Consider the following 72,089-nt stretch of genomic DNA (forward strand, 5'->3'; position numbering starts at 1 on the left):
TCTGAGGCACAGCCAACAATACAATGAGAGCTTTTGAAGTTACATTTTGATCTGATGTTCTAAGCCCTTTTGCCCAGAAATTTACAACAATGGATAAATTCCACAGTGAAATGCCATTCTTGCTGCCATCTCTCAGCTAAATCCATTTGCAGCTGTGCTTACCTTTGATTGGTACACAACTATATGCCAACAGGAAGGAGAGAAACAAAAACAGTGCAGATGCTTCAGGGTTTTTTTTCCTCTTTTGTAACAAAAGGAGGTAAGCTTACAAAGCAAAGGGAGAGAGGTAAGACTGTTAAAACTAGTTCAGTACTTCATGAAAATAATGCCTACATTTGACAAACTTAATATGCACTGTGATTATCATTGCTCTGAGGAGTAAGTTGACTGATTTGTACCAGGGAAAAGGGTGTGGAGGTCATGTCCTGTTACAGACCTGAACTCAGTGTTCACCTTTAATAACCTTTAACCACAACCTTTTTCTGACATTTACCAACTGTTTGATTTGCTTCAATGCAACCTTAACTGTGCTACAGTTTATTTACTGTACTCTTGGTGCTCTCCTGACTTGAACTTGCTGATCTGCCATTGTGAGGCAAAGATTTCAGAGTTGAATTATATTGAAAAATATTTCAGAGCTCCAGCCAGACGAGCAGCTTAACCTTAAATAACCCAATCCATTAGCTGCCATACCATGAAAGGGGAGGTTAAGCCCTTGTATTCTATATCATTTTTTGATAAAATTCTTAAATAAGGGAAATAAATGTGATGTAATTCTGCAATATGGTTGGAGATGGAACATATAGAGAGAAACATCCTGGAAATAACAGCCCTGCAGGTCAGCGGTTTGATCCTTAACCTTAACCCTTGGTCTCTAAGTGCCGACGGTCATGCCCATCTCTCCTCATAGGGCACTTAAGTAATTTCCTTAATTTGGTTCTGAGAGAGATAATAAGGATTTAATCATGCAGTGACCCCTCCCCCATGTATAGCCCAGTCCTTCCACACTCACATATCCTGACAGGTCACGGTCCCAGGAGACATATGAGGAGAAGCAGAGGCGAGCTGAAATTCACTGATTATCTCCAGATTTCCCCAGAGGGCTCACGCCTCAACAATGTCTTCAAAGTTTCTAATTGAACAAGAAGCGTATTACTTAAAATAGAGATGTAATTTCTGTGTCTATATCAGTCTTTAAAAAGACTATGTAAACCATGTAATGTTATGTGTACTTAAGATGTTGTGGGAATTTTCAATTGCTTGCTAAATTGGGTTAGATGAGTGGATTGGGATGGCAATAAATGCCATAATGATTAAGGCTGTGTTGAAGAATAAACTCATAAACCAGCAGCTTTTATGTCTTCAAACATTTCGTGAAGGAAAGGCACTCTTGAAATGTTTTTAATTGTTTGATCCTAGAGCCAGGGGTGTTGGGCAATTAATCCAACAAAGCATTGAATTATTGCCCAATTCCATGGGGCACAAAAGTAATGCCATGGTTGCACCAAAATTCAGGCCTCATTCATCTGAGTTAGGACGAGGTCAAGATTTATTTGCTTCGTGTCATTCTCACAAGTTCAATCTGACCGACCTTTGGCCTGAAAATACAAGACCAACCGATGTCCGGCCAATTTGAGCGGGGGTTGAGTTGACCTCAATTTCAGGCAGCTTTGCTTGTTTATAGCCCTTCATGTTGAAATACTACAGTGGAGATTAGAAGGAGAGCTGCATGGCTAGCAGTCGGGTAAGGACATGGAGAGAGGGTCATAAAAGGACACGGCTGTGGCGCCCAATTTAGTCCCAAGTTCAGTGTGAATATTTTCTTTGTTTATGGGTTTGTCTTGTGTCCTTCTGCTTCTTTGCCAGCTCTGTTTATAAGCCATAGTGCTGTATAGGCCTAACTGTATGAATGGACAATGGACCAAGCTGAAACAAGATAACTGATGCATACTAGCTGGCATAGCTTGTTAGCTGATGTTGGCTTCAACCACTCTACACGTGTCAGCAGGAAAGTGTTAGACAGGAAGTGACTGACTGCTAATGTAACTTTTTGCTGGTACTGTATGATAGAAAAGCCATATATTCACAGTTAAATCACATGTCAGTAGAAATGGTTGGTTGATAGCATTAGCCATAGTCTAATTTTCAGCAATCAAGTATGTATATATTACTATTTTAAGTCCAATGGTGCTTCTGCTTAAGTATCAAAAATCATGGAAAATTTGTTAGCAGTCAGCTTTTAATGGCAATGTTAGCTAGAAGGTGGAAAAAAGTTTGAAATAGCTGTTTTCTGGTAGTAGCTAACAGTTTTTTTAAGCAGTGTGTTGTTTTGACTTCAAGTTTGGCCTCATGTCTTTCTAAGTGGCTGAAGTAAAATTATAATAACCTATATTTACAGTATATAACCTACAGTGTCTCCAGCTTCATGCTATGAGTGTGATATTAGAGGAAGATGGCAGCCATGTCAATAAAGTATGTTTGATAGTATTTGTTCCAAAGATAGTTCTGTAGTTCTGTCTACAACTTTGGTTAAATCTTAAAAGATCTTAATTATCTTTAGGAATGAAACCTAATGACAATGGCAGGATAACTTTTGAATCAAAACGAAATTACGTTTTGTCAAGCCCTACCTTCCTTGGTCACTGGTACTTGGATAGACAAAATGTATTTTCTCTATAATTGCAATAATCATAATAATAATAATAAAAATTACCTCCGCCAAGGAGGGTATGTGATCGGGTGGGTTTGTTCGTTTGTTCGTTTGTTAGCAACATAACTCAAAAAGTTGTAAATGGATTTTGATGAAATTTTCAGGAAATGTCAGAAATGGCATAATAAGGAAGAACTGATTCGATTTTGGGAGTGATCTGGATCACCTGCACTGTTACCACTTTACACCAGGAGATGGCGGATATGAGTAACTTAAATCCCAGCAGCATTTTGGGTGTGTTACTATTCAAAGTTTTGGAGTTTATAGAGTTTGAAAGACGCACGCCCGGTCGAGGAGACGAGTCAGAGCGTAACAGAGAGACAGCGAATTGTAGCAAGAGTACTCACAATGCTGGGAGGAATAGAGGAATATTCACCCTCTGCCATGACTTCCAGTCTTTCAGTGAGACCATGGGTAAGACTGTCAGTGCATCTGTTGGCACCTGCAGGCAATGCTTCCACCATGACAGTCCACCCATAGCGAAGCCAATGCTTTGCCTCACCGTGTCTACACTCCACTGGGGAGGGAGTACTCGGCGAGTGCCGTGGTGGTGGTCACATGGGGACGGATCCAGCAATTTTTTAAAGGATTCTTCACTATTGGGAGAGAGGGCTAATGGCAGAGTGCCTTTCTAGTTTGACTATTATTTAAATGTTGTTGATTCATTTTTAGCCCTGCAATTGACTGGCGACCAGTTTAGGGTGTTTCCCACCTCTCGCCCAATGACAGCTGGGAAAGGCTCCAGCCAGCTTCCTTTGGGTAAGGAGTGATTCCTTGCCCCAAGGGAAGGAGTTCAGGTATCTTCATGGGGTAGAATGGTGAGACTGATAGGTGCAGCATCAACAATACTGCTGATGCACCAAACCATTGTGGTGAAGAGGGAACTGAACCAAAAGGCAACATTCTCAATCTTCATTCCAGCCTTACCTGACCCTGGCCCTGAACTCTGGGTGATGACTAAAAGAATGAGATCACGAGTTCAAGCCATTAAAATGAGATTCATCAGGGGGTATCTGGGCTCAGCCTTAGAGATAGGGTAAGGAGCACGTACATCTGGATGGAACTCAAAGTAGAGCCACTGCTCCTTTACAACGAATAGAGCCAGTTGAGGTGGTTGGAACATGTGATAAGGATGTCTCCTTAACGGTTCCCTGTGATGGTCTTCGGGCACGTCCCACTGGAAGAAGACCCTGAGGTAGACCCAGGACTTTCTGGAGGGATTATACATCTCATCTGGCCTGGAAATGCCTTGAGATCCCCCAGAAAGAGCTGGGAAATGTCACTGGGGAGAGAGATGTCTGGGTTGACTTGCTTAGCCTGCTGCCACCTCAACCTGGCCCCAGACCAATTGAAATATGGTCAACAAACCACGCCATCTTACTGTTTGGCCCCACTGACGTCCGAGCAGCGTTTCGACAGATTGCCATGCTCCGCCCTGCCCTGTTCCTTACTTGCCTTTTTTGAGTTGAGAAGTCTTCATTAAAAACTGAACTTTGTTTGGTATATTTTCTGAACAGTAAAATAATATTTTATTTTGTGTGGATGAATTTCTCATATGGGGGGAGGGGTCTCTACGAGTGTTGACGCCTAGACTCCCAAAATGCTTTGTGTAGATGTTGCATCCACTTAAGTCTGAAGGCACCAGCACTTTAAGGGATTTTCCCCATCAGTGTGAGAAAGTCATGTATAAATACACAAGTTTTATTTCTTATTAATAAATACACATAAAGGAGTGGGTTTTTAATTGAAAAAACTTGATTGCAATATAGCAATATACTGCCGAATATGGGGCAGAATATGACGCCCCATTGAAGTGGACCCTTAGACTTGGACCTGTAGAATGAGGCAGGCTGATACCATCCCAATCTTTGTGTCTTTCAACTATATTCTTGCAAAATTAAGAATAAATTGTAATGTCTACAGTCACAAACTGGCTAATCAAATTTTAAATATCATTTTTGCTTTATGAAGAGAAGGTCTTTTGGATCAGTCTGCATTATGTAGCAGCCTCATGATGGTAACAGTAATGTTAGGCTTAGGAGATACATTGCTTTTAAAGTCTGGCACACCTTCCAGGAGCTGCTTGTGCATATAATTGCCTGCTGTTTAGCACACCATTCAAGTAAATTCAAGCTTTTCAGTTTTGCTCCAGAAATCCTGAAAAAAAAGACACGAAAGCTGACAGCACTTATGTAAGTTTTCCCAGCGTGTGTTGTTTCACTGATTCAATGTCCTTGAAATTTTCCTCTGGGATTTTAGATGTGATCCTGAATCACATAATCATTAAGCCGTAAAGAGGAACATGATATGTGTTCACTTCAAACAGTTCCTTCTGTTTGTTCTCTTTCCTGAATCTCTACTGCTCTTTCTGGTTTGCTGGGATTGAGAGAGTGCACGTGTGATCACTAGAGCACACGCTTAAAGCAACGCAGGTTTAAATGAGTAGAAACTAATTTTACATAGGTGCATGATTTTTGTTCCCACATCAAAGCACTGCCTTTACATGTGTTAAAAATCACATTTACACCGAATCCTGCACATACACACAAACACAGACCCACACACGTACGTACGCAGACACCTACACCCATCACTGCGGGCAAGCACCATCCCCAGAATGGCTTCCCCCATCACTTCTCTCTTCTCCTTTCGCTGGGCTCTGATTGGCTGTTGGATGGGTGAGGCTCACTGCAGAGGCTGAAATGCAAAGGGAGGAGGGGGGCACGCACACACTTAACCATCCACCCACCTACACACTCACATAGACACACTTAAACGCACACTCACACAGGGAATCCCTCTTTTTTCGCTGCTCGACACTCATCCTGTATTCAGTTACACACCGCTTTTAAATTATTCACAGCACAACCAGGTTTGAATCTGCTGCACAACATGATAGGATGAGGTGCTTTAAGGCATCCCTGAGCTCCTCACTATTTTTTTTTGGAGATTCACCTCATTTTACCTTTGCTGAGAGGAGGTTTGGGCTCTATCTGCCAAAGTGAGATTCCCACCAGTGGGTTATTAATAGTGATGGCTCAGGTTTAGCACTGATGGTTATGCATAGTTATGCCTTCACACGGTAAGAGGACCCACGCAGGGGTGCAGCTGTCGAGTGCAGGAGAGTTAAGGTTTCACTACTGATGTATGTGTGTGTCTGTGTTTGTGACAGAACCAAAGCTGGCATGAGGGAGCCCCCAGTGGATCAGGAGAGGCTCATTGGGAAGTATTTTCAATTCATGTGATTGTGCCTTAGTGGGAATGTGCGCACCGAAAGGGGCATGATGACCTTTAATATCTCATCTGTGCCATTTAGGAATAATCCAATGAAAGGATGAGGGTGTCAGGCGCTTTGATCAAATAACATTGCTGGGGGTCATTGATCACAATGTTAAAAGGCACAGTGGAATAAGAGCAGAGATGCTGGTTTACAAAGATGCACACAGGAGAAGAAGTCACAAGAAACCCTTGCTTTCTGCAGGGGAAAGAGAGTAAGGTTACTGCATGAGGTATGAAAATGTGACCAACATACTAATGCTGGAGAGGAATATTCTATTCATTTACTGTTAATCCAAAACTGTAGCGAAAGATAGCTACAAGACAGGAGGAGGGAAAGAAAAATGCATTCATTTTAATGATAGCGACAGCTGATTAAGTTCTGAAATGTTTCAAATTACTCTTCCTTGTTGTATTTGCTGCTCTGGCTTGAAGTGTTTGTTACATTGCTCAACACTGCCCCCATGATTTGCAGTGGTATTGTTGGATGAATGCAGAGTACAGAAAGCAACAGAACAAAACAACAAAAATATCAGCTTTATACAGTTTTTATAGATCTGCGTTCTTTGGCTGGAGATAAGCTGGGACTGGGTGCCAAAATCTAGAGAATAGAAGGCTCGTCTACGTTTTCCTCAAGCTGTGTGGGTCTTTCATCCAAAATACATAGGAAAATGATAAATAGATTGCCATATTTACCTTGCTTATAGCAATTAAGTGGATACACATCTGTAGAATATGCTTGCAATGTGTTTCTTGATGTCCCTGATTAAGATCCAAGGCCAAAATGCATCTGTGTGATAAAGTTGTTCTTAAACTTCAATTATTAGTGATGCTTTCTGTTTCTACATCAGTAGATTATTTACAGGCCAAATAAAAACAGTGCAAGTAAACTTCCATTTCTGACTATTTCTGAGTAAAAGCTGGGTCTAGCATTTCTTTTGATGAACATCCCTCGTTTGCACAGAATGCTTTAATCCAGACTTCTCTGGCTCAGTAATGTTCTACAGTGATTTAAGTCACTTGTGAAATTTCTGAGGAAACACTATGAAGAAAGACAGCTGTGAAAGCAGGGAGACACAGCAGACAAGCAGCATGTGCCTGGTATGAAAACCATGATGGTGCATGGAAAACCTGCAGGCAGTCTGACCCCCCCCAAATCCACATAGCCCACTTGTACTGTGTTGTGGTTGACGATCGTGGCAGCATTACTCCGAGTGGCGCCTGTCGCAGCCTATGAGCTGTCTAAATAATCTGCATGTGTGTGGTGTCAGCACAATTATTTTACTGCTCCAAATCGCGTTGTTATCCTACCAGACCCCGAATCATAAACATCAAACATGTTTGATATTTATGATTCTAGGTTGTTGTGCTTTCTGATGCAGTACCCACAACAACCAATGACAACGAGCAGACAAGGCAGGGTCACCAGCCAGATCATACTTAATGTCACCGCTCATAACCATAAACACAACTGTAGCTTCATTCCAGCAAGGATTTTCATCCTGAGTCTTTTCCTTGCTTTAGGATTTTTGCTGCACCTGTAACACCTGCCAGGACAGCCTGTTGTGGAGAGACAGCAAGAGGGTATCGACAGACATCCGTGTTTGTTTGTTTTTTTCTGAAGTCACGTGATCACGTGAGGTCGCTGCCGGGATGGCAGGTGTGTGGTCTCCAGTGATCTTGTCTGGTGTGTGCATTCAGACGATTACAGATGAAAAATCTTTTGAAATTGTCCTTATGTCTGTGGTCTCCCACGTTTTCAAAATCATTATAATTTAAAAATCGTCTAGTCTGTGGCCGGCCTTGTCTATATAGCCTACATAGCTTACAGAGATATGAGAGCTACGCTGGCTGCGGGAATGTTTATGGAGGAGAAACTTTTTCCTGTTAGCAGACTGTTTACTCGACTTTATTGAGCATGCTGTAATCAGGTTTTGCTTGTCAGGTTTTAACCTTTTAACTTTTCGTATCCTAACCCTACTTTAACCCTTAAGGCCACTGCACACCAGGTAAGTTTTTTTCATCAGAAATTTTTGGACGCTCATGCTCATGACTTGTTCATGTTTTTCTAATCATATTTTCACACAGACGCAAAAACTTTTGTCATTTTTTTTCTCAAAATGTCTGTCAAGATGGGTGGATCTATACTGATTTTAAAGCCACAGGCAAAACAAATTGCCACATTTTACACATTTTTGCTGAAAAGCCAAAAAAACACAGTGGACTCAGTGTGCAAGGTTCAAGTTTATTATGTTTATTTTGGATTACGGATCCGAAAAAATGCGCCCAACAATTCTAAACACTAACCTTGCAAAGCAGATGGAGTCACCCTTTTTCCGTGTTTCTTACTGGCAAATCCATCTTGCAAAGCTCCCATTTGAACAGACTGGGCCCGGTTAGAAAGTGACAGGACCAATCAGCATTGAGGGGCAGTACTTTCAGGCACAGCAGAGTCATGCTGTAAGCAAGCACCAATGAGAGGTTGGTGCAATAATGGCAGAAGAGATTAGTGTGGATGCTGCTATAGCATCAGTTTTATCAGAACTTGACGACATTTCTTCGTTAAAAGAAGAACAAAAACAGCAGTGAGTTGTTTTCTTTTAAAAAATGACAAAAGTCGTGTACTGACATGTCTACAGGTTAGGGTTCGGGTTATGCAGTTCTCTATGGAGTTCACTCCTCGGTAGCAGCTATGACGTCGTGTTTTGATGCTGTGATCTGCCCGTAAAGATGTGACAGACAGAACATTCATCCACCCTTTCAGAAGGCTCTGCCCTTTCCAAAATGCTGTCTATGGAAGGTTTTCCTGATGGATGTGTAAAGAAAAATCCATCTGGTGTGTCAGGTTGACTAAACACAACTACTTACACAAATTTTATTTCTAAAGTTTTAGCATGCATTTGCGTTCTGAGATAAACAGCATCTCAGACGAATGGCTGTGAGACTGTCAGAAATGAACTGAACAGAAATGGATGTCTTGGTTTTTTGTTGCAGTGCTTTCAGTTGAACACAGATTTATGTAAAATGCCGTAATCTTGGATCTACCCAGAGTTCCTTATTTCCTTTCATAGTTAGTGTTATATTTTATGTATTGCAAATACATTAATCACATTATAGCTTATGCTTTGGCACTGAAAGATTGCCTATAGAGCCAGTGTATTGATTCCAATTTAAATACATATTGATCTTTTAATTACGCTTATCTAGAACACTCAATACAAGAGAAAATCATTGAACACAAATAGCCTGATGCAAATAACATGAAGCTCATCACTTCTGCTTTATTTATCAGTGTTTAGTTTGGCCTGTTCATTCAAAACACAACAGTGATGTGAATGTGTGCTATTTGCTGGTCCCACACTGGAAAGCAAACTGTACTGCAGCCCTACTAATAATAACTGTGCTGTAATGTGAATGGAGACATCCATATATGGAAAAGGACCAGAGGCATGGACCTGTGGACTTATCTCATCCCCAACGGTCATGGATGACAGTGTCATGCTGACCCCTCTACTAAAATGTCCCGGGCCTTCTCACTCTCTCTCCCTCTGTTTGTACACAGCCTCTCTCGCTCCTCCCTCAGCTGAAGCATGCATATGGTGCATGCTGGTTGACGTCATCTTCATCTCCAAAGGTCTGACTGTCAGGAGCTCTGGGAGGGAAAGTCACAAGAAGAAGCACGGGGTGGGTTGCATTTGGCCCAGGCAGCTTTGCTCGGTGCCATAAAGTGTAAAAAGCTCAGAGCATGGTCACAACGCAAATGTTGCCACAAGGAATGTGAGGAATGACGAGGGTCGACGTGAGAGACTCGTGGATCCTGTCAGCTCTGATAATATCATGTGAGACACGCTGGCTCCAAGTTTCTTCTTTTAGGTCAAATGATTACAGTGATATGTGTGGTTGTGTGTGGGGCCATGGAATTCTTTCATCAGGTGACGGAGGCCAGGCGATCAATTAGATGAGTAAAATGGTCAGCTGATTCCTTGGCTGGTATTTATAGATGGGGGTGTGTTTGACACTGTAGCAGGCCAAAGTTACATTTAGAAGTTTAATAGGCCTTAATCTCTTCCAGCTCCAACAAAAGAATAGCCTTAATTAATAATTCAGTACAAGCCTGGCAATTTGAACATGAAAATGACAACAATACAAACTCAATGAAACTGAATGCATTATTTTCAGGTGTACTTTTATGTTTAACAGGTATCACACTGGGTTCTATTTTTATGCCGTAAAGTCTCTAGAATGGGATGCAAAGGGTTTTGGGGGTAACGCATTACAAAGTAATCTGTTACAATACTCAGATTACTTTTTTGTTGAAACGAGTAACGTAACATGTTAGTTTTACAATTCAAGTATTCGCGTTATTAGTTACATTTTCATAAAAGTTATCTCTAACTGAAAGAAAAATCCCAAATTTCCTTTCTCTTTCGTGGCTTCAAAAAAAGAGAAAGAAAAAAAGGAAGCTCCTTGAAGCACTTGTTTGTCCTTCTCTCTTCCTGTAGTCAGGTTGGCACGGAACGCCATACCAGCGGAAAGTAAACATTCTGTGCCATTACTCGTGCATTGTTAGCTTGTTGAGCCAGCGAGATAACAGAGAGGACAGCAGGCCACTGTGGAATTATCCCCATCATGATGGATTTTTGGATAGAAGGGACAATAACAGCATCCTGGTGAAATGTACGTTTTAAAAGCTCCGTTTGCTTTCAGTGATCAGCTGTTCCAATTAAACGCTGTTGTTACACACAGCATTTGGGTGATTCTGTCTGCCTCTGCTCATCTTGTTGTCAGATTGTGAGCATGTTAAAGAGCTGTAAAAGTTTTCCTGTCTGTAGGTGACGTTCTCAGGCTGTAGAGATGCAGATTATGGGCTGTAGATTACGCTGTACATTGGCATTAGAGTCTGCACATTTAAATGCAGACGTGCGGTTGTTTTTACAACCGCTTAGTGGAACAAGTGGCAAAGGGTTTTAATATTTAGTAACGTAAAAGTACTCTAACACGTTAGTTTTGGAAGTAGGTAACACAGTAACGTAACGAGTGACTTTTCTCAGTATGCAATGCAGTAATCTAATGAGTTAGTTTCAAGAGTAATGCTACCCAACACTGCTCATTACATGCTGCACAATCTGGGTGCAAAGCAAGCGCAAAGAGGTCAGATTAAATTCCTTGATTATAGATGGACTTGTTTTGGGCATAACATGAAATCAACCAATCAGAATGTAAGCTCACTTTCCCCTTTAAGAGTCAGATGTGACATAACATCAACATTGACGTCACCCCCTATGTAACTGAGACAGCAACTTCACTCGTGGTGCATTTTATTTATTTATTTTATTTAACCTTTAGTTAACCAGGAGGAAAATCTCTTTGAGATTAAAATTTCATTTTCAAGAGTGTCCTGGCCAAGACAGCAGCAGCAAACAGAGTGCATAAAGGTTTAGTGCCCAAAGGCATTCTGGGAAAACTGAAGACTTGCCATAACTCAAATAATTTGAGTAATAACAAAAAGACTTAAATTGTTACTGTTACCTTAAAACTTAAATGAGTCCTATCAGCTCATAAAAACAGAGTTGAAATTGTCTTTTTGGATTTTTAAGTAAACACAACAGAATTTGTTTAAACCAGGTAAACTAAAGTAAATTTAGCCCTTTAGCTGTTATGGCCAAAAAGTACAAGTAACTTGTTTATAATATGTATTTAGAACAGGTTAGAAAAAACTGAGTTAATTCAACTCGATGTTTCTGAGTAAAACTGATGTGGTGTTTTACATTGTAGGCTGTAAGCACTGCACTTATGTTGAGACAGTGAAGCCTAGACTTAGAGGGGTGGAAGTCTGAAAACAGTCCAAAGTCCACAGTTTTTCTCATCTCTCTGTATTTTTCTTTGTTTACAAAGTGCAATTACCCACTGTTTGTTTGTTTGTTTCTTTAGATCCCCATTAGCTTTTGCAAGGCAGCCGCTATTCTTCCTGGGGTCTTTTCAATTTCCATGAGTGACACAAACTACATACAGAGGAAAATACATATAAGGACACACACTTGTATACCAATACACACAGAACACTCAAGAAGAATACTGGAATTCAAAATTACAAGCTCCTAAATTAAATCATCACAACACATATATCATGTCACACACAAAGATGCCATGACCCAACACTAAGAACAGAAAACAAAAGCATTTACATAATTATTTAAATTGGAGCAACACCATAAGTGATAATATAATATAATATAATATAATACGATATAATATAATAATAATATGGGCCCAAGTGGTACCCCTACAGTTTCCTGGGGAGCACTAATGGATGAAATTATGAGTAGAGTAATAATCTCTCAGCTTTATTTTAAAATTTGCCATGTTTTTCTGTTGTGTAACGTAATTTGGAAGGACATTCCACTCCATCGTAGCTCTGTATATTACTGTACGTTGAGAAAGTGATCTGGGTAAGATAAAATAACCTCCAGCAGCCTGTCGAGTTGTGGAGCCCATTAGGCTAATAATGGACAAGGACAGACAGAGTGTTGGGCTTTTCTTGAGATTTGTTGACAAATATAAGATAATTGAAAATTGCCAGCCTGATCCTTTAATGCCATCGTTTGTTTATGCATTTGCTTATGCATTTTGCTGACGTGACTGACTTCTGTGCATGCCATATGCTGCACGCATGCAAAATATATGTTAATTATGCATATTTGCTCCATATTCTGCATATGTTTCACTTTTGTATGCACACTTTAAGAGGATAATTGTGCAGATTGCATTATATTTTAAACATGACCTTGTTTGTAGGATTTGATTTTAACGGACGTCGCTGAAGTTTGGGGAAAGAGAATTCCATATGGCACCAAGCAAGCCATTGTTCTCCATTCTGCTGAAGATGGAGGTTCCTTTAAATGCTGTATTTGTGAGCGAAATGCAGCAGCTGTTGTTGAATGTTAAATAAAGACTTTTACCCAAGAGTTTTAAATTGAAGCAATAGATTGTCTCTAATAATTCAAACACACATCCGTTTCATCAATATACATGAACACTTTCTACACCATTGACATCAGTGCCTGTCCATGGCATGGCATGGAAATCCCCCCCCCCCACACACACACACACACACACACACGCACACAATATCAGTGGCTTTGTTGAAGATCTTCTGATGCATGTGCACAAAAAAACCTCTCTTTTGTGTTTCCATGGCTACCTGGCTTTTCTATTAACCCTCCTCTTGGAAGATTATCTCTGTTTCATACTCGTGTAGAGAGGTAATATGAGTTTTCATATGTCTGCAAACCCCATCGGCGTGAGCAAACACATTATGAGGTAAACTGCTGATGAATGTCAAATGAATAGCGCGGACGTCCTATTTGCCCTGAGAAGACAAATATCCCTCTGAAATCATTTGAAGCTCTGAGTAAACTTTGCTCACTGCTAATTGTGTTTGATGTAGCTCTTGAGTCAAACATCATCAAACGTCCTGGTCTTTGGCTAAATCTACTCTTTCCTCTTCAGCACTTAAGTCATACGTCTCCACGTTAATCTGCCCTTCCCCTGTCCTTGACCTATCCCTTTCTCTCCATGTGTATTTATCATCTATGGCTCTCTTTTTCTCCATGTCATTCCTCTATCAGGACAAAAGAGTCAGTTGCAGATACACGAGGCTGGAGTCAAAGACCTTCAGTCAACTGCAACTGCAGACAACAGGTTTCTTAAAGTTTTCCTAGAAGGATATAACCTGACATACCAGATGGATTTGTTTCACACATCCATCTGGTAAACCTCCCATAGACAGTGTTTGGGAAAGGGCAGGGCCTTTGAAAAAAAGGGTGATTGGATGAACGCTCCATCTGTCACAACTTCACAGGCCAATCAGAGCAACAAAATATGTGATGTCATAGTCCCAAACCCAGGTTAGGGGTGCTACTGAGAGTAAACTCCATAGAGAGCTGCATAACACAAAACATGGCGACTGTAGACATGTCAGTGCATGACTTTTGTCGTTTTAGAAAAGAAAACAACTCACTGCTGTTCTTTGTTCTTCTTTTAACGAAGAATCATTGTCAAGTTCTGATAGAATTGGCGCTTTAGCAGCATCCACGCTAATGTCTTCTGCCATTATTGCAGTGACCTCTTGTCGCTGCTTGCATAGGTCACGACTCTGCTGTGTTTGAAAGTACTGTCCCTCAATGCTGACTGGTCCTGTCACTTTCTAACCAGGCTGAAACGGTTCGGATAGGAGCTTTGCAAGATGGATTTGCCAGTAAGAAACATGGAAACAGGCAAATCCATCTGCTTTGCAACGCTAGAAGGATAACCACCAAATCACGTGATTAATGGGAAAAGGGGAAAAAGAAAGCACAAGAAAACTAGCCCCAAACAAAAAACTTCCGTTCTTGACAATACTGAGAAAAAGGGGAAACTAAACCACCGCCACTGTGCAGCTGAAAGGAACACAACTTCTACGGAGGCTGAGAAAGCTATCTTTAGAATTAAAAGAAAGATCACTAGACTGGTGTGAGAAATAGAAACAAAAAGTCTGGTTAATGGTTCCCAGCACCAATAATCTTTAACCCTTGGGCAACTGGTTATTCTCATAAAATACACCCAAGAAACAATATTAACAATGCTTATGTGACCTTAAACTTTCTGACTCACGAGGAATAACTCGAGGAGATGCTCTGAGTACCTCTGATGGTGAGATAATGAGTCAGCACAGAGTGCTGCAGCCCAAGAGTATATACTAGTGCATCTCAAAAAAACAGAATATCATGAAAAAGTTCAATATTTTTTGTCACTTGTTTCTGAAAGTGAAAACCATATATTATATAGACTCATTACACATAGAGTGAAGTATTTCAAGCCTTTATTTCTTGAAATGTTGATGATTATAGCTTACAGATAAGAAAACCCAAAATTCAGTGTCTCAAAAAATGAGAATATTACATAAGATCAATTAAAAACAGGATATTTTAAACAGAAATCTCAGGCTTCTGAAAAGTATGTTCATTTCTATGCCTTCAATACTTGGTTGGGCCTCCTTTTGCATAAATTACTGCATCAATGCGGCGTGGCATGGAGCCGATCAGCCTGTGGCACTGCTCAGGTGTAATGCAAGCCCAGGTTGCCTTGATAGTGGCCTTCAGGTCACCTGCATCGTTGGGTCTGGTGTCTCTCATCTTCCTCTTGACAATACCCCATAGATTCTCTATGGGGTTCAGGTCAGGCCAGTTTGCTGGCCAATCAAGCACAGTAACACCATGGTCATTAAACCAGCTTTTGGTACTTTTGGCAGTGTGGGCAGGTGCCAAGTCCTGCTGGAAAATGAAATCAGCATCTCTATAAAGCTTGTCAGCAGAAAGAAGCATGAAGTGCTCTAAAATGTCCTGGTAGATGGCTGTGTTGACTGTGGACTTCAGAAAACACAGTGGACCAACACCAGCAGATGCCATGGCAGCCCAGGTCATCACTGACTGTGGAAACTTCACGCAACGTGGAGTCTGTGCGTCTCCACTCTTCCTCCAGACTCTGGGACCTTGATTTCCAAATGATATGCAAAATTTACTTTCATCTGAAAAGAGGACTTTGGACCACTGAGCAACAGTCCAGTTCTTTTTCTCCACAGCCCAGGTAAGGCACTTCTGAGGTTGTCTCTGGTTCAGGAGTGGATCGACACGAGGAATGCCACATTTGTAGCCCATGTCTAGGATTCGTCTGTGCGTAGTGACTCTTGATGCGCTGACTCCAGCCTTAGTCCACTCCTTGTGAAGCTCCCCCAGATTCTTGAATGGATTTTGCTTGTCAATCCTCTCAAGGCATCGGTTCTCCCTTATGCTGGTGCACCTTTTCCTACCACACTTTTTCCTTCCATTCAACTTTCTATGAATATGCTTGGATACAGCACTCTGTGAACAAGCAGCTTCTTTATCAATGACCTTTTGTGACTTACCCTCCTTGTGGAGGGTGTCAGTGGCTGTCTTCTGGACATCTGTCAAGTCTGCAGTCCTCCCCATGATTGTGTAGCCTACTGACCCAGACTGAGAGACCATTTAAAGGCTCAAGAAACCTTTGCAGGTGTTTGGAGTTAATTGGCTGATTAAGGTGTGACACCATGACTTTCAAATATTGACCTTTTCACAATGTTCTAATTTTTTGAGACACTGAATTTTGGGTTTTCATATCTGTAAGCCATAATCATCAACATTTCAAGAAATAAAGGCTTGAAATACTTCACTCTATGTGTAATAAGTCTATATAATGCATGAGTTTCACTCTCAGAAAAGAGTGACAAAAAATATTGAACTTTTTCATGATATTCTAATTTTTTGAGATGCACTAGTATAAGGTGGCACACACCTGTCAGGTCATTGATTGACACACACGTGGCACTGCATTGATTGACACACACTCATTGAGTTACCAGGCTGATCTTCCTCACAGCATGGTTGCTCAAATCCACAACACACACCTAGACATTACTGGCCTTCACCACTTGGGAACAACTAGAGTACAAAAATACACTCAAAGGCTGTGTCCAAAACTACACACTCATTCTCTACTCCCTCTCCACTATATAGTGAGCAGCATACAGTGGACTATATAGTGGGCTCAACCGCAAAATACAAAAAACGATTTCGGATACTACTCCAGCCGCGGGAAATGATGTCATCGCCGTCTCACAGTTAAAGCGTTTAGCAACAGTCTCATAAATTTCCAGGACAACAGCTGGGGATCGAAATTAATGGTAGAATTCAACTGAAAACTGATGCTAAATGCAACATTTTTTCACAAAAAAATGAAAATACTAATAATTTAGATTAAAAAAAGCTTGTGTCTTTAGTGGCAAAAAATAAGTGATAACACACACATTTTTGTGTGTGTTATCACTTATTTTTGCTTGAAGATAACAGTCTCATGTCTTGTAATCCTCAGAGTTACTCCATTTTAAATCCTTAACATTTTCTTACAGATTTGGTTAAAACCAACAAAAAAGAAATATTAGATCAAGTTTTTATATGTGTTCCTGTGCTCCTCTCATTCGTCCATCATGTGAGGGCAGCAACAGCAATGCATGATGGTAAATATTGCTGGGCTAGTGAGCATCAGTTGTTCACTACTTTTCAAAATGCATTGTGGTTAAGAATGAGTGCACTATATAGTGAATAACAATGCTCACTCAGAATTTGGACACCACTACAAAATGGCGTATTCACTATATAGTGCACTTCATAGTGAATACGGAGGTATTTCGGACACAGCCTAAGATTTTTTTTTTCCTGCCGGTTTTTAGGCATTTTAACACCTAATTATCCAAAATATGTACATAAAAAATATTGGTAGAGCTAGAAAATACAAGAAACACCACAGAAAAATGTAGCTATCTAAGAGGTTGTCCAATCTTTTGATACTTTATGATATTACGAGTTTTAAAATATTAGTGAAACAATGGTTACCTTATTCAGCCATAGGATCAAAAAATATCTGAGCAAACACATGTGAAAGTATCTTCTACTGTCTTGGCCAGGAAACTCTTGAAAAAGAGTTGTTTTTTTTATCTCAATGAGGTTTTCTTCTGGTTAAATTAATAAAGAATAAAAATGCCTTACTGTACACAGATGTGCAAGTTACCCATGCCATGGACAGTAAAACACCCCTACCTCATCATAGATGCTGATTTGGACCTTTAAAATTTGGATCTATTCTTTTCCTCTTTAGCCAGGAGGACTTGATGGCCATTATTTCTAACAACAGTCTGAATGTTGACTCTTCAGACCATGTCCATGGTCCTTTTCTCCTCTGTAGGTCAGTCCATCTCAGATGAGCTCTGGCCCAGTGAAGTCAGCATAGCTTCAGGATGTTGCTGATGTATTGCTTTTGCTTTACATAGTAGACTCTTAACTTACTTTGGTAGATGAAGTGATGTACTGTGATAAATGACAGTGTTTCGGGGCCCCTGCTGTAATATCCATCAAAGAATGATGGCTACCTGTGGGACTGAAGGTCATGGGCATTCAAAATTGTTTTTTTGGCCTTGCCTCTTACATGCAGAGAATCCTCCAGATCCTCTGAATTGTTTGATGACAGTATGGACTGTAGATGATGAAATCTCTAAATTGCTTCCAATTGCACATTTTGGAGCATTGTTCATAAACTATTGCATAATTTGCCCACATAAAGTAGATAGCCTTGCACTGTTGCTGATCATAAAAAAGTAAGTTTTCCCTTTAAACCCCATCATTTGTTACTAACTAACTTTCCATATAATGTTCTTGGTGTTTTGGAGTAGTCATTTCTTTCTTAGGTTTTTTTTTTTCTTGCCCCTGTCCCAACTTTTTTGAAACATGTTACAGGCATCCAATTCGGATTGTGTGTATTTACTAATAAACAATACGACTGGTTGGTTTGAACATTAAATGATTATTTTTTTTGTTATATTCATGTCAATAAAGGTTGAAAAAGATTTAAAATCACTGTTCTCTGTTTTGTCCACAATTTGCACAATGTCCCAACTTTTTTGTAGTTCAGGTTTGATGAAAGTTTTACACATTGTGTTCATTAAATCTAAAGACAGAATTTTAATGTATTTTATGGACACTTTAACACAGCATGTGTATAAAAAGTACGGACACAGAAAGTGTATAAATCTGGCCTCTCCTCTGAGATCAGTTTGGCGGATCAAAACCAGACGAGGCAGATCTCTGGTCATCTTTGGCTCAAGTCATCAATTAACCTGCTGCTCTGCTTTCTCCTCTCCTCCTGCCTGCCCATGTGCTCTAAAGCAGAAACAAGGTTTAACAGCATGTCTAATTTATAATTCAATTACAATTAGCGTCAGGAAAGGATGACAGATATGCTGCTGAGATAACAAGGGCAAGTAAAGAGGAGAGGCTGTGTGATGGGGATTCAGACTCTGACCACCTCACAATTCATGATTTTCTTCCTTTTCCTGCCTTTCTCAAAGAAGATCAGAGATCAGGGTCAGACTCAAGAGTGGGCACCATTCGGGACCACGTGGACTACCTGACTCACAGGTTGGAATAATACACCTCACGTTGAAGGACAATCTCCTAAAACACGTGACCTCCCATCCCCCCTCTGCCCTCTTTCCAAGGCTGCTTTCAAAGAGTGACGCTGTGCACTTCCTACATACAGTCTGCCCTACACACACCATCACACACATACTGCTTACACCACATGCTCATCAGGCTGAGGGGAGATGAAAAGTGATGACAGATTTGTCATGTCTGTCACCACTCATAGAAAGCCATCTTTGTTAGCGACAGCTTCATATCATGATAAATGACATGAGTGTAAGCAGTCATGAATGCAGCCAGTGATGAATTACAATTAGTTAATAAAGTCTAAAAACATCTGTTCATCAAGCTCCTTGGACACTGTAGGCATCTGTGGGTTTAGGTGTGCATGCCACTGTGTAAATGTGCACTTATGTGTTTGGGGCTAAAAGTAACAAGCTGTAGGATGTAAAGTATAAACTCACAGACACATAATGCTGAATGTAAAACAAAGCATAATGAAATGGTCAGAGCTGATTTAGATTTTTGCTTAACTGACTGAAAAATTTAGTTTAATTAAACAATACTTTGTTTAGAAATAATCACTTTTGCTTTCATATTAGGAACAAAACCTCCTTATCTATTTATCTATCCTCCTTATATATCCATTAAACGCAACACAAGCATCACAACAAACTGCATGAGGCCTGGTGTAATTGAAAATCCCCCCAAATTTATTGGGTATTGCACATAGCCACCATGGTTCCACAGCTCAGAAAAAACTGGAATACATGAGGACAAAGACCACACTGGTAAGGTTGACTCCGCTTTTTAACTGCTTTTCTCCTCATGTTAAGTCATAACGATGTATTTAGAGAAAACAAGAAGTACACCATTAAGGAACATGTGACAGGCAGAAAAGGCCAGAACAGATTGCAGGCTGTGTGTCAATATTACTGGTTTCTGATGTTAAAGCATTGAATTGTTCCACTTTTTAACCCCTTTTCACCACTTTTCTGACCTTTTTTATTTATTTATTTATTTTACTTTTAACCTATTTTTTTCTCTAATTTGCCACTTGAAATCCAATTTTTCTTTTTTTGACACTTTTAACCATCTTTTTCAACTTTTCTGCCTGTTTTGGCCACTTTTACCCCTTCTTTTGCAATTTTGAACCAATTTTTCCACCTTTAACCAATTTTGACACTTTTAACCCATGTTATCCACCTTTGACTTTTTGAATTTTTTTTAACCCCCCCCCCCCCCCCCCCATTTTTATCTTATTTTTCTTTCATTTGCTATTTGGAACCCATTTCCAGGACTTCTTGCCATGATTGCCCCTTTTAAACAATTTTTGCCATCTGTTACCATTTTGAACCTTTTTCTTTTTTTTTTTTTTTACCAATTTTTTGCCCTCTTTTGCCCTTCTGAACCAATTTTTGCCGCTTTAAAGTTTTTGCTTATCTTAACCAAGTTCTGCTAGCCTCTGACATTTTTGACCAGTTTTTGTCCCTGTTTCTGCCCTTTTTTGCCACTTTTTGCCAGGTTTAACCAATTTCTGCCACTTTTGATTGGTCTTTTGACATATTTTGTCCACTTTAAACTTTTTTTCTTTTGTTTGCGATTTGGAAACCATTTTGGCAATTTTTGCCACTCAACCAATTTTTTTCTGTCTTTTACTTTTTTTGGCCCATTTTTGGACTCTTGCCCTTTTGAAACAATTTTCACCACTCTTAACCCATTTTGCTGATTGTAACCAATTTTTGCCACCTTTTTTGGCCTTTTGAAAACAGTTTTTGCCACTTTAAGCCAATTCTTCCTCCCCGTTTTCTACCCATTTTTGCCACTTTTTGTATCTATTTATTTATTTTTCCCTGAAGTTGTCTCAGTTTCTTCTTTATTTTCTGGCACCCTGACATTACTTTTCAAATTATGTAGTTTAACTGGCCCATCAATGTTGTTATCAATACATTTGAAAAGGTAATTTTCATTTAAGATAAGGAATTTACATTTTGGAAAAGGCTGTGTTGTGCTACAGCATAAATGAATAAATTCCTTTGTGTTGCTTCGATAAGAGTTGATAAAAATCAGGTCCAAAATAAAACATGGTTAAAGCAGCTTGACTTTAAAATGGTCCATGATTTTGCTGACCTCCATGGGCCCCCATTTGACTGAGCCCCAGAAAACTCCCCTCTTTATTCCCCCTCATGAGCGGCCTTGTTCCTTCTCCCACTGCCTCTTGCTGTTATGTCTTTCCTCAAGAAATTAAACACACTCCCATGCTTACTCTGAAATCAGTGTATTTTTTAGCTTCAGTGGCTGCTTTTACCTGCTGCTCCATTCCCATCTATCTCAACATGGGCAGTCTCCAAAAAAACCCTTTGATCTTCCCATCCGTTCAATTTTATACAAAAGAATTAACAATCCAGTATGGATCAGGCATGGGTCTTTAATTTTGTATCCTCCGAGTTTCTACAACTGAAACCACACAAATGACCATCTACCTCCACTGGACCTCCTCCATCCACTGTAGTTCTCATATAATAGCAATTAACTCTGTATTCCTGAACCCCTGCTTTTATGCTACATTACCTTCTTTATACACACATGTGCTCCACTTAAGACACATTTTAGATTGAGATTGTGCTGAATGACATGAAAACAATGTAACATCCATGTCCATAACCATAAATCCACCAGACTATGTTTGATGCTCTGTGATACCTCCCTACTCAAATAAACACTTCCCTCAGTCTGTGGTCATGGATAAATATACACAGTTACATAACCAGCCTTTCAAATGTTAAACTAATGACAATAATAATTGTGTTTATTCATGACATATTTGCACATTTGAATGAAAATACAGAAAGAGATGGAAAGAGCTGCACCTTTGAAACAGATGATCCAGCCAGTCCATCCAGGTGTGCTGACAGTATGCTGTTGTTGCTTTTTACTTGGCAGAAGGTTCAACAGGTGGGCTCTGCAACTGGTGACCCCCTGTAGGAAATAAAGAGGTGATAACAGATGAGCACAAACTAGCTCAATGAGTAATACTGACACATCCATTACAGATAAGTAAATAATGTGCTTTATGGGACTGGTCCAGGAATTTAAATTAAATGTCCCACCCTTCAATGGTCCAGTAGAAATGAGGCAAACATTTGGTAGAGTTAGAACCTTTAAAGATTCACAGATTTGACTGGTTGTCAAGGTCAAATAAAGACAAAATTGTTGGTCAAAGTCTTTCAAAATCCTCCAGTAGTCTGTGAAAGTGGCCTACACTCATAATGTATATGCTATGGCAGGGTTTACAAAAGTCTCACACGGACACATCAGCATTTAAATATGAACCTTTGAACTCCAGAATCAGCTGAAACCGTCCTGACTTACACTGCCGATGTGTGCAGAGGCCTATGGGGATTTAAACTCAGCAGCACTTCCTATCAGTTAACAATAAAGAGAGTAGCGTATTGTGTGGTTGCATACACATGATTGCTGTTGAATGAGCGTCTTGTATGTGTGTACTTTTACCGTGCCATGTTTGCCTGAGGCTCAGGTCACTGGAGGTTGGTGACCCGTTGACTTAACGGGCTCCTTTGTTCATTCCTTGACGTTAACGTTGCTTGACTAAATTTTCTTTCAGGAAATAAAGTCTCCATCCTCAATTGATCTCATAACTTTAGTGAACTTCAACCGGAAAAGCGCTGTCAGTGAGGCTCTGAGGATCATCTGACAGCAATAAGAGGAAACCTTTACTTTGCATGCATTTGGCCTAAAGCGACTTACATTTTTGACATGCAAACACTGTTTAAAGATATTTAAATGCAAACGCTGTGTATGAGAAGAACCTAAGGGTTTACTGTCACTGCCAACCACTTTTAAAGAGATTCACAAGATGAACTTTTGATAACGTCAACACCCACAGATTCTTTTTACACACTCATGAGTGAATGTTGAAGTAGGTCCTCATAAATGTGGCCCCCTAACACTGTAATCTGATATCATGAGTCATGATTGCAATGCTAAGAGTTCTCCAGAAGACATGTAAGAGACTCCATGGTCAAGTAGGAGGAAGTTTTTTTGCTTTGATTAGACTAAAATGTTGTTTTTTTGACCATCAGACATGAAGCTATGTTTGGAGGACACCAAACACTGTACATCACCACATACACATCATCTCACGGTGGTGGTAGCATCATGCTGTAGGGATGCTTCTAAGCATCTCACCCTGGAAGTTTCGTAAAGGTTGAAGTTACATGAATGCGGCAAAATTTAAGAAAATCCTGGAGGACAGTCTTATTCACTCTACTAGAGAACTACAGCTTGGGAGATTTATTACCCAATACACAGAAATTGTTTTATAGATATTTATAATAATCTTATAATTGTTGTTCTCTTTGGTACACATGCTGAGTGAGGAGCTCTACACCCTCCCCTGTCCCTCTCTTCACTCTGGTCAGTGAAAGCTTCATGTGCTCTCTGGCTTGACTGTGTGCAAGGGAGATACATTAAATTGCCAAAAGTATTCGCTTACCTGTCTTGACTTGCATATAAGTGACATTCCATTCTTAATCCATAGGGTTTAACATGACATCAGTCCATCCTTTGCAGCTATAACAGCTTCAACTCTTCTGGGAAGGCTTTCCACAAGGTTTAGGAGTGTATTTATGGGAATATTTGTGAGGTCACACACTGATGTTGGACGAGAAGGCCTGGCTCTCAGTCTCTGCTCTAATTCACCCTAAAGGTGTTCTATCGGGTTGAGGTCAGGACTCTGTGCAGGCCAGTCAAGTTCATCCACACCAAACTCTCTCATCCATGTCTTTATGGACCTTGCTTTGTCATGTTGGAACAGGAAGGGACCATCTCCAAACTGTTCCCACGAAGTTGGGAGCATGGAATTGTCCAAAATCTCTTGGTATGCTGAAGCATTCAGAGTTCCTTTCACTGGAACTAAGGGGCCAAGCCCAGCTCCTGAAAAACAACCCCACACCATAATCCCCCCTCCACCAAACTTTACACTTGGCACAATGCAGTCAGACAAGTACTGTTCTCCTGGCAACCGCCAAACCCAGACTCGTCCATCAGATTGCCAGATGGAGAAGCGCTATTCGTCACTCCAGAGAGCATGTCTCCACTGCTCTAGAGTCCAGTGGTGGCGCGCTTTACACCACTGCATCCAACACTTTGCATTGCACTTGGTGATGTATGGCTTGGATGCAGCTGCTCTGCCATGGAAACCTATTTCATAAAGCTCTCTATGTACTGTTGTTGAGCTAATCTGAAGGCCACATGAAGTTTGGAGGTCTGTAGCGATGGACTCTGCTTTGCACCTCAGCATCCGCTGACCCCGCTCCTTCATTTTACGTGGCCTACCACTTCGTGTCTGAGTTGCTGTCATTCCCAATTGCTTCCACTTTGTTATAATACTGGACAGTTGACTGTGGAATATTTAGGAGCAAGGAAATTTCACCACTGGACTTGTTGCACAGGTGGCATCCTATCACAGTACCACGCTGGAATTCACTGAGCTCCTGAGAGCGACCCATTCTTTCACAAATGTTTGCAGAAACAGTCTGCATGCCTAGGTGCTTGATTTTACACACCTGTGTAAAAGGTGTGTTTTTGCTTTAAGTTGTTACAAGAGAGTTTCCACTGAGCCAAAGCTGTTCAGCACTGTTTGTTATAAATATCGGGAGTTAAAAAGGTCTCCTCCTCACTTTAAATACTTATGCCAGCTGTGGGCAGGCATAAACTGTATGACTTTCAACATATTCAGACATGAATTCTGAGCTGCATGATTCACTGAGGCCTAAATTTATTTCATGTGCAGCCAGCCTAAGTCTGTCTGTGACACAGTCCTTCTGGCATGACTGATTAATTAGATTAAATGTGATTAATCAGTGGCAAAGCCTGTAATTGATCTTGATTATTTTTTTTAATTGATTGGCAGCACAAATATGAATTAATTGAAAGTCTTTTGCTCTATAGTTATTCATTCATCATCATGGCCTCTTTCTTTCTATTATGTCCAGATGTGGTGTTTTGGGTGGGCATTATGGGCCTGGGCCCACCCTGCATGATTGGTAGATAGTAACATTTCCTTGCTTTTACTTTTAATAATTCTTTTTTTGATATTTGGACACTATTAAGAAAGCTAAAATACTGAACTGAAATACCAGATAGACTATCTCACATATCCATTTCATGGGCTTTATTTCATATTCATCTGGATGAACCCTATGGATGGTGTTTGGGATGGACAGAACCATTCAAGAGAGCGACTGGATGAACATTTGGTCTGGAATGGCTAGTCTGGAGAACAGGGAAAATAGACCAGGCTGTTTTAGGGCTGGGAGGCACTATGAGGAGGCATTAAACAGGTTGCATCATGGCTAGACACAGCGCCGCCCATAGGGCCTCTGACAAACCCAGAGAATGGGCCCTCCCCAGCTGTGATTTATTGGCGATATCAGTGCGTGTGTGTTGGATCAGTAGCATTGGCGCTAGCATCCTGGTGAACATTTACTTCATTTTGGAGCTAAAAGTGTGTCAAGCTATCATTAGGTTCTGATGTTTAACTTATATATTCACACTTCTATTAGACCCACTTATAACACTGATTCCACCCAGTTTTGGCACTTTTCACTCTTATCTGGCAATTTGTATGACAATTTTGCCAGTCTTAACCCTTTTTTTTCCCACTTTTTACACTTTTTTTTGCCACTTTATGACCACTTTTCACTAATCTATCTGCCCATCTTTGACACTATTAACCAGTTTTTGCCACTTTCACCTCTTTTCCCCACCCTTTAACCCCTTTTCACTACTTTAACAAACCCTTTTCTGCAACATTTTTGCCAATCTAACTTCATTTATGCCACTGTTTGCACCTTTTTCTCACCTTTAATCCCTATTCATTACTTCATCCAGCCATCTTGCATTTTTTTTTACCCATTTTTGCAACATTTTGCCCCTTTATGCTAACCTGACACACCAGATGGATGTTTCACACATCTGGGAAAGCTTCAATAGGAAACGTTTGAGAAAAGTCAGAGGATTTGAAATAAACTCGGAGTGTGATTGGGTGAACGTTCTGTCACATCTCTACGGGCCAATCAGAGTAACAAAACGTGATGTAGCAGCTATTGAGCTGCGCGTGTGCAGCTACTGAGGAATAACATATAGACATGTAAGTACTTGACTTTTTTTGTTTTTGAAAAGAAAACATCTCACTGCTTCTTCTTTTAACGAAGAAATGTTGTCAAGTTCTGATAAAACTGAAGCTTTAGCAGCATCCACGCTAATCTCTTCCTCCATAACTGCACCAGCTCTTGCTGCTTGTTTACGTCACGACTCTGCTGCACCTGAATGTACTGCCCCTCGTCGCTGATTGGTCCTGTCACTCTCTAACCGGGCCCAAACAGTTCAGATGGGAGCTTTGCAAGATGGATTCGCCAGTGAAAAACAAGGAAACACGCTGATCCATCTGCTTTGCAAGGTTACCTTTATGCCACTTTGAACAAATTTTGCCATGGTTTCCCCTTATCCCACTCCTTGACTTCCGCCATTTTTGCTCTTTTTAATTTTTACCTATTTATGATACTTTTCCCCTTTTATCCTCTTTCAACCAATATTCTGTGACTCTGTAACCTCTTTTCACCACTTCTCCTGCCAAGTTTTGCCACTTCTTACCCATTTTAGCAAATATTTCATGATTTTTTCCTGAAAGTGGTCTCAGTTCCTTCTACTTGATTTTCTGGCATCATGCACATCATTGCTTAGCTATAAAGTCTGATATAAGTTTCCAGGTGGTTTAGTTTATTGTGCCCATCCATATTGTTAACATTACCGATAAAAAGGTGATTCTGTTTAGGAAAGTATGTTCACATTTTCAAAGAGGCTATACCGTACAACAGCATAGATAAATAAAATTCATTTTTGTTGTTTTAATAAGTAATACTTTTCCAGTACAATATAAAATGTGGTTATCGCATATTGACTTTACATAGGCCATGATTGACTGACCTCCTTATGTCCCCCAGTTTGGCTGGGCCCCAGAGAGCTCTCCCCTTTATCCCCCCTTATGGGCAGCCTTGGCTAGACATGGGCAGGAGTGCTCATTGATTGGGTTGCGTTTCCCATCACAAATCTCTCTCTCTCTCTAATAACCAGAGCAAAGTTGGCAAAAGAAGTTTGATTTTAAAAAAAACTGAAGGTTTCGGAAGCTTACACTGCAAAATATGTAAATTTATTTAATCATTACAAGCTCAGTGTGATGTAGACGAGCCAGGTGGAGATGATACAGGTAAGTCAAATGAATAGACTGTATGATTTTAGAGCCTTTATAGAGATACGGCTACAGGCAGTGGTTCTCAACTAGTCCGGCCTCAGGACCCACCAGTCCGTCTTACAACATTTCGACCCAAGTTTCCAAAAAATGTTCAACAACTCATATTTTAGTTCATTGAATATGTTGCTGCAGGAGCATGATTGGACCAAAACACCTGGAATAATCAAAAGAAGGGACCAAACTGTAACATTTTATACCCTCTTTCCCCATCACTATGTGTCAACTTTTGCCAATTTTCCAGAGAACTTGTGAAATTACTTCATTATCATGGGAAAAGTAGCCATTAATTGCAAGAAGAGGAGATAAATTTGTTGAAATAGTGATCAAACATTTAGATTTAACCAATTTCACAGTAAAACAGGGTAAAATAAAAGGTATTAATGCATGTCCCAAAAGAAATTCAGGACTTTTGCCACCATTTTTTTCAGACACCAAGTCGAGAACCACTGAAAACTGCTTTGCGACCCACTTCTGGGTCCCGACCCACCAGTTGAGAACCACTGGTTGTAAGTATACAAACAAATTTGGTGGCATGATAATATAATAACGATAGGCTTGTGTGGCTTTAGTCTTTAACTTCTTATGAATATGGGGATTATAATTATTACTCTAAATTGCTAACAACTTAATTCACTAAATAACTTCAGAATAAAAGTGTTCTGTGAAAGCTCATGGGTAGCTCCGAGTGGGCCTTGAAAGGCTCATGCTTTTATTTTGAAAGTACACTGTAGGAGTTACTGTGTCTAGGATGTGTTAACAGACTTGAGACTGAACAAAGAGAAAATGCAAGTCTGGTTTGGATTTGTCATTGGTTTTTATTTTCATATCTTTTAATTTAAGTTTATTCACATAAATTTAGTGGGTTTTTTCTTTAGTTTTTAATGTTGGTTTGTTAGTTTAGTCTAGTTTTTATTAACCCTTGTGTGCAAGAACAAGCAGGTAAGGCCCTGGTGTGGAATTAAAGAGACAGCATTTCCCCCCTGACTATGATGTGAATCTCTAAAACTGAGATTAAAGGGATAAATTATTTGCTCACATTTGTTAGGTAGTTTGTGCTTGTGGTAAAACAGGCATGGTTAGTTTTTTTTCTATCTTTGTAATCTTTGTTGTGGTTTCTCTCTTGTGACTGACACACAAAGCACCCCCCTAACCCCCCCTCACCCACACCATCCCCAGCGGGACCCTCGGGTGATCTGCAGACATTGTAATGGCCATCGAGAAGGCGGGCTTTTTGCACACACTCGTGGGTTCATCGAGTGCGTTCGAAGGAGGGGCACGGGGGGGATTGATGTGAGCGTTTTAGGGGCCATGTGGGGGGAGCCAGGGGGGATTGTCTCCTCTGGAATACATCAGGTGGCGTATTCCTCGAGTGCGGGCCATGTGGAGCGAGCATGTGTGTGGTCAGCAGCAGCAGGAGCTAAGGCGAGGCTGCTGACTTACTGCTGCAGTAGAACACTATCAACTGTAACCTGCAGGCAAAAAGGGGAGGGGTCACGGTGCAAAAGTGCACGCTTTTGTGTGTGAGTTAATGTGTCGGCCTTTTTTGTTGCTCATGTGCAATTTGTATTGCACCATGCGTCTTACACTTGAGTGGAAACCTGCACAGAGATTTCTTCTTCTTCATCACCTCTCAACCACACCCACACTCACACACCTCCTCTTCCTCCCCCTTCTCCCGCCCTGCTAATTCCCCATCTTCCCCCTAACCGCTCAAGTGTACGGCTACGCACACGGACACCCCCACCCCGCCCCATCATGAACATACAAAACACACATTTCATTACTCAATCCCTCAGCTCATTACCACATGGGGATTAACTATCAGAGGAGCACATGATGGAGAGCAGGTCCAGGATGGGCAGCAGCGTGAAAACCACAGCATCGTCATCATTAGCATGCTGCTCAGGCAGGAGAAAACACAGCACGTATGTTTGCTCCTATAGATTTCCATGTTACATTTGCACACATTATCACTTAGCGCTGCTAATTCTAACCCAATTACGGCGTCATATGTTCATGAAATAAATGCATGAAAAAATCAATTGGGCGGCCAACAAGATATTAATCTTTTGCAGAATTTAAAACATGTTATCTCTGATCAGTTGAGATAGCGTAATTGGATTTATTGTGCATGTGGGATTGCTTTCTGGTTGGGCTGGTTACTAGAAATCTATCATTTTGAATATGAATGTGTGAATAATTGCACAGGGTAAGAATAATGAAAATAAATAATGCATTAATCATTGCATGCATGAGGAGGAAGGTAAAGCCTGTTAACCCTTGATAAATAGTTTGAGATTTCTCCTGTTTTGCACATTAAGTAGTCCTGCAGAATTTGATTTTAATCATTGTATGCCATAATCAGTGTTGGGGGTGCTGCGTTACAAAGTAATCCATTAAAATACTAAGGCTGCTTTTATTGTTTTAGTGGCTAATGCATTGCTTTAGCCCTGCAATTATTTTTAAGATATATTTTGGACTTTTTAATGTCTTTATTTTAAAGAGGAGAACAGCAGATTGAGTCAAAAACAAGACAACAGCGAGCATGGTAGAGACATATGGGAGCAGATTCCTGGCCAATGGCACCACGTTAGCTCAACAATTAAATTCTTTTATTTTTAGAGCAATTTTAAAACAGGGTGTGTGCCAAAGTGCTGTGCAAAAAGCATAAAATAAGGAAAAATATATAAAAAATAAAATTAAAATTGTAAATCATGACAATAGTATTACAACAAGGACAAAATAGTATGACATTCTTGGAGCCAACTTAAAGGTCACATATATTTTACCCCTTTAAGACAAGTTTATACTGGTCTCAGAGGTCCCCAAAACACGTCTGTGAAGTTTTTAGGTGAAAAAACACTCCAGTATAGGATTTTTGTATATCTAAAAACACCTCTGTTTCAGCCCTGCTCAAAACAAGCTGTTGCTGTGTCTTCAAATGTTAATGAGCTGTCTCACTCCGCCTCTGACTCCGCCCCTCCAAGGAAATGGATGGGGCTCTCCTGATCCTCCTCCCAGCTGGCAACTGAGAGGCAGGTCAGGAGAGGAGGGTAGAATTTTCTTCCAAACAGGGAGGGCCAACTGAACCAGGGGGCGGTGCTAACTCCCCACATGACATCATGAGGGGAAAATCTGAGAATGGCCTGTTTCAGCACACATTTTCTGAAAGGTGGAGAAAGAAAGGGTGGATTTTTCTGATTCTTGAGGGGATTGTGGACAGCACAGGAGCATATACTTTTGTTAGAACAGTCTTAAAAAGTGTGTTTTGCATAAGTGACCTTTAAAGTTGCTCTACTAGTCCTCCCACAAACATATTTTGCTTGCAGAACGGCTGAAACTGCAGCCTTCCAGGCCACACATTACCTTCTGGCTACTGTAAGAGAACACTGGACTAAACAAGCCCATAAGGCCTCTTTTCTAAGCCCAGAGGCTTCCCTCATTGCTAGTGCCCACCATGTTGTTGTTTTGTTTGTTTTTCGACCTTCGACCAGTGACCTTCTAGCCACAACTTCTGGCATAATTGATGATTTGAACGTGAACTACTTAGACTCCCAAACGTCCCCTGAGATGCACAAAAAACGTCTTCTGATTTTGGGACTTGAAGGCCTGAGAGACAGGAGCCTCCGCCAGAGCAAGTGTCCAAGATGTACAGTCATAGACCAGATGATATGACAACAAAGTCAATCATCAGGGGTTGGCCTTGGGTGGTTTTTTACCAAGTACACTTATAAACACCTCTACGCTCAGACGTGGTCTTTATGGCCAATACATGACAAGAAAAGAAGTCCAACAACAAAGCACCACTCAGGTTCAGATTTGGCTGGCTGTTCCTACCAATCACCCCCCTCTAAGCGATTCCATCATTGCCCACATGGGACTTGAGCAGAGCAGTAGAGTCCCCTGGAGGTGCCTTCCCAGGACCCCACCTGCAGAATCAAACAAAGCAATGCCCTCCAAACTGCTGTTTGGTGCACAGGCACCATCAACAGTCAGTCTTCTTTTCTATGACCTCTGGGATTTAGAGGGTTGATCCCTGAGCACTGCTGTGATCAGCTGGGGTCACGGTTGTATCCCCTCTTCAGCCAGGGCTTCTCATTCTTTTTACTCTGGAACAGATGTGTTCACATTGACTTGACACGCTAAATAGACGTAATCACATATCCATGAAGTAAGGTATGTATCAAATCCATCTGGGAAACACCCCATACATGGTGCTTAGGAAGGGTGGGATCTTTGAAGAAGATCTTGGATGATGATTGGACAGTCTGTCACATTCATTACTGACTTACGCTGCCACCAAGGAGTAACCTAGATAACCCAAGCTAAACAAGTAGCTGTTACTGTGATTCACCATCAGTCAGGCCAGTTGGTTAATTATAATCTTGCCAAAGCAAGCCAGGGTGTCAGGGAAATCATAGTCCATTGTAAAGTTAATCTGTGATAACCATATTTTACATTTTATCTGAAATTTTCATCACTCTTATCAAAGAATAAAAAAATAACTTAGTCAGGATACCTAAGAATAAATTAGAATGAACTGAAATGACTTTGAGGGAAAGCTAATTAATAAGACAGGAAAAATGGGTAAAAGTGGTAAAAATGGGCAAAAATAAGTGATGAAAAGTGATGAAAGAGTGGCAGAAATGGGTTAACAGTGGCAAAAAAAATTGTTAAATGTGGCAAAACTGGCTTCAAGTGATAAGACATTGGCTAAAAGTGGCAAAAACTTCGGGTAAAAATGGTGAAAAGCAGCAAAGGTGGCAAAATTGGTTGAAAGTGGCAAAAAATTGGTTAAAAGAGGGGAAAAGGGGATTAAGCAGCAAATATGGGTAAAGGAAGGGACAAAGTGGCTAAAATGGGTGGTAAAATGCTAAAAAGCTGTTAAAAATGGGCAAACATTGGCTACAAGTGGCAACAATGGGTTTGAAGTTGCAAAAACTGGCTATTAGTGGCGTATATGAGATGAAAATATGGGCAGAAAAGGGCAAAAAAAAGTAAAATTTGTGGTCAAACTAGTGTAAAGGGTTAAAAGGACCACAAATTGGTTAAAGTGCCAACATAGTTTTAATGTGGGAACAAATGTGGCAAAATAGGCAGAAACAGTGATGAATAGGGGTCAAAAAGTTTATCCATCCATTTTCTATACCGCTTATCCCGTTCAAGGTTGGGGGGGGGGGCCGGAGCCTATCCCAGCTGTCATTTGGCGAGAGGCGTGGTAAACCCCGGACTGGTGGCCAGTCAATCGCAGGGCTGACATATACAGACAGACAACCAGGGAGGAAGCCAGAGTACCTGGAGAGAACCCACACAGACAGGCCCTGACTGGGCATCACCGTGCAGCCCCTGGGTCAAAAAGTGGCACACATAAATAATTTATTAATTTAAATAATACGCCCAGCCTAGGGGATACTAGACGCAACATAAAGGTTGAACCTCTCCTTCCTCATTTCCAAGATGAATTTACACAAAAGGGTCAGGAAATGAGTTTGCAGTCCACAAAATAAAATTTAATGATTTCTTTTTCTTTTTACTTTCAACAAGTTACCTCAGGGAGATGTAGCAAAGAAAAATTACAAAAACACTCTCAAAAATCAAAACACTTACCTAATCTTAACAAAGGAAATTTATACAAACCTAAACTGGCTCCCTAACCAAAAAACAGGAGAAAACGGTTACCCCAAAAAAACTACACTCCCCTACCTACCGGGACTGCTATAAGTTTTAAATTTTAGTTTTAACAAATTACAAAATCACAGTTGATCAACACAATGAACGCTGTGTAACAGAGGTTGGCTGTCAGGAAGGAGGGTCGGCGTCTCCACTCCCGCTGTCTTCTTTTGAATTAGTGGCTATCAGCCTCCGCCAATAGCAGCCGATGACGCCACATCACTCCTCCAATAATTGGCTGGTGCGCGCCTTCGCCGTCGTCCAATCGGGACGCGCCACACCTGCAGCAAAGCTTAAGGTGGAGGAGCAGAGAACGAGAGACAGGAGGAAGAAAAACACGCTCCTCTACACAATATGTAACAACAAAACAATACAATACATATGACTCACAGTCATAACAGAACATCCAAACCAAATAACAGCTTGACACACTTTTCAGCTCTAAGATGAGGGGGCTGTTAGCCAGAACGCTAAAACCAGTGCTACTGATCCAACACACATACATTGATATCATCAGCTGGGCCTACTCTCTGGGTTTGTCAGAGGCCCAGACAATTCTGTGGTTAGGCCTGGAGAACAGCTCCAACATCCCCATCTGTTCGTCAGTTCTGCTGTTTAAATACCCCATAATACTTAGACCATCAAAAGGAGCTGGAAGTGCTATTACAAATTTCACCCCTACACAGAATGTGCCAATAAAGACATGAGCTAATCAGACAAAAAATGTTTATGAACCAGCCTGCTTAGCTTTTCAGTCAAAATAAAAACCTTAGAATGGTTGTCAATGGCACTTCCTGGCAGCTGCAGACAGCCTCTAATGGATACTCAAGGAACTGCAGTATTTAGTCTACAGTGTTTTTTATTTTTCAACACTGGAGGTAGGTGGAGGAAGAAGCCTGTGAGTCCAGGATATGTTTGACTATCTGAAGAATTTGAAGCCAAACTGATGATTATTGATCTCATTTTAGGTCTTTTTAATTTATGTACATATTTTTTTTATCATTTGTTGATACTGCCAGTGCTTTAAGGTTGAGTTGTTGGGCCAATATAATGCATTGAGGCTTCTGTTGTGCTCTTTAGTTTTTCTGTTGTTAAAGAAGCCCAAGTCCACTCCAAAAGACCTTGGAGTAAATCTTTTTTGGCTAACAAACAACAGAAAATACCAGAGTTTATCACACTAAATAAAGGTACCTTAAGGAGAAAAGGTCCAAAGCCTTTCCCTTTCTTCCTCTCCACCTTCAGGCGTACCATAACCGGCAATTAAGATTTACTGCTAATTTGACTGAAAACACATTTACTACCCATTCTCTTCTCCTAAACATGAGGAGTTTTCTTGTGTTAACTACCCCATAAAAAGAGGTCATATCGAGGGTCACCACCCCTGTCGCCCTCCATGCTGTGTTCATAGTGTCAGCTCTGCCCCGCCCCCCTTGAAGACAGGGCATCGCAGGGTTAAACTGCATCTTCTCTTTTCCCGCCTTTTCTTGAGCTCTTCCCTTTCCTAGCAGTACCCCCTCCCCGGGACCCCCAGAAGCAAACCCAGCTTTCTCCCCTCTGTCATTTCCTCCCTGTCCCCTCTCATCTCTTTAGGGGTCAGTCCATGGCCTTGTCCCCTTCACCCCCTCCCATATTGAGCCCTAAAGTGATTGTTCTGCGGCCGGTCCTTCTGTCAGCGTCCTCCTCTAAGGGTTTGATTTATTTCACTAACTAACTGCCTCCAAACAAACAGGCCTTCGTCTGGGTTAAGCACCTCACTCACACATTGTTGCGGTCAGTTGAGTGATCCGCGACCCCGACAGCAGGAACCCGTTCACCTCTTCAGCTCGGCTGCTGCTGACCATGGGTGGCAGTCCTACAGAACACACATATACAACTGGACACACCATTCACTTACATTTAAATATTCTGTATATCATTATTTACTTACATTTATCCCAGTAAGACACATACTTTATCTTTGTCACTTTAGTCAATAAAACACATCGGAGTGTATTGAATCTCTGAAGTGGTAAATGCATCCCCTGATGCACAAATATAGAAAACAATTATGTACACAGATAAGCAACACATAAAAATCTGTATTCTGAGTAGGGCTGTCAAAATAACAATCAATAAATAAAAAATAAATGGCAGTCAATGGCACTCTGACATTATGTGTCATGCAACTGAACACAAAAATGTTGTTGCTATGATAAAATTCATGCTAGAAATGCTTTCAATTTTATCAACTTGATTATCTAGGAGAGTAAAACACCTGTGATCCTTGACTGTGCAGCCTTCTAATAAAACTCCTGAAGCTGTGAAGTCATTTTCAGGAAAAGCTGGACATTCAAGTGGATAGACGGCAACAGATTGTGTACTGATTGCAATCACTAACATTACATTATTTCTTTGTTTAACCCTCTCAGTCCATACAACAAGAGTTGTAGTTTTAGTTAACTTTAATATATATATATACATATTAGGGCTGTCAAAATTGATGAGTTAATGCAGATTAATCCATCATCATGATTAATCTGATTAAAATTTTTAACGCAATTAACCCATCTTCAGTGCAGAGTGACTCAAAATCCTGGAAACATTTTCGGGCAGTTTTCCCAGGTAGGGTTACCGTCGAGCATGCCGCTGCGCATGCGCAAATGGGCCGTTGATCCGGTAGTGACCAACCAACTCTATACGGAAGACGCTAAACAGCACGTTGGCCCTCTCGATGGGAAATTTGAGTCAAAAAAAAAAACAAGACGGAAAAGTCGACTGACATATGGTATTATGCACATTCTGCAGGAAGGAGTTTTCTTTTCACCGAAGAACTTCCAGCTTAAAATATGACATTAACACATCGGAGTTTGAGTCTGTTTGCTTATGCAAAATGAAACGCAATTAATATAGATTAAAAATGAATTATATTTAATCATGATTAATTGAAATTATCCACAGCAACCCTGTGATTAATCTGATTAAAAATTTTAATCGTTTGACAACACTGATATATATATATATACATACATATATATATATATAGAAAGAGAGAGAGAGAGAGCGAGAGAGAGAGAGAGAGAGAGAGCCTACGATGTGGCCCTCTGTGTCACTGCAGACAGGAACTGCTTTGTATAATGGTTCAAATAAAGCTAACACAAAGAAGCGCAAAAACTTTTTTGTGTAATCATGTAGTTATTAGCTGATGTTTGCAAATTACTGACCATCAGTACATATCTACATGACACTTATTAGGCAAAAATGTATTTTTATTCCAACCATTATTTAGCTAGGACACGTAAATCAACTTTCATGGTTGCATACTGAAAATGAAACTAAGCCCAGCATAAAGTTGGAATCAGGTTGAGAAATACTTCTCATAAACCACTACAGAAGTCTTCCACTCTTTAAGGAAACTTACTGTTAAGATAAGGATGTGGGCTGACCTCTGAAAGTCTAACTTCCTCTAAGTCATACAAGTTTTTCTGTCAAGCACTAACTTCAGTTGCAGAAAAGAGGAAAAGGACCTAATTCCTTACTGAACCACAAACTTTAGTTCTGACACTCCTGTTTTTAAATAAACAAAGAAACCATAATGATAGGTGGTTTTAGAGCTGCTGGATAATGGCTCTTTTATACTCTCCATATCAATTATTTACTGAGAAACAGACTCTGAGTATCTAAATGTACAGCCTCATAGCATCTTGTTGCATGTTTTCATTTCCCTTTATTCAGACAAACTCACCCCCAGCACACAAGTACGTGACCCTTCATTATCTCCATCTTTGGCACTCTGACAAAAATGTACATGCTACAAGGGAGCGGATGGAGAAGAAGCAGGCAACAAAAACACGGGCCTATAAATGGACACATAACAAACACATACATGTCCACAAACATGGACGTGCCTTTATGCCATATACTCCCACAGACTCTCTGGGTGGCAGACAGACAGACGGTTCACGGAGGGCAAAGCTCCGGAAGGTTAAATGCACGCTGGAGGATTTTCAGATCGTATCTGATTTAGAGAACATGGGAGAGCTCAGACATTACAGATTTAACTTTTTTATATTTAAATCATGAGACAGCGCACACAAGAGGACACAGACAGGACACTGGACCACACACTCTGGATCTGAATGACCTTAAAGGGGCAACGCCAGGGAGTTGGCATTTCACATAAACTTCATCAATCAAAAGTGACTTAGGAGGGAAAAAGCAGAGGATGGCTGTTGGAGTCAGCTGTTTGCTGTGGTTGGAGCAAAAACTCTGGATGATATCATGTCTGGATGTGACAGTGTCTAACAGCACACATGCAAGCAATCAGTAAGAGATTCAGCCTTAATTGCCTGTAGTAGCCCAATGGTTATGTCTGCATACTGATAATAATAATAATAATACAGTATCCTTACAGCCAGAAAGCACCACAGTGGGACGTGACATCCATTCTGTACCTCAGGGCTCTGTTTCTGTTTCCTTTTATCACTCACGTGGACACGTAGAAGGAACGAGGATGAATGAGAAGGTGCTGGGAAGGAAGAGTATCTTAACTTTTCCACTTAACAGAGCTTATAAACTGGTTTTGCATACCAGAGATGGTTATGCACAAATAACACCCATATCCTTGACTGACAGCTTGAGCTCTGACGTGCGTTAACAATTCACTTCACCACCATCAAAGGCTTATCAGTATAACAGCAACACGTTTCTGTTTCTCTGCCTTAAAAATAGATTTCATGTTAACAAGAGGGATCTGAAAGTCATGGAGTGGAAACATAAATATGTCACAAATCTAGTGTGAACTGTAAGCATCGGAAGTGAGGTGACAGCTAATGCTGTTAGAGGACAAAATCTGCATGGTTTACACAGTAGTTTGAAGAAGTACACCACATTTGTGATTGTTCCTGTTCTCATTTACACTTATTTGTATCTTATGTTTCTTTCGCTTGATCCAATTTAATGCTACTGGGCTTAAAATTACGCACTGCACCTTTAAGGTCTTTGCACACTGAATCAGATGCATTTTTTCGGATCTGCAATCTGAAAAACATGCACTCAAACATTGCACACAGTTAGATACATTTGATGTGAATATTTGTCGAATGTGGCAAATTCCAGACTGCAACGAGAAAAAAGAGTGAAGATGACCCTGTGTCTCCTTCACTCCTTGAATAAAACACTGGATCTATCCATCCTGACAGACATCTTCATGTGGCACCAGCTCACACCATAGCGCTGTGCTGAGTCAGAGAGATGGAGAGCAGCTTTTAATCTAGTCTCTGTGACATGGCTGTGAGGATAAACTCTGGAACGCTGTTGATTATGTTCCATGGTTGATATTGATATAATTTACAGGTAAATCTCAGTGTTTAAAGTAAAGTTTTAAAAAAGTTTCTTTTTTAACATTACTCAGACTTTGGCCTTTAGTCTCATAGGTTATAAAGTTGATATCTGCTTCCTTGTTAGTAACCAGAGCGTTGTACTTGAATAGCTCTGTGTGATTCATGTTTCCTTTTAACAAGGAAATATCACCAAGGAAAGATGAAAACAATATGAATCCTGTCCTGACACAGGGATCAGCTTTCAACCTGGGAACTTTACCCCTTAAAAGACAAGTCAGTTTCTCTTCCATTATAAGAAGTCCCACCCCTTCTCTATTTTGACCGGCCAGATTTGAGAGTCAGGAGTTTTAGCATGTGCTGTGCCTGCATTGTCACGCTCTCTACATATAGCAGAAACAAGATAATCATCATGAATGATCAACACTGGGATACAGTTATAAAAACACATATATCCTGTTAGTTAGGTCTGGACTGCATTTTAAGTCCAAATCTGCTGCTATTTTTTTAGCCAAAAAAATGACCTAGCAATGATCCAAAATAAAACAAACAAGCAAAAAATATGCAAGAAGTGAAAATCAGTTTTCAGTACTCATCTAAGAATGTGCTTTATGATAATGTTTCAGCTTAAGTCCATTTTAAATGTCAATGACTGCTGCTTTGATTGTGGGAAGGCCAAAATCACCATCATGATTAAAATTTGATGAGTTGTGCAGCCCTACCCAGATAGTCTCTTACATTTAAACACCTGCAGAGATTTTTAAAAATCCTTCTTGGTCTGCCAAGCTCTAGGGCAGGGGCCATCAAGTAGATTTACACAAGGGCCAGATTTAGTCTTGACAGAGACTCTGGGGGCCAGACTTTCATATAAACAAAACTTAGATAAATATTTTGGTCTGATTAACATATTGTTTTATTAGTATATGTATTTTCTTTCAAAATGCAGGACAGTTTAGGCATTACCAGTGAGATCTGTCCATATTATCTATAATGCAGCAGCCCCCAAGGAGACAGGCCTGCCCACAGAACTGGCTGGGCCCCTGAAAATCCCAGAGGAAGGACCCTCCCCAGTTGTGATTTAGCACCAATATTACCTCATTTTTGAGCCTTTTTAACCCCTTTTTACTGCTTCATTTGGCCATTTCTGCAACATTTTTTGCCACTCTTAATCCATTTTTCATAATTTTTGACACACTTTTAAACCAGTTTTTGCCACTTTATGCCACTTGCCACTCTTAACCCCTTTTTGCAACTTTCCTGCCAATTACTGCCCCAATGTGCCATCTTTTACCCCTTTTAGATCACTTTTCCTGCATGTTTTATCCCCTTTGTTCCTCTCCTTTATCCATTTTTTTTGACCCCTTTACATTCCTTTTTTTTTGCACAATTTTTGCCACTTTTCACTCATTTTTGATACTTCTTGCCCCTTCTTTCCTCTTTTACCAATTTTTGCCACATTTTAACCTCTTTTCATCACTTTTCCTGCCAAATTTTTGACCCTTTGTGCCACACCACAATCAATTTTGACACTTATCACCCATTTGTTTCTACTCTTTAACCCCCTTTCACCACTTTATCTGGCCATATCTGCAACTTTTTTCCCACTCTAAACCCATTTTTGATCATTATTGTCACTTTTAAACCATCTTTTGATAATTCTTGCAACTCTCTGCCTCTTTAACCCAAATCTTGCCTCTGCCACTCTTTTATCCTTTTTTGCCATTTTCATCTCTCTTTTTTTGCCACTTTTTATCTCCTTTTATCACTTTTTTTTGCACAATTTTTGCGAATTTTTACCGCCTATTTCCTCCTTTACTAATTTTTGCCACATTTTAACCCGTTTTCACCCCTTTTCCTGCCAGTTTTGGCAACATTTCTGCCAGTCTTAACTTTTTTTAAAAATATTAACTGATAATGGCTGACAAGTGAATTTCTGTAAAAACAAAACAAAATTCAATATTAATTGTTTTGGGATGGATTTAACAGCTGATGACATCCAAAGCCAAATATTCTTTTACATTCATAACATCCTCTTGTCCTCCTTGTCTGAATGTAATGGCCATCTGGTGGCTGGACAGGAAGTTTTGGGGGGCCTGATATGGCCCTCGGGCCACCAGTTGATGATCAGTGCTGTTCTTTTAAGTCTGTAACATTCAGATCCTGTCTGTCAGGATCAGGACCAGCAGTGGTATTAGGAGTGCTATATTGACCCAAACGTCCGGTTATTTGTCCTCTGTTGCTGAGCCAACATAAAATGCGGTCCTTGGCTCTTGGTGTCCTGGGTCGCTGTTGGTTGTTCAGCACTAACACACAGACTGAGACTTATAAAACAGCATCCAAAGGAGCCATAAAAGCCCCATTTAGCTGTCAAATAATCACTGTTTTATAGAGTGTACTGTGGGTGCGTCTGTTTCATTGGTTTTTGAGGATCATTGTTGGTAGCTGGGTAAATAATCAATTACTTTATTGGCAATCATTGAAAAATCCATAAAGCATGAAATTCCTTTATTAGTCTGCTGTTGTGCTCGGGTTTGGCTTCAATATCTGCAAATGAGATGTCAGAAATCTCATCCAGGGTTTACAGGCTGAAACATTTGGACTTTTCTCAAAAACACTTTATCGAAATAGTTCAAATAAATCATGTGATAAACTGGACATTCATGCCCTTGACCCTGCACGATGAGCTAACTCATCTAAAACTGTCACATTTTCCAGTAAATCCCACATTCCTGATCGATCTCTCCCAGTTTTCTCCTCAGAGACGTGCCACCTATCTGATCTGATCCGCCTGACCCCGCTGTCCCGGCGGCCCCACACAGCAACACGTGTTCATCTCCATTCTTCAGGAGCGACTCCTCCTCTCAACCCCAACCACAACCCTGCCCACCCCCTCCTCTTCTGCCCCTCCGACACCGCCATGAGAGCCCCTCATTGAGAGCCAGTAACTGTGAAAGGAGATTGGAGACAGACTTGGCGGGAAAGCGGTGATGGAGAAGAGGGAGGGTGGGATGTGGGGTGTGTGGAAGGTTGAGAGGCAGTGACTCTGACAGATGGAGAGAGGCCGGGTGACAGACACATTGAGATTGAAAGAGATAAAAAAGAGAGAGTCGACGGAGAAGAAGAGAGTCAGGAGGGAGCAGAAGTCAGAGAGGCGTAAAAAGAAAAGATGGATGCAGAGGAAGAAGGAGGTCGGAGAGAGGTTTCCCTCCCTGCAGAGACTCTGCTGCTGGACAACAGGTGCTCTTTTAACAAGCCAAAAGCCATGTGGCTGATATAATGGGGTTATATAGGCATAAATGAACCCATCTTACCCCTATCTGGAGTAAATTAGAGGAAGGTATATCCTATTTTAATGAAGCAATAAAGCCCGTTGAATACTATTCATAAAACCCACACAAATCCCATCACATACAGAAATCAAATGCTTCCATCTGTCCATATAAACCCGTTAAAGGTTTCTTTAAGCTGCTGAACTTCAAGAGAAAGATGGAAGGGAAAAAAGTGTACAGTGGCTCTGAAAAGTCTACATGCCCTTGTTAAAATTCTACTTTTTTTAAAGAATGATGCCATTTTAGATTTTTTTTTTTTAATCTAAAATGTATCCTGTAACATACACTATATGGACAAAAGTATTCAGCTGCCTTACCGCTACACCAGCAGGGACTGTAATGACACTGAATTCAAATACATGTACTTTAATATAGAGTTGGCTCCACCAGCTATAACAGCCTCCGCTCTTTTTGGAAAGCTCTCCACAAGATTTTAGAGTGTTTTTGTGCCCGTTTATTCTGTAGAACATTAATGATGTCAGGCATCGATGTTGGACGAGAAGGCCCGGCTCGCAATCTCCATTCCAGTTCATCCCAAAGGTGCTCGATGGCGTTTAGGTCAGGGCTCTGTGTGGGACAGTCAAGTTCTTGGACTCCAAACTCACCAAACCATGTCATGGGACAGAAAAGGCCCTTCCTCAAACAGTTGCCACAAAGGTGGAAGCATAGCATAGTCCTAAATGTCTTGGTATGCTGAAGCATTAAGATTGGCCTACAGTGGAGAAAAGGGGCCTAGCTCAATCCCAGAAAAACAGCCTTTACCATCTCTCCTCCACCAAAACTCACATTTGGCACAATGCAGTCAGGCAGGTAATTTTCTCTTCAGACTTGCCCATCTGACTGCCAAACACAGAAGTGTCATTCATCACTCCTCAGGACACGTTTCCACTGCTCCACAGTCCAGTGTCCATTGTGCTTTACACTACTCCATGTGACGATTGGCATTAGACTTGGTGATGCAAGGCTGCAGCTGCCTTACCATGGAAACCCATTGCATGAAGCTCCTTCTGCAGTTTTTGCACCAGTCAATATTAAGAACTTTTGGGGTAAGGAGTCTCAAAGTGCTGGATCTGTGTTTGCATCACTCTGCAGGTTTATACTTAGTGCTACACTGGATTAAAGCGTCTGTAGGTGAAAGACAATAGGCCTCGTTTATACATTTAAATCATCCAATCAGCCCTTCTCCTCCCTCTCTCTGCTATCTAGTTACATAGAAAATAAATATGGTCTTCCCTCTAACTCCACTATAATACACCGACCATCTGCTAACGCTCTATTTAGCTTTCCAAGAAAGCAGGCCATCTTGTTTGGCAACATTTCCGCACCGTATACCTTTGCAGTCACTGACCTTGCTTTGGATTTTATGTGGTCTTCCATTTTGTGGCTGCTATTCCTCAATGCTTCCATTTTCCAAAATGATCACTCACAGTTGACAGTGGCATATCCAGCAGGGATGAAATTTCACTTACTGCTGAGGTGGCATCCATCACAGTACCATGCTTAAATCTCTGAGCTCTTCAGGACGACCCATTTTGGATCACAAGTGTTTGCAAAGGAGACTAATCCTTCATTACAGCCTTCAGTCTCATTGGTTAGCAGTATATCAGAGCAAACTATCTCCACATGGCAAAATTTGCCCACTCTTCCTTGCAAACACTCTCATAATCTGTCAGATTATGTTCCTATGCGCAGTCCTCTTCTGGTCACCCCAGATTCCCAGCAAGACTCAGACCTGGGCCCTGGCTGGATCATCCCTGACAATGTATCTTATTTTGGTGAAGATAGCTTAGTGCCCACTTCAGCACAGAGGTAGAGTCCAAAGCCTGCAGCTATAACAGTGTGTAGACAATATAAAGATAGGGGAAGAAGGTGAGTAAAAAAAATCAGGAGAGAAGAGCTTTGGTAAGGGAGGTGACCAAGAACCCGATGGTCACTCTGACTGAGCTAGAGGCAAAGTGGCTAGATGAAAGCCTCTCCTCAGTGCAAAACACATGAAACCTGCTCAGAGTTTGTAACAAACTTCCTGTGAAAGCCAAGCAAGCTTTTATGTGTGACCATCAAGTCATTGGTTACTTCCCTCCTGATTTCCCAGCTTAGCCTGACACCAGCTCTTGGAGGAGATCTGGTTATGCCAAACTTCTTACATTTGAGAGGGTCACTGTGCTCTTGGGACCTTTCAGAGCAGAAAAAACGTTAGTTTCTTTGTTTTGCTCTGACATGCATCGTCAGCTGTGAGGCCCTCTACAGAGAGATGTAAGCCTTACCAAACCATGTCCAACCAAACTAATTTACAACAGCTGGACTCCAAACAAGGTGTAGAAACATCTCAGCAAATGTCAAGAGAAATGGGAGGTGCCTGAGCCAATATACAGGTGTTTTTGCAAAGGGTCAAAATACCTATGCCAATGTCAGTATTTTTAAAGTAATTTGCATTTTTGTATTCTGTTTTTGTCATGATGTGGTCCTGAGTTTAGATTAATGAGAATAAAAATGTTTTTTCCCCTGGCATCAGGCTGCAACTTAACAAACCTGAACAAAGTGAAGGGGGTTTACATTCTCTCTAAATGCACTGTATATAATTATGAACTGCAGCACTCTGCTGACACATTGTCTCATTATCAGAGATGATGAATGTCTCTCTTTTTTTGTGTGTTCTTAGAGTCTTTTAAGTTCTTCTAGGCCTTCTCTGTTGATTTCACCAGCTTTCCCAGTTCGTCTCAGTCTGCACTTTGTTGCTCTTTAGCAGTCTTTTTCAATCACCAGTCTGATTCATGCATTTATTCATTTCTCTCAGTGGTATGAGGAACTGGAGTTCAATGCTGTTTGTTTTGGTTTTCCCCACATTCCTTGTGGTTATCTTGGCTTTATTTTAAAAAAAGACCCTGTTAAGAATCATGTCCTACTTTCCAACTTCCTGACAAATTTGGTTTGATCCAATAAAGGTGTACACATGCAAGGGTAAATTGATCGCTAACCACATTACCAAGGTGTGTCAGGGAAATTCCAAGTAGTACGCTCCAGTCAGACTGACATGTTTTCATGCATTTCAAAGTCCAGTCTTTTTTGGGCTCACACAATGATTCCACTTTTTCTAACTGTATTTTAAAAAACTGAAATGCTGATTTAGTGAAATTGTGCATCTTTTGGGGTCAGTAGATGAATATTTTTCTTTTTTCCCTTTTCTGTTTTTGTGATTCCCAGTATCCTATGTTACTGTCACACCACGTGTCTTCTTTAAAATTCAAACAATAAAAAAAATCTGCTTACAAAATAGCTTGCAATGATGAAATGCTAAAGGCATCTAACAGTGTGGTTTATGCTTCTAGATCAAGTAAACATGTATAATCTATGGTGGTGTGAGCGCCCCATACTCGTGGATCTGTGGAGCTTGGAGGTGTGATTATTATTATTTTTTCAGTGCCAGTTCCCTGTCCTGCTAGCATAGTCCTGCTTGTTTGTGCACAGGAAACCATTTGAAAGGAAATATTTTCAATTGGAGTTGATAAATATTGAGCATCTGGATTCAGAAATGCACATTTGATAGTTTCGGATGTTGGAAAGTAGAATGACCAGTTGTATCATCAACTGTATCATCAACTGCAGCCATAAATCTCTTTTCAGAGTTTAACCGCTGCAGTCAACCGGTGTTACCCAGTGGACCAATCTAAGGGCTTGCAACCTGTGTCATGTTCACATTTTCTTAGGACGTGGGCATCAGCTATATATGGAGGCCCATTATTGCCACTTAAAAACAAAAAATGTGAAAGTCAGGCGTTTCTAAAAAACAAAAAAGAGAATCCTAAGTCATAATTATGAGACAAATAAATCAAAACTATAAAAAAAGTCAAAATTATGAAACAAAAAGTCAATATTATATGGGAAAACTCATAAGTATGAGAAACAGTCACATTCATGAGACAAAAAGTCAAAATTATGAGAAAAAGTTAAAATTATGTGATAAAAAGTCAAAGTTACAAGATTAAAAGTAAAAAGTATGACACAAAAAGACATTTTTATGAGATTAAAAAGTAAAAATTCTGAGAGAGAAAGTAATGAATATGAGACAAAAGTAAAAAATATGACAACAAAGTCAAATTTTGAGATGAAGTCATAATTATGAGAAAAAAGCCATAGTTTTGAAATTAAAAAATTAAAAATTATGAGAGAAAATGTCAAAATTGTGAAAGAAATTTCAAAATAATGAGACAAAAAGTCCAAATTATGAGAACAAAGTCCAAATTATGAGGAAAAAAGTCATAATAAGATCAAAATCATTTCCTAATTTTGACTTTTTATCTCATAATTTCAATGTTTTATCTCTTAATTTTGACTATTTATCTAATGATTATGGCTGAGGATTTTTTTTAATGCCTAACTTTTACATATTTCTTTAAGTGGAAGAAATGGGCCTCCATAGCTGTATGCATAGTCCTTTGCTTAATGTGAGGCCTATAGCTTTGACATGGATGCACACTTACTGTGTATCAAAAATTACCATTACACTGAATACTTGTGTGTGTTTGAAATGTTGGGTCGAATGCATCTTTGTGTGTTGTTTTTGATTTTTAGATTGCAAAGAGAGCCATAGTGATGCAAAACATCAGACATTGACACTTAAGCTCTATCATTCTCATCAAAGAGAATAGAGGGATGCTTTTCTACTTACCTGTCTTTACACTGTCAGTAAGCTCTAGTTTTTACAGGCTTACCAATAATTTTGACTCAAGAAGGATGCTGTGGGGGAAGATGCAGTTTGAGAAACACCATTGTGTGAGGCCTGCTGACACTTTTCCTCAAGTATCCAGCTGAGTCTGGCTGTAAGACCAGTTTGGATAAAGGCGATGGAATAATGCTTTGTAAATGGTAATGAACTGAATAAAGAGAATTTTTTTCAGGTGACAATGATGAGGAAAATAACACCTCAAATTAATCCTTGAGTGTATATAACTTAACTTAATACAACCCCGGGTCTTTTGCACAGCCAATCGCCAAATGGCCAAGAACAAAATGGGCCCTTAATCCCTACATCTCCAGGAAGAGAGGGGGGTTTAGATCCAATGCCAGCTATCAGCCACAGAAGAGGGTCTCGGCCTGTGATCCAATGATTAATGAAGGCCCTAATGGGGCTCTGTGGAAACCAAAAGCCAGGGAGGAAATGCCTCCCATCTCACCACCACTCATTAGCAACAAGTGTAGGACAAAATGGTCGTTAAACACCGCAGAGGCCATATCCTAGTGTGAGAGTGCACGTCGACACTTGGGAACATGAAACCATGTATGGAGGGGTCTGTGTTTTCATGCATGCATGCATGTGTGCGTGCAAGTCCAGTGTTCCTGCTGCAGAAGCGAGCACATGCCACACTAGAGAGTGTGTTCGCCTGAGGATATGAAACAGGCGCACACTAACCTGCTAATGGGAGTGCATTCGATAAGAGACACTTACACCACTCAGCCAGACCATAATGCAAACACAGATCCATCCTCTTGGTGTTTCTATTCCAAGATGGCCTGCTTTCTTGGAAAGCTAAATGGAGCATTAGCAGATGGTCGGTGTATTTTAGAGGAGTTAGAGGGAAGACCGTATTTATTTTCTATGTAACTAGATAGCAGAGAGAGGGAGGAGAAGAGCTGATTGGATGATTTTAATGTATAAATGAGGCCTATCGTCTTTCACCTAAAACGAACTGCAGCTACAGACGCTTTAATCCAGTGTAGCACTAAGTATAAACCTGCAGAGTGATGCACTTCTGTCAAATCCTGTTAAAACAAAGGTTCACGACTGTTGCATCTCAGCCTGCATCTTTTATCTCCTCATCACAGAGTACAAAGAAAAGAGTGCATGGAAAAAAACGCCAAGCCTTTTTGAAATTGCCAGAACGTGAATCATGATGGGCTTTAAAGTAATGGATAGTTGCCTTTGAAGTCAAAAAAGAAAGAAGTGTTGGGAAAAAAAAGAGAGAGGAGGGGTGAGTGGGTGGGATTGTGAACACTCACTTTCCCTCCTTTTTCCAGTCTCTTTGTGTCTCTGTGAACTTGCTCTCCTTGGATGAGACACAAAGGCTCCTGAGGAGAAAGGCCCCGAATCGCCGCGACCGCCACACACAGATCTTTTCACCGGAGGCGGCCGTTGGAGCCACAGACCCGCTGCCCACTCTCCCCCTAAAGTGAGTGAGTGTATGTGTGGACGCTCTGACCTCATGTAATCAATGGCTTCTATTCTGAAAGGAATGTGACCACCAAACACAGCAGAATGCCATTGATCTGGAAAACAGACGAAGTTTCTAGGAAATGGACACCATACGCAAAAAAGATGCTATTGCATTCAGACAAACTCAAAGGCCTGTCATGATTAATTAGCTTCAACTCAACGATAGTGTGACAACCTTAACAGATTACAGTTTGGACAGACACTCATTTTTAAGCTGATAGAAGTATGCATAAATATGAACTTCAAAAAAGATTTGAATATTATGTCCAGTAATTTAATTTAAAAAAGTAAAACTTCTGTATTTCCTAGATTTATCACACACAAAGTGAAATATTTCAAAGTTTTTTTCATTTTAATCTTGCTGATTATGGTTTATAGTTCATGAAAATAAAAAAGTAAACAGTCAAAATATGTCAGAATATTGTGGAAAAGTTTAATTTCTTGTCAGTTATTTCAGTTTTAGGAGATTAATTGGGCCAATGAACTCCAAAACACCTTTCCCAAGCCTTTTTTCTCTCAATCTCGTTCAATTCACACAACCATAATCATGGGAAGACTGCTGACTTGACAGTAGCCTAGGAGACAATCATTTACTCTGTCTACAAGTAGGAGGTCGATGCTGAAAGGGCCAGTCTGGTGTAAAAGCACAGCTCTCAGACACTCCAACTTGCAGACCTCTGCTATGATAGTGGTTCTCTGTAAGGACCAAAATACATGCAAAGACTTTCAACATGAAATCAGTGTTAGGGTTAGGGTAAGTGTTAAGGTAAGGGCTAGGATACCAAAAGTTGAAATTTAAAAACCTGACCTGCACCCTAATTAGGAAATGTTTTAAAAAGCTGAGTAAACAGTCTACTTACAGAAAAAACTTGTCCTCCAGGAAAACATAGCTAAGGCTAAAGCTAACCTAGCTTCATTAGTGGCATAAGCTACATAGGTAATAGAGTTTGAAGCTAAAGTTGCTTAAGCTACTAAAGCTCAGCTACATTAGCTACATAGCTAACATAGCTGCCTTAGCTTTAGCTGTGTTAGCTACTTTGGCTACATAACTATGTAGCCAAAGTGGCTAACATAGTGAGTGGATCACCTCTGTCTCACAGTTGAGATCTGCAAGAGGAGGCATCTGAGAGCTGCAGTCTGCTGCCAAACCCCACTCCAAAGGCCTAGCTGTTCTCTGAGCGCTGTATCAAAGCTTTTTCATGGAAAGTTGACTGGAAGGGAAAGGTGTGGCAAGTCAAACAAAGCAGATTTAAGAACTTGGGGGGAGCTTCACAAGGAGTGGACTGAGGCTGGAGTTAAAGGATCAAGTGCCACCATCCTCAGACGTGTCCAGGTAATGGACTACAAGTGTCTTGTTCCTAGTGTCATTCCACTCCTGAACCACAGACAATCATCAGCGTCTCACCTGGACTAAGGTGGAAAAGATCTGTTGACTAGTGGTCCAAAGTCCTGTTTTCAGATTTATCTAAATTTAGCAGTTCTTTGGAAAAGTCCCAAAATCTGGTCCTCTACAGTCTGGAGGAAGATCTGTAGAAGTTCAGGGTTGAAGTTTTCACAGTCAGTGATGTTTTGGGATGCCTTGCTATCTGCTGGTGTTGGTCCACTCTGCTCTAGAGTCAACGCTGTCAGCCATCTACCAGGAGATATTAGAGCACTTCATTCTTCCATCTGTTGAGAAGCTTTATTAAGATTTTAATTTCTTTTAAGTTGGACTTAGACCTGAGCACCATGAAGCCAAAACTACCAGGAAAAATATATGAAGTAAAAAAGAAACTGTCTTGCACACGGCAAGGCTCCAAAGATTTTATTTTCACTTATATATTTAGAAATTCTTAATTTTTTGATTTGCTTATCAAATCCTGCATGTCTGGCCGTCACTGTCCATGTGATGACCTTTACCTGTACATGGCAAGGAAGTAAACACTTTTCACTTCAGTCTGATGACTGCAGCAGCGCTCAGGTGTCATATTCTGGAGCCCTGTAGTGTACGTGATGTTGCCTTGTTTACTTGAAGTTGGCTTTTTCACTCCAGTTTAAGGTGTGCATGTTCAGACTTTCCTTTAAATAGTTTTAGTGTATAAATACAGCAAGTAAGTGGCTGCTAAGAAAAGACATCTGGTATACGGTATCAGGGAAGCTTTATCTATTAAAATTAGAAAGCAATTCATCTTAAAGGTCTTTGGTAAAAAAAAATATGTAACACCAGCAATCTTAAAATTACCAAACTCTAATATTAGCATGTAAGCAAAGTCATGTTTTTATCAGCTGGACAGCTGTTTTAACACACAGTGGATTAGTTGATCAAAATATGTATCCTGAAACAACAAATAATTGAATTATTTTGCTTTAATCAATGGTAAATTTCTAAATGGAATAGAATTTAAAATACCCTCTTGGTGTACAGAGTATGTGCCATTTAGTAACCTTAAACTATTTTAGTTAGAGTAAATATAAAGCCAAGAAAAACCTGGTTAAAGTAATGAAGGTATGCTAGCTAGCTGACTATCTTTAGCCCACAAGCTTACAAGCTGCCTGCTATAAAGAAAATGCTCCATTTCAAGGCCGTGTTGTGCCTTTAGATAACATTTAATGGTAATTCATTTTCAAAAACTGCTGCTAAAGTGAAACTGAAGCCAGCAGGCTAGCACTAATGTTAGCTTGTAAGCAAAATCATATTTTATCTGACTGTAACTGATATTTATGTCAACATCTTTGGTGGCTGGACAGCTGTCTTAACACACACTGGATTATTAGATCAAAATATGTAACCCAAAACAACAAATAATTTAACAATTGTACTTGAATAAATGCTAAATTTCTACATGAAATTTAAAATAACCTCTTGGTGTACAGAGTATGTGCCATTTAGTAACCTTAAACTATTTTGGTTAGAGTAAATAATAAGCCAAGCAAAGCCTGGTAAATTTAATGAAGATATGCTAGCTAGCTGGCTATCTTTAGCCCGCAAGAGCTGCTTACAAGCTGCGTGCTAAAAAGAAAATGCTCTATTTCAAGGCCGTGTTGTGCCTTTAGATAACATTTAATGGTAATTCATTTTCAAAAACTGCTGCTGAAGAGAAACTGAAGCCAGCAGGCTAGCACTATTATTATCAAATGCTAATGTTAGCATAATAAGAATATTATTGCCTAGCATTTCTTGCCAACATGCCTCTAGTGAACTAGAACAGACTAAACTGTCTCTAGATATGTCCAGATATAAATAATGCAGTGTTTGGTGGGTGGAGGAGAGGTTTTTTGTGTCATTTTGGATTTCTGATGGTCACTTTCACATCACTTCCAAACTAACTGTTACTCTGATTGACAGATCTCTAATTTTCACTTCCTGTGACCTCCCAGTGGATTATAAGTGTTTGTTTAGAAGATTTTTAATAAATACTGCCATCACACATCCTAAGAATAAATATCCTCTCTGACTTATTTGTATCTTTGGAGAGACTTCCCAGTAGCTCATTTGTTAAACTGGCCACAAGAGAAAAACTCAATCCACTAACTTCAGTATCAACAAAATCTAATTTTAGCATTTAAAGTTATTGTAACCAACTTTGTTTGACCTGTTTTTTTTTTTCCGTTTGTTGCTTATCTGTTGTGATCATAAATAAGGAAGTGATGACCTTGCCATTGGTGCATTTTTGCAGCTGTGACTAGACAACATCCTTCCACATCTGAATAGTCCTAAATTTTGACTTGGGTAATAGTATGGTGAGATGTGACACCCTCTGTTTACATGCATTGCTCAAATGAGCAGTTGCATGCCCCTTACATTGTGCTCTTGTAGTTTCATTGTGTTGTGTGCTGAAATGAACCATCTAAGGGCCTGTAGCCAGCGATAAAGAGGACTACCATGAATGAGTCTCTACACAGTTTTTGGTTGCACACAGAAGAAGCTGAACTCTTGTGAAAACTTCCTGGTTCACTTCCTTTGCTATGACCCTGGCTCGTTCAATCCCATCCACAATGACCCAGCATGGGAATGTCGGAGGAGGAGGCGGGATGAGGCTGCCAGCAGCATTCCACGGCTCGGACTCCGGCAGATCGCAGAAACAAAAGCATCACAAAGACGAGGGGAGGTGACGGCAGGGAACAGGAGGGAGAAAGGGAGATCAGGGCTTGGAGAAGGAGAGATATGAGCAAGCTGGAAGGGAAAAAAAGATGCAGAAAGTATTAAGTTATGAAAGTGGAAGTATGTTTGTGCGTGAGAGGGGAGGGAGGGATGTAAACTGGACCCCACTCCTCTTCCCATGGTCTCTACAGACATAGATCCACAGCGGCCCCTGTTCTCACATAGGCCTGCCCTCAAACATCCGTCACATCCCATTACTGCTGACGCAGGGCTCCCAAAGAGAACTGGAAGGGCATGATGAAATTGGGGTCAAAGTGAATTTGGAGGCACGTGATGAGGGCCATTAGGTTATGGGGTTTCTTGTAGAGCAAAGACCTTTGTCTCTCTGTTGGAGTGGCATCTCAAATTTAAGGCCATAAAGAAGAGAAGCCATCAAATGGCCTTTTCAGCGTTTTCAGATTAGAGCATTAATCTCTTTAGAAGAAGATCTGACGCTGCCTAAATTGGGACATAATGCATGAAGAAATGCTTAATTGTAATGCGGTGCTTAGAGAAATCTTGGGAAATTTGGTTCTGGTGGCTGAGTGAGGGTTCTACTACAGCTAAGGCTGACAAGACAATAAAACCTCTAAACATGAGCTTTTCCATCCTGCATGGTCATGCATGGGCGTGTGTGCTCTTGTACATACAGTTAATGTGCTCTTCTGTGAGTAAAAAGGGCTGCACTACCATGATGCATCAGTTTACTGGTGTTTTAACTTTCTAATTTCTTATTTTGTTTAATTATGTGCAATATAGATTTGGGGTTTTCATCGATATGTGCTTCTCAGTTTACATGTTTTCTGTTGGTTTAGCTGAAGCCCAAGACGATTTTCCCTGCAAGGACGAAAAGCATGGTAAAGGGTAAAGTATAGCAGGGTATTGTGTATCGGTAGTATTGTTTCATATCGTATCGTATACTCTGTCCTCAACTTGTGTGTGCCTCTGTATACAAATCAACAGACAGCTAACAGACTGAAAAGACGTCAGAGGCTGGAGTAAACAATTACTTTTTCAGTTGTTCTATAAAGTACACACCAGTTGCTTCATCCAGGTCATTCTGAAGGCTTTAGTGGGAAAAATGTCATCTTCAGTTTGATTGGAGGAATTCTTATGGTCATGATTGATTGACTGATTTATCAATTTTACTGCTTTAATAATTTTACAGCTTGTTTTATTCTGCTCTACTATCTGTTTTTGCCCCCTTTATTTACATTTTACTGCCTTTTTTGTTTATCTCTTGCTCTGTTTTTGCTCTTTGTCTCTCTTTTAGCTTCTCCCGTCTTAAATTTTGGTTCTCAGCCTGTATGCCTGGGTTCCTGCATTGCCTGGGTTCCTGTTGTTTTTATGGTATTTGATGTCAGTGTCTTGCCTGCATCCTGATGATGTCTTAGTTGTGTAGCATGGTTTGATGTCTGCACTCTGATTGATGTCTGCCATGCCTTAGTTTACATCACATGACATCTGGGTTTTGATGTATTTTGATGTTGTTGAATTATTATCTCGATCATATTTTTGGTTCGATTCTTTAGGTGTTTGGATTCTGCTGATGTTGTTTGCATGTCACGTTTCTATCTTCTTGTCGTTTGTCTGAGTTTGTTGCTTTGTTCTTCTGTTTGCTTCTGCACATGTCAAAGCACTTTATAAACCCTTTTTTTTAAAGTGCTATACAAATAAAGTTATTATTGTCATTATTAATATCATTATTATTATTATTTTCTTTAACTGTGCAGCTGTAAATACTATTACAACCAGATGATTACTTATAAGATTACAGGCAGCCTTTTAACTACTTATGATGAAAAGTGCACTTTAAACATCCATGCACATTTGTCCTTGTACCTAAACATACCTAGATCTGTTGTAAGATCATTGCCCCCATCATGCACGTGAGTCTGACCATGTGGCAGCCTTTATCTCAAATTCTTTTCCTCCTCTTCTCCATCCCCTCTCTTTTAAAGACCACTCCCCTCTTCTTTTCCCTGGTCCACACAGAGGAACACCACAGGAGGTGGACTTAAAGAAAGACAAAGCTTTTCCCTGAAAAGATGGATTTTCCAAAAAGCCACCTAAACTCCAGGGCATTTGTTTTCACACAGAGAACCAAATCATTAGCAGAGACATGTCAGACACGTTTCTCAGGGGTTTTTTTCAGCCGCTACTGAGCTCATCTTATTGCATTTTTCAAGCAAAGATTTTGTGAAGACAAAGAGTAAAATCTTATAGGGAATACTGATCAAGTCAGCAACTAGATTCAATACCAATATATATATATTTTTTTTAATCAGCAAGAGTTAGCCACTAAGCAAGGCTGTTTCAGAAAAAAATTACATGTTGAGTGTTTTCACACCAGTCTGCATGTGTGACCACAGACAGCCAGTTTCTAACCCTGACTTTACCCAGAACTCTCCCTGACAGCATGCCTGAATTTCCTGGTAAAGTTGTGGTGAGTCTGTGTAAATATGAAGATAAATGAACCATGTGTGAGTGAGCTCAGCCATCAACCTGTGCAATCATTGTGCATGTAATGAAGCAGCTTCATACTGCTCTCCACTTACAAGAGTGTTTTACCATCCATTTGTTAATGCTGTCACACAAAGCTGTTGCTTTGTCGTCCATTTCTGCATGCTTCTCTTTATCGACATGTCCTCCTGAAATCCCCCTCGTCTCATCTCACTGGGAAAACCTCTGCAGTGAGGTGCACAAGTCAGTAAGATTTCATGGGCAGCCTGTCTTGAATTTCCATGTGATTTTCATGAGAGAGTATGTGCAAAAGGCTTTGCTCGAGGTCTGTTAATGAAAATTAATGAAATCACCGTAAGGAGTTAAAAATGCATTACATATAGATGGTTCACACAGTTTTTTATCTTTTGCAGAATATGAGTTTTGCAGTGTAATGCAGTCATTTCTTGAAATAACCATGCTGAAAGCTGCTTTGAGGTAACAAGTCAATAGACAGAAGCCCATACAGTTTATTTCTTATGTAAGCAGTGTTGGATGATGTTGCTCTCAGAAATCACTTTTCACTTTTTAATTACTGCAATTAAAAGTAACTTGTTTAGTTGTTACTGTCATGTCTGCTGTCTGTCACTTGGTGCTCTATTTCTGTCTGGTCACTCTCTCCGTCTTCCTCTGCTTTCTTTAATTTCTGTCACTTTCTGCACACTTACATCTCGGTTTCAGTACTTCCGGTTTTATTTTGGTGATCACGCACCCCTTTGTCTGCACGTCAGTTTTGCTTCCTCTGTCACGTATCACCACAGCTGTTTACCATTAGCACTCATTAGCCACAGTATGTTAGCACCCGGTTTTCACCTGTTCTCTGCTAGTTCGTTGCACTTCATAGTCCTCGTCCCAGCGCTTTGTTTTCATTATCTTAGCTTTCTCGTCTCGACCTTGTTTTCGTTCTTTGGACCTTTGCCTTAGCCTGCCGATTTTGTACCTCTGCTGGAGTTTAACTGCCTACCCGTGTACCGACCCTGTTTTTCCCATTAAAACTCTGATTTTGCCTGAACCTTGCCGTGTCCTGCAGTTGTGTCCAGCATTCTGTGTCTCGTTCCTTGATAGAACGAACTAGACAGAATGGACGCAGCAGACACGGATCCGGTTCGCCAAGCCCTCCGAGCTCAGGGACAAAGGCTGGCTCAGCAAGAAGAGCAGCTAGCGTCCTTGTGCTCAGGTCTGAGTGATCTTGCCAAGAGACAAGACTCAATGATGTTAGAGTTGGGCTCACAGGTTAGCATGCTTCTCCAAAAGCTAGAAGGAGCAGTCTCCACCGTGGCTGCGCCGAACGTCACAGCTGACGCGCCGCCACCCGTAATGGCCGCCGAGTCGCTGCCGTCAGGAATACCTGCAATATCATGTCCCCAGCTCTCACGTCCGCAGCGTTTCAACGGAGAATCAGGTGATATCAAGCCTTTTTTAACTCAGTGTGAACTGCATTTTGAACTACAGGCTGCTGCCTTTATCACTGAGCGTTCCAAGATTGCCTTTATTATTTCACACCTGTCGGGACGTGCTGAGGCTTGGGCCACCGCCGAGTGGACTCGCCGTTCTCACATCTGCTCATCGCTGTCTGAGTTCACCAAGGCTCTGGAGCGGGTTTTCCAACATACCACGCCAGGCCGAGAAGCCGCCCGGTCCATCATCAAGCTAAGGCAAGGTAAACGCAAGGTGGTCGACTATGCTATTGACTTTCGTACTCTAGCCATAGAGAGTGACTGGAATAATGCTGCGCTTGCTGATGCATTTTTTCAAGGACTGTCAGACAAAATTAAGGATCAGTTAGTAGCTATGGACCTTCCGGAGGATCTTGATGAGCTCATCACTATTGCTACCAGGATTGACATGAGGCTGACTGAGCGGGATCAAGATCGGGGCCGTCAACTCCGCCGGACGTCGCCTCCACGGGGGTGGAGGACCGAACCGTCAGACCGACCCAACAGGTTTCGACCTCCAGTCACTACAGCTGTCTCTCCTCCCACCATGTCTGAGGAACCTATGCAGCTGGGTCACACTCGCCTCCCTCACGAGGAGCGCCTGCGCCGTCTACGAGACGGCCGGTGCTTCTATTGTGGACAACTTGGACATCAAGTCGCGACGTGCCATGTTAAGGAGACTAAATACGGCATCGACACTCAACTAAGGGTGAGACAGAACATCGTTCTTAATAATCCCGCCCATTATGAAGTTAAAGCTAGCCTAAAATCTGACATAGCCTCCGTACCTGTATCCATCTTCATTGACTCAGGCTCTGATGCTAATCTTATAAACTTCTCTCTCGTCAGGAGTCTAGGGTTGAGCCAACACAGAATGCCGCGCCCCCTAGAGGTGAACGCTGTTGACGGCAGTCCGCTCGGCAAGATAACTCACCGTACTCAGTCTGTTGAACTTACTTTCCCCGATAGTCATACTGAGTTCATCAGCTTTCATGTGTTCCCAGCCATGTCTCACCGGGTTATTTTAGGGCACCCTGGCTCACCAAGCACAACCCAGACTTTGACTGGATTAAGGGACATGTTACTTCCTGGGGTAAAGACTGTACTGAGTCCTGTTTTGTCTCACAAAATACCTCTAACTATGATAATCCTGATCTGTCCGGGGTGCCTCCCTGTTATCATGATTTAGCTGCTGTCTTTAGCAAGGCCAAAGCTAAGTCTCTGCCTCCTCATAGACCCTATGACTGCAGCATAGACCTAGTACCTGGTGCCACCCCTCCCCGGGGAAGACTGTTCTCTCTCCTCTCCGGAACGTCAAGCCATGGAGGAATACATCACAGATTCTCTCAGTGCAGGGATAATCCGACCATCATCATCACCCGCTGGAGCGGGCTTCTTCTTTGTCGAAAAGAAGGACAAATCTCTCCGTCCCTGCATCGATTACCGAGGCCTGAACAACATCACAGTCAAGAACAGATACCCTCTCCCCCTCATCTCCACAGCCTTTGAGCTCCTGGAAGGAGCTAAAGTATTTACCAAGCTGGACCTGAGAAATGCCTATCACCTGGTACGAATAAGAGAGGGGGATGAGTGGAAAACTGCTTTCAACACACCCACTGGACACTATGAGTATTTGGTAATGCCTTTTGGATTAACCAATGCCCCTGCCATTTTTCAAAATCTGGTCAATGATGTTTTGAGAGATATGTTAAATGTGTTTGTCTTTGTTTATTTAGATGACATCCTGGTGTTCTCCCCCGATGAAGAAACTCATACTCATCATGTCAGAGAGGTACTGCAACGGTTATTAGATAACCAGCTGTACGTCAAAGCTGAGAAATGCGAGTTTCACAAACCTTCAGTGTCCTTCCTGGGGTTTGTGCTGGCTGAGGGGGAGGTCCAGATGGATTCTGCTAAAGTGTCGGCCGTAGCTGATTGGGCCACACCACTTTCACGTAAAGAAATCCAACGGTTTTTGGGGTTTGCTAACTTCTACAGAAAGTTTATCCGCAACTACAGTACCATTGCTGCCCCATTGCATGATCTCACCTCTCCTCATAAACCTTTCTTGTGGTCCACAGACTGTCAGAGAGCTTTTGAACAGCTCAAGAAGAGCTTCACCTCAGCCCCTGTGCTCACCCTCCCTGACCCCCACCAGCAGTTCATCATGGAAGTTGACGCCTCAGACATAGGGATTTGGGCGGTCCTCTCTCAAATTAACCCCAAGGATGGTAAGCTACATCCATGTGCTTTCCTATCCAAGAAGCTCACCAGTGCTGAGCGTAATTATGACATTGGAGACCGGGAACTGCTGGCGGTGAAAGTGGCCATGGAGGAGTGGAGACACTGGCTCGAGGGAGCTCAACTGCCCATACAGGTATGGACAGACCATAAAAACTTAGAATATTTGAAGACTGCTAAAAGATTGAACTCCAGACAAGCTCGCTGGTCATTGTTTTTCAGCAGATTTAATTTTGTCCTCTCTTATCGTCCTGGTTCTAAGAATCAGAAACCCGATTCTCTTTCACGCATATTTGACCCGGGAAATTCTAATTTGACACCCAAAACCATCCTACCTGAATCATGTTTTGTCTCTGCCATTTCTTGGGAGATAGAGGACAAGGTTAAAGCCGCCCTTGTTGATTTTGATATTCCTGATGAGTGTCCTGATAAGGTTCATTTTGTTGTGCCTGAGCTTAGAGGAGGTGATAAACTGGGCTCATACCAATAAAGTTGTCTGTCACCCAGGGATTCAAAAGACCCTGCATGTGGTGCAACAGCACTTTTGGTGGCCCAAGATGAAAGATGACATTGCTGAATATGTGAACGCCTGTCATGTCTGTGCTAGGAATAAGGTGTCTAATCAACGACCACAGGGGGAACTCATGCCCCTGTCGGTTCCTAAACGTCCCTGGTCACACATTTCCTTAGACTTTGTCACTGGATTACCTCCCTCTAAGGGTAATACGGTGGTGCTCACAGTGGTAGATAGGTTTTCCAAGATGGTGCATTTCATCCCTCTTCCCAAGCTCCCCTCGGCCAAGGAAACGGCCGAGGTCCTTATGAGAAATGTGTTTAGGATCCATGGTTTCCCGGTTGATGTTGTCTCCGACAGAGGGCCTCAGTTTATTTCACTGTTCTGGCGGGGATTCTGTGATATGCTAGGGGCCACCGTCAGCCTATCTTCCGGGTTTCACCCCCAATCTAATGGACAAACTGAGAGACTTAATCAAGAATTGGAAAAGGGACTGAGAATCACAGCTTCTCAACAGCCGGAAGCTTGGTCTGAGCAGTTGTTATGGGTAGAAATGGCACACAACTCACTTCCATCTGCCTCATCAGGGTTCTCTCCTTTTCATGTCGTCCATGGTCATCCCTTCTCTCTGTTTCCCTCCTCAGATCGTGATTCTTCTGTCCCGTCCGCATTGGCCTTGGTTCGGCGATGTAGGAAAACCTGGGAGCGAGCTCGCAGGAACCTCCTGAAGCAGTCAACCATTTATAAGGCCACAGCGGATCGCAAGAGGTCGACAGCCCCCAATTACACACCGGGTCAAAGAGTCTGGCTGTCCACTAGAAACCTGCCCCTCAGGGTCGAGTCACGCAAGCTCGCTCCCAGGTTCATTGGGCCATTCCCCATATCTAAAGTAATCAATCCTGTCTCTGTTCGCCTCAGGTTACCAAGGTCCATGCGGGTACATCCTACTTTCCATGTCAGCAACCTCAAGCCTGTTCACACCAGCCAGCTTTGCCCTCCGGCCAAGCCCCCTCCACCCCCCCGGTTCGTCGATGGCGGTCCTGTCTTCACAGTAAATAAAATCTTATCTGCCCGCCGTCGAGGCCGGGGGGTCCAATATCTAGTCGACTGGGAGGGATACGGGCCGGAGGAGCGATCCTGGATTCCTTCCCGTTTCATTGTCGACCCCTCTCTCATTCATGATTTTCACGCAGCCAACCCTGATGCACCTGGGCCTTCAGGAGCCGGCCCTTAAAGGGGGGGGTACTGTCATGTCTGCTGTCTGTCACTTGGTGCTCTATTTCTGTCTGGTCACTCTCTCCGTCTTCCTCTGCTTTCTTTAATTTCTGTCACTTTCTGCACACTTACATCTCGGTTTCAGTACTTCCGGTTTTATTTTGGTGATCACGCACCCCTTTGTCTGCACGTCAGTTTTGCTTCCTCTGTCACGTATCACCACAGCTGTTTACCATTAGCACTCATTAGCCACAGTATGTTAGCACCCGGTTTTCACCTGTTCTCTGCTAGTTCGTTGCACTTCATAGTCCTCGTCCCAGCGCTTTGTTTTCATTATCTTAGCTTTCTCGTCTTGACCTTGTTTTCGTTCTTTGGACCTTTGCCTTAGCCTGCCGATTTTGTACCTCTGCTGGAGTTTAACTGCCTACCCGTGTACCGACCCTGTTTTTCCCATTAAAACTCTGATTTTGCCTGAACCTTGCCGTGTCCTGCAGTTGTGTCCAGCATTCTGTGTCTCGTTCCTTGATAGTTACACATTGGTTTTATATGGCTACTTTGCTGCTACCTTTGATTGCATTGACTCTGCTTTTTCTCCACAGTCTAGCTAATGACCCATAGACTGTAACTCTGCAGCCTCAAAACAAAAATAATGGACTCAGTATGACCTTTACAGCTTTTTCCTATGCTATCAGTCTGAAGATACAATACAGTATTAGAGACAGCTGTTTGAATGAAAACAATATAGCATGGACTCTTGAACTTACATTTCCTTGTAACTTTGTTTTTATCTGGAAATGCAGTATAACCAGGATATTCCCATTAAATAAATGCAGTCCTCTCTAACATCTGGCCTGCTAGATTACCTTGTGCAGCTGTGTTTACTTTCTGCTGGTATGCAGCAACGTCCAGGAAGTAGGAGAGAAATAGAAACAATGCACATGCTTCAAGGAATTTCTGATATTGTAGGGGCAAAAGGGAACGGGGAAGAGGAGTTTTTCTACATAATGGATGTGTTTCATTAAAAGCTACTTGAATGGCAGATTCATTAAATTGCAAACCCGATTGTGGAACTCGTAATTCAAAAAGTAATCAAAGTGATCTAATGCAGCCTTCTCCACACTAAAGTATGCCACAGCTCTGTTAGAAACCAGGAAATCTTCTGGGGCCCACAAAAACTCCACAACAGCCATAACACATGACTATATACGTTCAATTTCATTTCATGAATTTTAATGCAAACACTTAGTGTTCTGAGGCATAAATGTCATTAGGAGCATTTCAAAGTCATAAAATATTAACAAGCCACCACCATGTATTTGTAATAATAAGGCATCTGTAAAGCTACCATTTTTTTTCTAATATACATCCCAGTAAACTTTGGGAATCTGCAGACTCATATCACTAATGCCCCCGTTTTTTCCCTGTTGCTGTATCACCAGTCAGTCCAACACGAGTTTAACAATGACATCAGTTATTAACCTGAGACAAGAGAAAATGGAAAAAGGTCTTTGCCTTCAGAGTCTATAGCAGTGGTCTTCAATATTTGTATAAGGGCCAGCTTTTTTCTTACACTTTGGGGGCCGGACTTCCAGAAAAACGAATATGAAGAATTATGACAATGAATATGACAAAATAAATTATTGTCAAAATATTCCTATTTTCTTGTAAATTCAGCCTTTAACTTTGAGATCACCTATACTGCAGCCTGCCACAAGGGGGCAACTGAGATATTTTTGCCATATTTTTCTGGGGCTGATTTGCTGCTCATCACTATGTTTGATGCTAAAATGCTTTGTTTTGATTGGTGGGAAATCTGTGCAGGAAACAGATTATTGGGTCTGATTCTTATGCATTCTTTTGTGCTCTCAAAAAAAAAAAGGAAAAAAAAGAAAAAAACACACACACACACAAAAAGGGAAGTTTTACCATACCAGCCCAAAAGTACAACCCCAATTCCAAAAAAGTTGGGGCACTGTGTAAAATATAAATAAAAGAGGAATTCAATGGTTTTCAAATTTCATGAATTTTATTTACACCTTATTTAACCATCTGAATTTGTTTGAATTTGATGGAAGCAAAACTTCTCAAAAAAGTAGGGACAGAGCCATGTTTACCATTCTGTAGCATCCCCTCTTCTTTTAACAACAGTGTGTAAACATCTGGGAAATGAGGAGACCAGTGTTTGGAATCATGGGAGAACAATGTTGTCCCATTCTTGACTGATGTAGGATTTGAACAGCTCAACAGCCCTGGGTCTCCTTTGCCGGATTTTTAGTTTTAAGGCTGGCAAAATGTTTTCAATGAGTGAAAGGTCTGGACTCTTGGCAGGACAGTTCAGTACCTGGACTCTTCTACTGTGAAGCCATGCTGTTGTGATGGATGCAGTATGTGGTTTAGCATTGTTTTGATGAAACATGCGAGGCCTTCCCTGAAGGAAACTGTCTTGATAGCAGAATATTGCCCTAAAACCTCTATATACTTTTCAGCATTGATAGTACCTTTCCAGATGTGTAAGCTGTCCACGCCATAGGCACTAATGCAACTCCATACAATCAAAGATGCAGGCTTCTGAACTTTGCTCTGATAACAAGCTGGATGGTCCCTTTCCTCTTCAATCTGAAGGACATAGTTTTTTTGGTTTCCCAAAAGAATTTTAAATCTTGATTCATCTGACCACAGAACAGTTTTCCATCTTGCCTCAGTGCATTTTTCTGGATCATGTTAACATACAGCTTCTTCTTTGCATGTTACAGCTTTAACTTGCATTTGTGGATGGTACGGTGAACAGTGTTGACAGACAGTGATTTCCGAAAGTGTTCCTGAGCATCCAATATTGACTTTTGGCCTTTTCCCTTGTAAACAGATTTCTCCAGATTCTCTGAATCTTTTGATGACTTTAATTACTGTAGATGGTTGAATATTCAAAGTCTTTGCAATTCTATGTTGGGGGAACATTCTTCCAAAAATGTTACACAATTTTTGGACACAGTTTTTTTGCACATTAGTGAACCTCTGCCTTTTACACCCATTCATGCTACTGATCTGTTGCGAGCTAACCTAATTGTTTGCAAAATGCTCCTCTAGCTGTTTCTCATTAGCACCACTTATGTTTCCAGCCTTTTGTTGACCCGTCCCTACTTTTCTGACACATGTTGCAGTCTTCATATTCACAATAAGCTAATATTTTTCATGAAATGGTAAAATCTATCAGTTTCAACATCTGGCAGGATGTTTACGTTCTATTGTGAATAAAGTATGGGTTTATGAGATTTCAAAACCATTGCATTCTGGTTTTATTTACTTTTTACAGAGTGCAACCAACCTTTTTTTGAACTGGAGTTGTACATTGACCAACCTAACCTTTTTCTTCCTCCATCTTTACTTGACCACTGTAACTGCGTCACGCAGTTTGAGGCAGAGTTTGGGTCTTTGATTGATTCAGGCTGTGAATTATCTGCTGTATTTCTCTACTGACAAAAGCAGAGCTCCTCATTGTCTGCCCTTTCAACTTATTTTTGACTGTATCAGTAGCAATAAAATAGAACCATTATTTCAATCTTTGGTGTCTTTTGTGTTGTTCTGTATGCCTGTGTAATTTTGCACACACAGTTTTGACCTTACTGAATCCTTTATAGTGTTTAGAGAATGATGGCAAATATTGTATACAACATCATCCACAGGCAGAGTGCATTTGAAGTGGATCTGTTTGGAGGATCTGAATAAAAACATGGCTGAATGACGTCAAGTTGTGTAACGCAGGCTGGCCTAGTAGCACATTAAACTCCTCTGACATCAGCTGTTCTGTAAACTTGTATGCAGCTCTGCACCAACTCACAATCAGCTGCCAAACATTGGTTGTTCTTTTTAGAGTTTAAACTTCTCAGCAGCGATAAAGACAAGCACACAGGCACACCCAGAGATATATACACTAACATCAAGATAGGAACTCACAAACACGCTCTCTCCAGACAAACAGCACTGTTTCATTATGACTCTGCGTCACAACGTGGAACAAAATGAGAGGTGTCATTGACATGTTTTTGATATGTATGCTTCTTTAGCGTGTGTTTTGCATGTATTTTCTGCCCCATAGCTGTAAGTCCATATGTGGGCAAGCCTGTGTTGTGGATGCATCCACCATCAAGTGTTTTGCAGTCAAACCACTCTGTGTGTATCAGAGGCAGTGAGTGAGAAAAAATGGGTGTATATTTAGGCTGGTTTTTCGATGCAGTGGGACTCCACACTGCAGGCTCTGGCTGCCAGCCAAACTCCTCTGTTACCAAGGAAACATGCTGCAGCCTGGCATCCGAGGGGAGCAACCTAATTTAACCGTTTTTGGCCTTTTTCTGATGCTGGGGTGAGCTCTCTGTGGCCTGCATGATGCAGTTCAAACACTGAACAGCTGTATCCATAGGCATTAGGGAAACACACAGTGTGTGTGTGTGCGGATGTACTCAGTCCCAACCTGCACCGATGCGCTTTAAGGCAGTACATATAGCAGGGAGGGAGTTCAATATAGAGGTGACCTTGAGGGCTCAAGTGGACTAATCTCCATTCCTGCAGTAGGTCTTACATTGTTATGATCATATGTATTTATGAAAATGTCTGACCAGTTATATTTTATTGACTCTTCTTGGGTGTTTAAAGAGAGACTTTTTTAAAACCTTTCGGTTTCTATTTTAGAGGCAGTTTGCTCTTCATGTCAACATGTGCAGCTAACACCATTCAGTTATGATTTGGAAGAAAACAAACATGCTTTAGGGGGTAAAAACATGCCACTTGACTTAATATATATGGCAATTTTTAAGTGATGTTGAAGTCGATGCCACAAGAGATGCAGGTGCTACCATTGCAAAGCTGGGCCAGATTCCATGTCTGTCATCAAACATATCCATCTTGCAAAGCTTTAAGCTGAAATGCTTACTCCTGGTCAGAGAATGACCGGACCATCTGTAGGGAAAAAAGACAAGGAAGCTGACCAGGATCGGTGCTCTGGCCTCCTGATGGCCATCCTCCAGGCCTGTGCCAGGCCCATGCCCCATCTCTCCAGGTAGCCTCTCAGCTGACACCTCCATGACACATACAGTCATCCCTGGTGTCTGGACCTGCCCACCGGGTCCTGGGCGCCCAGTATGTAGTGAGCTGTATCAGGCCCATAAAAGCACAGCTGCTGTTCCTGTATCAGGCTGCTAACCCTTCCCATCACCGCTCTCCTGAGCACATTTGCAATAGACACACAGTCTTGGCAATGATACCCAAAGATGTGCCAAAGAGAAGATGTCACAAAGGAGTCCAGCTGGCGCCTCTGTCCAGAGTATAGGAAGACAGAAAGGACAAAGAGAACCTGCTCTGTGAACCCACCGCCCCATTCTGCTGCTGATCTCAGCCTTGCAGTCAGTGGATCGATGGATAACGCTGCCAAGATAGGTTAACTGCTCCACAACTTCAATGCTCTCACCACTCACAGACACGGATTCGATAACATCCCCAAATGCCTGAACGTGTGTTAGCTGAACAAAAAGCCTGTAAACATGTGAAGTCAGTGTGGATGCAGTTTTATCAACCAGAACTAAATACCATTTCTTTATTAAAAGAAGCACGCTAAAGGCTTTTCTTGGTGAAAGAGATATTTTTGCTCTTCTCCTAGCCACCTTGGGCAAGAGATTGAGTCACCAACTGCCTCCACTGATAGTGAACAACAGTACTTTGTGTCTCCCCTTCTCATACACTATCTATGGGCTGTTGTTCAGATGGATGTGAAATATTTTCAATGCCATGGATCTGTGAAACAGTCCAACTGGTGTGTCATTGGTGTGTCATGACAAGCCACTTTGTTTCACACTTCTTCAACACACTGAATACGGGCTCCCCCGGCTCTTTAAAGAGACGAAGTACAAGAACACCAAAATGTGAGCTATTTTTACTGTCTTTGCTTTTCAGCTGATTTGGTTTGGTAAAGTAATGGCATACCAGCAGTGAGGTAAAGCTCTGAGAATGTTTAATGTTTGGTATAATTTCCTGTTTGGAACATTGTATTTTTGACCTGTTATTTATTTATTTTTTGTTTATTTGTAATTTAGCATAAAGCCTAGCCTTCTGTGCCAATACTCTGGCCTGTCTCTCCTTGAAAGGGTCATATTTTTTGGCATCTCTTATGGCTAAATCACTCACTTTAGTGTCTGTTATCGCTGCAGAAGGTGTCTCTAACCTCCGATTTCCACACACAATGGCTGCATCGCAGTTTTCAAACACACAAGGAAGTCGGTCGGAGCAGTTACAGTGCTCATGCTCTGGTCCAGCTCCACTGCATCCAAGAAGTGCCGCTCTGCTCTGCTGGAGATACAGAGGGGCCAGCTTGATGCCAAATCATGTCAATTTCTGTGGTGCAGAAAGCTGCAAAAAGGAAGTATAAAGCATAGAGAATCTGGTCAAAATACAATACAATGCATGGACTCACGATTTTGTATCATCACTTACATCAACATTGCATCTCATTTTGCAGCAAGAGCAAAATGGCATCTAGAGTTCAGTTGGTCAGAGAGCTTCAAATGCACCACTTAACTATTGAGGTGAAAAACCACACATTTTTTGCATAAAATCATAGCTTTTGTAGCAAACATTTACCTTTTAATTTCATAATGCACTCACCCCTGGTGGAAGCAATAAAGTCATAGAATAATGTCGAAGTAACTGGCAAAATAATCCACTTTTGACATACCATTCCCACATGAACTCATAGCTGTCCTGTGATTCTGTGCCCTCTTATCCCAAGCTGATCAGGGCTGCAGACACACTTCGAGTGTGCAAGGTTGCTCTCCCTTATGTGGAAGTTACAGGTTATGCAAGCATTCAAGGGAACTCTTGTGTGTCTTTATGTTATGTTGAGAACTTGGACTAAGCATCATTATTCAAAACATTTAGGCTGACCAGTGCCATCGTAGCAGAGTCCCACATACTTCCATCAATACGTCTATCTTCTTGTGCTGCTTATGTATACTGGAACAAGCACAGTAGTCCAATCAAACATCCTTACTGAGCTATAACCACTGCTTAACAGAACACAAAACTATCAAATTGATTTTAGATTGAGGGTTTTAATCTTCTAGACTGGACATCTTTAAAAACAGGTAGATGTCCTTTCTGTTCTGCATTGCCACCAGTTCCTCAAACTGTAAGTGAGAATCTGAAAAGCCTTTGTTTTTAAATTCTTCTCTGGTGTCAGAGAGCTGATCGTGCCAAAAAACTGCTGATCACTTGCCGGATATGTCCAGTGCTTCCTGTCTGAAGTTTCTGTTTTATTCATTCATGTGTTTGAGATTCTTGGAAAACCTGAAGACACATAAAGCAGCCTGGGCATCAGATCTGATGAGGTAGGAATGAGTTTTTTAAAGGATCTTTGGATATTAACTTTTCTTTGCATTTGTATATAAATAGAGGAGTACACATCAGGTTTCAAACATGTAATCCTCCAGATTTTTGCATCTGCTGCAAGAGCACATCACACTCTGTCACACATGGCACAGTGGCAACCTTCGTGCACAACTCAAAGCATAGAGTAACAGACAAATAAGCCAACACTCAAAGACGTGAGAGGGAAGCTGCGGGTGCTGTGGTAAGACAGCAAGGTCTAAATTCTTTGAAATGGAGTGTTTTATTTGTCAAAAGAGGAAGGAAGGAGCATCACACCATGACTGAAGTGAGACTCAGCAGTGACCGCGCTGCACTCTGACTGGACGAGATAAGCTCATCTGTTCTCTATTCTGCTCTCAGTCCCTTTTATTTACCTCATTTCCATATTAGGACACTAAAAGCCTTTATTGAACATTTAAATTGCTCTGAGAGATGGGTTGTAATGGGGGGTCTTGTAGAGGGTGCACATATGGAATTAAAGCATGTATGAAGATATGGACAACCCCAGGGACAGCACACTGCTGCATTTTATTTTGGTGTGCAAGAAAATTTGATAAAAACAACAGCAACGAGTGCTTTTGTCAAGACATTTAAAAGTGCAACTGATTGAATATTCTGCAGATAATGACATGCACATTTTCTTTAGACATTAGAAGACTGAGGACCCTCAAATATCCACTACAGTACACCAAGCTTTGTTACTTATGTCAGAGCGCCCTCTGCTGTTTCAAACATGCTGACCACATGGTCCAATATGTGTGCACTGTGCACCCATCCCCATATTTATGCAATTTTATAGTTTTATTACACAAAATACTGTAATTTATCTGCTAAGATGGATTGGAAAACACAAGAAAAGTAGTTCAACATTGCAGTAGCACAAATATTGTTTAAATCTGAACTGCATGATAAAAATAGAATGTATGTGATTATGCAATTGCACATGTCCACTACATATTTGCATGCATGCAGGTATGATTGTGCCAAGCATGGCATTTTATTGTACCACTAGTGAATATATGGGAGTTTTCACAGGTCTGTGGAAAACAGTTTTTCCTTTAAGGCACCTTGGGCATGAAATAATTGTCAGTTTAAGAGATAAAATTAGACACACTCATATAACTTGGCAGATTCAACGGAATATTAGACTAAATGGTTTCTTGAGGTTGTTTTTTTATTATTCAAGTCTTTACTTTGGTGGTTATATTTCTTTTATTGCAGAGATTGGATAGTGGATAGAGGCAGAAACAGGGAGAGAGTGGGGAACAACATGTAGAAAAAGAACCCCAGGCTGGATTTTAGCGCTGGGCTGCTCTTTTTGAGGACAACAGCATTGTGTCGGGACAAAACCATGAGACAACCAGCGCCTCTTAACCCTTTATGACCTAACATAGAACAAGTCCGCTTTACATTTTTACGTGTTGTAGTACCATTTTGGGGGGTATTTGAATTGGCTACATCAGGGGTCTACAGCTATATTTGTAGAAGGGCCAGCTTTATTCTTACACTTTGGGAGAAGGAAGGATATTTCTGGAAGGAAACAGTACTCTGGGACACAGTGACTGTGCAACATGCTGATGTTGCTCCTCTAGTTTTATATGCAAAAAGAATTATTGCTCTATCTCATTTGGCTACAATTCTAAAAGTAGATATGCAAATGGGAGCGCTGGAGCTCCTGCAGGCTTTAAAGGGTTAAGCTGGTTTTAATGAGTTTTATAAGGCTGACATGTTTTCAGATGTCGCCTTAATTCTTGATATTGTTTCATTTATCAAGCAGAACATTTATTATTATACACCTAAAGCACAATGAAATATCAAATATGTAAGTGTGAGACATTTGCTATTTGTTTAAAGTTTACTGTAGAAGGTATTGTTTTGAAAAATCCTAAATTTCATTTTATATACTTGATTCATAATGAGGGATTATGAAAGTTACAACTTTGTCATTGTGCAGCTTACTTGCAGGCTGCAAAGCATGAATATGACCTTAAGACCCTGCTTACAGTTTGTAAAATTGATCAACTTTGGGCTTTCGGATACCACATGACGGCGTTTTAGTACATGCATCCATAATATGCATTTACTATATGTCTTCAGGGATGACTGGTACTCTGTTGTCCTCCCGTTATGCCAACAACCACACATGGCTCTCATGGCTAAGCATCTCTACATACTGTACACTGAGAAGACACTGGAAATTCAAATGAATAGAAGTGAGATAGCCATGGGCACTTTTTTAACAGCTTTCCTCACTCATGTTGTCAAAAACATGCTTTTAAGGGACTCAATGATATAATATCTAGCACATAAATCTTGTGGGTGGTGGGTAGGATTGAAGTGAAAACTCAAGACTAGTTAGGTGGGAGTTGAGATGTGTAGTTAGCGAACAAACAGCTTCTTTGACCAAGCTCCTTTTGCAAGTTACAGGAGCCATTTGAAAGACAGTTTCCCTTTTTTATTTCTGTTATCAAAGATAAAGAAGAAGCAAAATGGAACCAAACGAAGACCAGTTTGGGGGCAGAAATACCAGCTCTCATTACTCAGCTAAGACAAATAAACTCTGATGTCTACATCTTTCAGAACGTTAAAACATGCTGAAACTTTCAAAATAAAATCGGATTAAACTTCTGTTAAGAGTTAGGGTACCAAAAGTTCTACGTTAAAAACTTGACTGTAAAACCTGATTACAAAACGTGCGCTATAGCTTGTCCTCCATGAAAACATTCTAACGCAGCAAGCGTAGCTCATTTAGCGCTGTTGGCTGCTTAACATATGTAGATAAAAGCTATGTAGCTAACATAGATCAAGCTATTTAGGTACATTCTCTGTTTGTTATGCTATGTTTGCTAAAGCTAACATTGCTAAAGCTACCTTCGCTACATTGGCTTATGTAGTAATGTAAACTAAGTAGCTAGTCTAGCTATGTTAGCTTTAGCTAAAGCTTACAAAGCTGAAGCAATCCACTATTCATGTAACTACTTTGAAAACAGGTTGATACATAATTTAATCCTGAACCAGACTTATAGTCTTTTTCTCTGTTTTACTTATGAAATGTTCTTAGTCTGTAATGCTTGCATTGTGATTATTTCATGAGTCTTACTGCTTGAATTTGTTTACGAATAAAGTTGAATTTAAAAAAGGATTCAATGTTGCACTGGCGAATTACAACACTTCCATCCTGAAACAGACAGTGTTTCGATGAATGGTCTATGAGGGTGGCTGTCAGAGATGCACAATCAGCAGCCAGACTGTCTTGGCAATTCCCCACTTTTTGAGTGCGCCTGGAATGACATAAATAAAGCCATGCTTTTGTTCTCTAGTGGAGTACAGCAGATCCTGCCAGTTGATGTAGCTGCTTTTAATGCGTGCCAGTACATGAAGTTTCTACAAAGACGATCCTGTCTGGATGAATGCATACCAGATCATTTAGGCGAACAGTTTGAGCTATCAGATATCAACAGTTTTCAGTATGCATTGATAAACATGTGAAGGGTTACCACTTGGTTTTCGAATGGCCGAACTGCATATAACTCCCTGTTAATGCATGTGCACTTACAGCGAGAGAAAGAAGGGCTGCTTAGGGACTGGTGCCCAGAGCAGTTGGGCTTCACTGCCTTGCTCAAAGGTACTTTGACAGAGCTCAGGAAGTACCCCGGCCTGTCTTTAGCAACCCATCCCTTCACATTTTCATTACAATGACTTAGGCCGAGCCAGGTACCTCACCCAAGCCCCAACAGACTGATTATTGCTGCCACTATAAACATTTTTGGATTGAACTTCAGACAAATATTATTGCATGCAGTAACTACTTTCTTTAACATGACATTATTGATTGTTAATGATATGAAATAATCATGCACAGTGACATACTACCAACACCACTTTACCCTGCATGTTTTCACATGACCATTGTTTATGCTCTGTGTGACAGTCCAAGCCTTGCGTACATGTTTTTTTTTTTTTTTTACTTACTCTGTATAAAGGTTTGATCATGGGCATGACCTTTTTTCAAACAACTGATCTTCTTCATTCCATGAAAAGTGAACTTGTTTTATGTGAAAACGAAAAGAAAACAAAAGGTTTTAAAATAGTTACATAAAAAAAGGGAAGATCTGTATGGGAAAGAGGCGGATCCTTGTCAGTAAGTCCACTCAGTTCCTCTTTCTGTGGAAGTCAAACACTGTCATATTTCACTTTCAAAACATCCGTCTTCCTGTTTTTCAGGTCATCAATAGGCACTGACATAAAACCCACAACAAATACACAGAAACACCACACCCCTCTGTACCATGAGTGTGACTGCACACACACTGACCTCCCTGCACACACACATTGTTAAAACACTAAGCCGTGGTGGAGGTGGAGACCTGACATGTGGTGAAGGTGACAATGCTGGCTGTGTGTGTCTGTCAGCCAGAGCTTCACCTCCCTCAGAGCCTGTTTACAGAGCTGACACTCAGGGTTTCGATGAGTCAGCTTTGGTGGATTTTTAGAGCGATGTCAGAGGAGGGAAGACTGGGGTTTTAAGGACTCAGAGAACACAGCTATCTGCCTGCATTTTACTGTATCAACACTAGGTTATGAATTTATTTGTGCATGCATGAACTGGTGCATCTCAATGAATTTACTCAACAATAAAGAAGAGCTGAAGGCTGCTGTCGAAGTAACCAGGGCAGCAGTGCCATGGACTGAGAGCCTAAGCCAGTGTTCTTTTCTGCATTATAAATCCTTGTTTTATTAGTCATATGGAATGTTTAACCATTTTGGAAAACTGGGTTCT

This window comes from Cheilinus undulatus, linkage group 11 (genome assembly GCF_018320785.1).
Source record: "Cheilinus undulatus linkage group 11, ASM1832078v1, whole genome shotgun sequence".
Lineage (NCBI taxonomy): Eukaryota > Metazoa > Chordata > Actinopteri > Labriformes > Labridae > Cheilinus > Cheilinus undulatus.